Raw genomic sequence first — 72,089 nt, 5'->3', positions numbered from 1 at the left:
TGACAAAATTAAAGCCGTCAAAAGGAAGAACGTAATTTCATGGCGAATAGGCATGGGCGCCGTTACTCATAACTTCACGGCGTTCATCGCCTACGTTCACCAACTTGTTTTGCATGTTTTAGATGTGGAATGAAGTTGATTGGGTTAAGTATGTGACATCAGGAGCTCTTAATGTAAAAATCCCACCACCATCGGGGGCGCTATGGCGGAGGCGTGAACTTAAGACATGTAGACATTCAGGGCGGAGCCCTCATCATGTCCAGCAAGTTTGAAGGATCTACGATGAAGTATGTGGGTGGGACAGCCGTTCGAAGTGAAATGCGTGCTCTGAAAAGCTCACCAAAGTTTGACGACCCCTAGCAGCCACGCCTTTTGACTTCAATCAATCAATCAATTTTATTTATATAGCGCCAAATCACAACAAACAGTTGCCCCAAGGCGCTTTATATTGTAAGGCAAGGCCATACAATAATTACGTAAAAACCCCAACGGTCAAAACGACCCCCTGTGAGCAAGCACTTGGCGACAGTGGGAAGGAAAAACTCCCTTTTAACAGGAAGAAACCTCCAGCAGAACCAGGCTCAGGGAGGGGCAGTCTTCTGCTGGGACTGGTTGGGGCTGAGGGAGAGAACCAGGAAAAAGACATGCTGTGGAGGGGAGCAGAGATCAATCACTAATGATTAAATGCAGAGTGGTGCATACAGAGCAAAAAGAGAAAGAAACACTCAGTGCATCATGGGAACCCCCCAGCAGTCTAAGTCTATAGCAGCATAACTAAGGGATGGTTCAGGATCACCTGATCCAGCCCTAACTATAAGCTTTAGCAAAAAGGAAAGTTTTAAGCCTAATCTTAAAAGTAGAGAGGGTGTCTGTCTCCCTGATCTGAATTGGGAGCTGGTTCCACAGGAGAGGAGCCTGAAAGCTGAAGGCTCTGCCTCCCATTCTACTCTTACAAACCCTAGGAACTACAAGTAAGCCTGCAGTCTGAGAGCGAAGCGCTCTATTGGGGTGATATGGTACTACGAGGTCCCTAAGATAAGATGGGACCTGATTATTCAAAACCTTATAAGTAAGAAGAAGAATTTTAAATTCTATTCTAGAATTAACAGGAAGCCAATGAAGAGAGGCCAATATGGGTGAGATATGTACGTGCTCTGAAAAGCTCGCCAAAGTTTGACGACCCCTAGCAGCCACGCCTTTTGACTTAATTAGAATATTTTGATAACTTTTGATCACCATTGTGTTGTGATGATGTTGACCAAATTTGAAGACGATCGGATGAAATCCCTAGGACGAGTTCGTTCAAATGTAAGTAGTGGAAATGGCCAAAAATGGCAAAAATTTGCTCAAAAATCGAAACTTTGAATCAAAATGGCCGACTTCCTGTCGATATTTCACCATGACAGTAAGAGACTTTTTCATGCATCCTGGCATGGTAAATATGTGTACCGAATTTCGTGAGGCTACGACGAAAAAAGCCCAAAGGGGAGGGGTTTTTGAAAATTTCTAGGTGGCACTATTTCGCGATTTCGCTGCGACCATGTGCGACGCCCCTAAAATATCGAATTTCGGATCCGGCTGCATGACTTCGGAAAGTTTGGTGAGTTTTTGAGCACGGGAACAGGCCGAAATTTTGATTTCAAGAGTGAGATTAATAATAATAATAATAGTAACTAGGACTGCAAGCAGTCATAAACGGGCCCTCGTTCCGCGCAACCGCCTACCCAGGCCAGTGGGTGCCCTTGTGACCACATGTGGGCATGTGCATGTAGGGGCAACCACTCATCACACAGTTAACATTTTAAACAAATCACACAATGCATCAAGGAGTTATGACATGTTGATTGTTCATCCACTAGGGGGCGCTCAGTGTACAAACAGAGGGTCTGGGTGTGTTCAGGATTCAACCGTCATCATACATGTGAAGTTTCAAGTCAATCAGGCAAAGCATGAAGGAGTTATCATGACTTGATGTTCCACGGCAAAGGGTCAAAATGGCGGCACCATAGCGGCCACACCCTTCAACATAGAGAAAAGCTTTCGATAACTTTGGGTCAGTATCATCTTTGGATGTTGTCAAAGAAATTTGAAGTGCATAGGTCAAAATCCCTAGGAGGAGTTCGTTCAAATACAACATGTGTAAATCATTTCAAAATGAGAAGAAAATTCAAAATGGCCGATTTCCTGTTTGGAGTAGACTCATGGTGCAAGAGCCTTTTTTGTACGTCTATGCAAGTCACACATGTGTACCAATGTTCATCTCCCTTCTCCAAAAAAACCCCTAAGGGTAGGGTTTTTTGAAATTTTCAAGGGGGCGCTATTGAGGCACTTTGACCCACCCATGGGCAAGGCCCCTATGAATTGTAGGAGGTTGTCATGCTTGACGTGTGTATCAATTTTCATGATGATTTGACAAAATTAAAGCCGTCCAAAGGAAGAACGTAATTTCATGGCAAAGGGGCGATATTCGGTACGCCACCACACAGAAGCCGTTAATCGTAACTTCACGGCGATCATTGCTTATGTTCACCAACTTGTTCTGCATGTTTTAGAAGTGTAAGGAAGTTGATGGTGTTAAGTATGTGACATCAGTACCTGTTTAAGTATAATATTCCATGGCAAAGGGTCTAAATGGTGGCACCATAGCGGCCACACCCTTCAACATAAAGAAAAGCTTTCGATAACAAAACTGAAGCCGTCAAAATGAAGAACGTAATTTCATGGCGAATGGGCAATATTCGGCACTCCGCCACATGGACGTAGTTACTCGTAACTTCACGGCGTTCATCGCCTACGTTCACCAATTTGTTCTGCATGTTTTCGATGTGGAATGAAGTTGATTGGGTCAAGTATGTGACATCAGGACCTCTTAAAGTAAAAATAGGACATTTCCCGCCACCACCGGGGGGTGCTATGGCGCAGGTGGGAACTTAAGATATAGAGACGTTCAGGGCAGAGCCCTCATCATGTCCAGCAAGTTTGAAGGATCTACGATGAATTATGTGGGCGTGACAGCCGTTCGAAGTGAAACGGTGTGCTCCGAAAAGCTCGCCAAAGTTTGACGACCCCTAGCAGCCACGCCTTTTGACTTAATTAGAATCTTTTGATAACTTTTGATCACCATTGTGTTGTGATGATTTTGACCAAATTTGAAGACGATCGGATGAAATCCCTAGGACGAGTCATATAAGGGCCCTTGTTCTGCGTGACCGTCTACCCAGGGCAATGTGTTCTCTTGTGACCACATGTGGGCATGTGCATGCAGGGGCAACCACTCATCACACAGATAAAATTTTAAACAAATCACACAATGCATCAAGGAGTTATGACATGTTGATTGTTCATCCACTAGGGGGTGCTCAGTGTACAAACAGAGGTGCCAGTGTTGTGAGGGGCCAACCATTTCAAGTCAATCAGGCAAAGCCTGAAGGAGTTATCATGACTTGATGTTCCATGGCGAAGGGTCAAAATGGCGGCACCATAGCGGCCACACCCTTCAACATAGAGAAAAGCTTTTGATAACTTTTGGTTAGTATCATCTTTGGATGCTGTCAAAGAAATTTGAAGTGCATTGGACAAAATCCCTAGGAGGAGTTTGTTCAAATACAACATGTGGAAATCACACCAAAATGACAAAAAAATTCAAAATGGCCGACTTCCTGTTTGGAGTAGACCCATGGTGCATGCGACTTTTTTGTACGTGTATGCAAGTCACACGTGTACCAATTTTCCTCTCCCTACTCCAAAAAAAACAAAATGGGGAGGGGTTTTTGTAAGTTTCAAGGGGGCGCTATTGAGGCATTTTGCCCCGCCCATGGGCAACACCCCTATGAATTGTAAGAGGTTGCCGTGCTCGACCTGTGTATCAATTTTCATGATGATGTGACAAAATTAAAGCCGTCAAAAGGAAAAACGTAATTTCATGGCAAATGGGCAATATTCGTCACGCCGTCACACGGACGCCGTTACTCGTACCTTCACGGCGTTCATCGCCTACGTTCATCAACTTGTTCTGCATGTTTTAGATGTGGAATGAAGTTGATTGGGTTAAGTATGTGACATCAGGACCTCTTAAAGTAAAAATAGGACATTTCCCGCCACCACCGGGGGCGCTATGGTGGAGGTGGGAACATAAGATATGTAGACATTCAGGGCAGAGCCCTCATCGTGTCCAGCAAGTTTGAAGGATCTATGTTGAAGTGTGTGGGCGTGACAGCCGTTCGAAGTGAAATGGCGTGCTCCCAAAAGCTCGCCAAAGTTTGACGACCCCTAACAGCCACGCCTTTTGACTTAATTAGAATCTTTTGATAACTTTTGATCACCATTGTGTTGTGATGATTTTGACCAAATTTGAAGATGATCGGATGAAATCCCTAGGACGAGTTTGTTCAAATGTAAATAGTGGAAATGGGCAAAAATGGCAAAAATTTGCTCAAAATCGAAACTTAAAATCAAAATGGCTGACTTCCTGTTGATATTTCACCATGACTGTAAGAGACTTTTTCGTGCATCCTGGCATGGTAAATATGTGTACCGAATTTCGTGAGGCTACGACGAAAAAAGCCCAATGCGGAGGGGTTTTTGGAAAATTTCTAGGGGGCGCTATTTCACGATTTTTCTGCGACCATGTGCAACGCCCCCAAAATATCGAATTTCGGATCCGGCCGGATGACTTTGGAAAGTTTGGTGAGTTTTCCAGCATGGGAAGAGGCCGAAATTTTGATTTCAAAAGTGGCAAGAATAATAATAATAACTAGGACTGCAAGTAGTCATATACGGGCCCCCGTTTCATGCGACTGCCTACCCAGGGCAGTGTGTTCTCTTGTGACCAGATGTGGGCATGTGCGTACAGGGGCAACCACTCATCCCACAGTTAAAATTTCAAGCAAATCACACAATGCTTGAAGGAGTTATGACATGTTGATGGTTCATCCACTAGGGGGTGCTCAGTGTACAAACAGAGGGGCTGGGTGTGTTCAGGGGCCAACCGTCATCATACATGTGAAGTTTCAAGTCAATCAGGCAAAGTTTCAAGTCAATCAGGCAAAGCATGAAGGAGTTATCATGACTTGATATTCCATGGCAAAGGGTCAAAATGGCGGCACCATAGCGGCCACACCCTTCAACATAGAGAAAAGCTTTCGATAACTTTGGGTCAGTATCATCTTTGGATGCTGTCAAAGAAATTTGAAGTGCATTGGACAAAATCCCTAGGAGGAGTTCGTTCAAATACAACATGTGGAAATCATTTAAAAATGAGAAGAAAATTCAAAATGGCCGACTTCCTGTTTGGAGTAGACTCATGGTGCAAGAGACTTTTTTGTACGTGTATGCAAGTCACACATGTGTACCAATTTTCATCTCCCTACTCCAAAAAAACCCCATGGGGAGGGGTTTTTGAAATTTTAAAGGGGGCGCTATTGAGGCACTTTGCTCCGCCCATGGGCGAGGCCCCTATGAATTGTAGGAGGTTGTCATGCTTGACCTGTGTATCAATTTTCATGATGATATGACCAAATTAAAGCTGTCAAAAGGAAGAACGTAATTTCATGGCGAAGGGGCGATATTCGGTACGCCACCACACAGAAGCCGTTACTCGTAAGTTCACGGCGATCATCGCCTATGTTCACCAACTTGTTCTGCACGTTTTAGACGTGGAAGGAAGTTGATGGTGTTAAGTATGTGACATCAGGACCTGTTTAAGTATAATGTTCCATGGCGAAGGGTCAAAATGGCGGCGCCATAGTGGCCACACCCTTCGACATAAAGAAAAGCTTTCGATAACTTTTGGTCAGTATCATCTGTGGGTGATGTGGAAGAAATTTGAAGTGCATTGGACAAAATTCCTAGGAGGAGTTTGTTCAAATACAACATGTGGAAATCACGCCAAAATGAGAAGAAAATTCAAATGGCTGACTTCCTGTTTGGAGTAGACTCATGGTGCAAGAGACTTTTTTGTACGTCTACGCAAGTCACACATGTGTACCAATTTTCATCTCCCTACTTCAAAAAAAACCCTATGTGGAGGGGACGATCGGAAATCCCTAGGACGAGTTTGTTCAAATGTAAGTAGTGGAAATGGCCAAAAATGGCAAAAATTTGCTCAAAATCGAAACTTTAAATCAAAATGGCTTCCTGTCAATTTTTCACCATGACAGTAAGAGACTTTTTCGTGCGTCCTGGCATGGTAAATATGTGTACCGAATTTCGTAGGACGTTGCCTACTCGGGCCCTAATAATAATAATAATAATAATAATAATAATAATAAATCATAATAATAATAAACAGCACAATTACAATAGGGTCCTTGTAGGACGTTGCCTACTCGGGCCCTAACAGTAGTGTGTAAATGATTTCAAGAACCTAAATCAAATCAAATCAAATCAATTTTATTTATATAGCACCAAATCACAACAAACAGTTGCCCCAAGGCGCTTTATATTGTAAGGCAAGGCCATACAATAATTACGGAAAAACCCCAACGGTCAAAACGACCCCCTGTGAGCAAGCACTTGGCAACAGTGGGAAGGAAAAACTCCCTTTTAACAGGAAGAAACCTCCAGCAGAACCAGGCTCAGGGAGGGGCAGTCTTCTGCTGGGACTGGTTGGGGCTGAGGGAGAGAACCAGGAAAAAGACATGCTGTGGAGGGGAGCAGAGATCAATCACTAATGATTAAATGCAGAGTGGTGCATACAGAGCAAAAAGAGAAAGAAACAGTGCATCATGGGAACCCCCAGCAGTCTAAGTCTATAGCAGCATAACTAAGGGATGGTTCAGGGTCACCTGATCCAGCCCTAACTATAAGCTTTAGCAAAAAGGAAAGTTTTAAGCCTAATCTTAAAAGTAGAGAGGGTGTCTGTCTCCCTGATCTGAATTGGGAGCTGCTTCCACAGGAGAGGAGCCTGAAAGCTGAAGGCTCTGCCTCCCATTCTACTCTTACAAACCCTAGGAACTACAAGTAAGCCTGCAGTCTGAGAGCGAAGCACTCTATTGGGGTGATATGGTACTATGAGGTCCCTAAGATAAGATGGGACCTGATTATTCAAAACCTTATAAGTAAGAAGAAGAATTTTAAATTCTATTCTAGAATTAACAGGAAGCCAATGAAGAGAGGCCAATATGGGTGAGATATGCTCTCTCCTTCTAGTCCCTGTCAGTACTCTAGCTGCAGCATTTTGAATTAACTGAAGGCTTTTCAGGGAACTTTTAGGACAACCTGATAATAATGAATTACAGAGGAAATAAATGCATGAATTAGTTTTTCAGCATCACTCTGAGACAAGACCTTTCTAATTTTAGAGATATTGCGCAAATGTAAAAAAGCAGTCCTACATATTTGTTTAATATGCACATTGAATGACATATCCTGATCAAAAATGACTCCAAGATTTCTCACAGTATTACTAGAGGTCAGGGTAATGCCATCCAGAGTAAGGATCTGGTTAGACACCATGTTTCTAAGATTTGTGGGGCCAAGTACAATAACTTCAGTTTTATCTGAGTTTAAAAGCAGGAAATTAGAGGTCATCCATGTCTTTATGTCTGTAAGACAATCCTGCAGTTTAGCTAATTGGTGTGTGTCCTCTGGCTTCATGGGTAGATAAAGCTGGGTAACAATGAAAATTTAAGCAATGCCGTCTAATAATACTGCCTAAGGGAAACATGTATAAAGTGTATAAAATTGGTCCTAGCACAGAACCTTGTGGAACTCCATAATTAACCTTAGTCTGTGAAGAAGATTCCCCATTTACATGAACAAATTGTAATCTATTAGATAAATATGATTCAAACCACTGCAGCACAGTGCCTTTAATACCTATGGCATGCTCTAATCTCTGTAATAAAATTTTATGGTCAGCAGTATCAAAAGCAGCACAGAACAAGCACAGAGATGAGTCCACTGTCTGAGGCCATAAGAAGATCATTTGTAACCTTCACTAATGCTGTTTCTGTACTATGATGAATTCTAAAACCTGACTGAAACTCTTCAAATAGACCATTCCTCTGCAGATGATCAGTTAGATGTTTTACAACTACCCTTTCAAGAATTTTTGAGAGAAAAGGAAGGTTGGAGATTGGCCTATAATTAGCTAAGATAGCTGGGTCAAGTGATGGCTTTTTAAGTAATGGTTTAATTACTGCCACCTTAAAAGCCTGTGGTACATAGCCAACTAATAAAGACAGATTGATCATATTTAAGATCGAAGCATTAATTAATGGTAGGGCTTCCTTGAGCAGCCTGGTAGGAATGGGGTCTAATAGACATGTTGATGGTTTGGAGGAAGTAACTAATGAAAATAACTCAGACAGAACAATCGGAGAGAAAGAGTCTAACCAAATACCGGCATCACTGAAAGCAGCCAAAGATAACGATACGTCTTTGGGATGGTTATGAGTAATTTTTTCTCTAATAGTTAAAATTTTATTAGCAAAGAAAGTCATGAAGTCATTACTAGTTAAAGTTAAAGGAATACTCGGCTCAATAGAGCTCTGACTCTTTGTCAGCCTGGCTACAGTGCTGAAAAGAAACCTGGGGTTGTTCTTATTTTCTTCAATTAGTGATAAGTAGTAAGATGTCCTAGCTTTACGGAGGGCTTTTTTATAGAGCAACAGACTCTTTTTCCAGGCTAAGTGAAGATCTTCTAAATTAGTGAGACGCCATTTCCTCTCCAACTTACGGGTTATCTGCTTTAAGCTACGAGTTTGTGAGTTATACCACGGAGTCAGGCACTTCTGATTTAAAGCTCTCTTTTATCATCATTTAGCATCATTAAGACAGTAAATTAACATTAAAAAATACACAATTATCAGGAAATAAAAGGGTTAAGTTCTTCCTCTAAAAACTTTTGAGGCCTAAGTTTTTGAAAAGATTCTGGACTCACGCACCATTCCAACTCATTATTTAAACTGCATTTTTTTTCCACCCTTGAAAAATTGCAGCTACTTAGTTTATGAACACTACCCAATCTAGAGCGTGGATCCCCACGGGCATTATTCATATATATTACAACCAGGTGCACAGTATGATAGGATTATTCATGGTATTATCCAATGAAATGAGAAGAATCAAAGGGCTGATACATACGTACCTTGTGCATTTTACACACCAAGACATCAATGTTCAAGTAAACATACATGTCTGCAGTGGTATTCTTGTCTCTGTATGACTTCATTGTGGCTTCAATTTGATGTTATTCATCCCAATCAATCACAGATATTTTATTGATCAGTATATCTAACGGGTCCTCATGTTTTCCTTGGTCTTTGACCAAACTACCCCTCTAGATGTGGGATCTATCCAAGCAATATTCCCTGAATCTTTTACAGAAATCCATCAAATCATTTGTTGTTGCCTTTGAGCACACAGACAGGCACACACATACCAGTGGAAACAATACACTGCTCTCTGCTTCACAGTGTAATAATATTCATGTTATTTTCCACCAGGATGATGATTTGTAAGGCTCCAATCTCTTTTTCCTCATCTTTGTCTTTTTAGCTGAATAAAGCAGGTTCTACTCACTTCAGACAATTAAAAGCGATGCCCATTTATTCACAGTCAAACGGGCAACAAAAGGTGTTTAAAAAGTGCTGCTCACACAAAATTCACTCAATTACAGGACAAGCTTCCTGTGAGAACTCGCCTCCTGTTTTAGGTTAATGCATCACGTCCCTGCCCCCCCCCCCCCCCCCCCCCCCCCCCCACACACACACACACACACACACACACACACACACACACACACACACACACACACACACACACACACACACACACACACACACACACACAGAGTTCTCTTTATGGTGATCAGTTGCTGATGTGGGAATTTTGTGGTTCTTTTAAAGCACTGGTGAGAAGTTGAATGTCCAGCCATCACTTTCATTATGCGCCGCCCGACCCAGCGCCAGCGTATGCACATAATTAACTGAAGCGGTGTGCCGTGCTAATCTGCCACACTCTGCCTGACAGGGCAGTGTGGTTCTACTCCAGGCTCCTCTTCTTCACTCCACATCACTTTGTTTTTCTCTCTCCATAAACGCGTCTGCACACAGTCCCGTTTCCCTCAGCCACCGACTCTTCTGCTCCCTCTATCTTTCCTTTTCCTCTCTTTTGGTGTTTCTTCTGCTTTTTTTTCACACACACTAACACCAGCCATTTTGGAACAGCGAGATAACGACACAAAATTCAATTTCTCGCTGAGTTGCCTCCCTAATGGTTGAGCGGGGGTGGTATGACACACCGAGGTTCTTGCGCTGAAAGTTACCTCTCCCCGGCTTCTTCTATATCACACGTTCACACAGCAGCCTAAAAATAAGTCAGCTGGCAGCGAGACGTCGGTGAGCTGGGATGACAAACAGCTTGCACCGTGCAAAGGCAGTGCGACAGACAAGTGGGTCAATCAAAGCAGCGGAACGGAAAGCGTCTCCAACCGAGTCTGTATGGGGCCAAATTTAGATCACATTTCCAATTAGTTCCACTGGTTATTGTCCACATCGGCCCTCCCATCTGGGTGCTGTTTGTAAATGAATACATACTCAAACTGGCAGGTACTGAGAGGACGGACCCACCAGGTCCTGCGATCCTCCGTTTGTCTGTCCTCAGCTGAGCTGAAGTGCAGGTTTGACCACATTTTGATGAAGAGATATTAGGGATTCAAAAATGTTTCTGGGTACACATCTAGTAGAAAATTAAAACAGTTTTTCCCCTCTCCTGTGCTGATCTCTCCATGTGAATTCATTTATTTCTTTTTTTCCACATCTTATTCCAGCATGCTGCTGAAAACCAGTGGAGCTGAAACACTGTGACACTAAAGTTTGGCTCCGTTAGCTATAGTGCAGAATGACTGGATGTCTTCAGAGGACTATGACTGTGTCTGCCAAGCAGTTTCTTCAGGACTATGACTTGCATTGTGAGGGAACAACATTCTTTGGACATGAATTTGTCTCAGTGATAAGGACTCCAGCAGCTGGAAAAGACCAAGATCAGGAGGACATTTCACCTGAATTAGATGCATTGATGGTTACTTTGGAAAGGTGGGATGGACCAGTTGCCTGGGTTGTTGTTTTCAAGGACCCAGGCAGTTCTGTGGTGTGGCGGATGTGGCAGCATGAAACAAAAGTGCATGATCCCAGATGTGTTGGTTCTTTTTAATGAGAAGCTTCCAAGTCGGGATCCACTGATAGATTTTTTTTCTCTCTCTCTCTCTCTCTCTAAATATACTTTACTGGCTAATACAGTACAAAGTACTAAACTCATACTTTTTTGTTTAAAATATAAAATCTACATAATTATTCACACTTGTGATCATACGTTTATTGTACTGAAAACATTTAAATTCTGTTTTGCCCAACTACACATATTTTACGTTATCAAATAAAATGTTTGAAATCACTTTGAATAATGTTTTAATTTGAATGTCATCATTTCACATGATTCCATAAATTGATGGAGTTACTTGTGAAAGTCTGAAAGAAAAATTAGCATAATTCTGAGGTGAATGGGAATCCTGTAAGTGTATTTAAGGACAAGCCAATACTTCCTTACATTTAATAGCAAATTTTAAAAAAACTAAAATAAATAGAAGAAGATGGAGCACAGTTTTGATCTCCTTAACTCGTCCACTTTGGAAACCAGCTTGGATTCACACAGATGTGTCACAGTCACATCCTGTGCCCTTCTGTTGGTGTGTTTAGAGTATGATGATCCATCTCATCATTTCTGTGCCTTCCAGTTCACCTGCTCACCCATTTCCTCAATAATATCTCATATGCCTTTTAGCTCCGTCACTCCAGCACCAGAATATCTCGCTGTCATCGTAGTCTTCTTGTGTTATTTCCCCATGTTTGTCTTCCTGTTTTTCACCATTTTTGCTGCCCACTGTGTTTTTCAAGTGGTTTACTGTGATAATCTCTTGTGTTTTGGCCATTTGCACATTTTCCTGGACAGCCCTTCTGATTGTTCCTACACGGACTGTCTCTCCAGTGTATTCAGACCACTGCTAGCTTCTCGTTAGAGAAGAGGTACTCACCTGTGTCATTCTTTGATTAGAGGTCCCCGGTCTATTTCTTTACAATTTGTCCTGGCCATTTCAGACCTATCAGGCAATGATCTGGTCTGTGTCGCCACCCAGAACTATACTTCCATCATTCACAATAAGGCACAACAGCTTGGAGATATGTTCCAAGTCATTCAGATGCTCTGCACCTACCAGGGAACAATTTACGATCAGATTATCTGTCACCCAGTCAGCTCCTACCACTGAGTCTCAGGTAAGGTATTCAGCAGAAATTGTAATGGCAGCCACGTCTTGAAGAAAGTGGCACAGTGTCTTAGTGGTTAGCACTGATGCCTCACAGCAAGAAGGCTGTGGGATCGTTTTCCACCCTTTCTGTGTGAAGTTTGTTGCATGTTGTCCCTGTGTGGTTTCCTCCAGGCACTCCTGTTTCCTCCCACAATCAAAAAAGGTGTTTATTTAGGGTCTGCTCCTTTCTCTGCCCTTGACCAAGACAGAGTCATTACTTCTGGAGTTGGTCCGCGGGTACCAGACTGTGGCTGCTCCTAGTGCTTGGATTGTGTTTAACTGTAATTACGATGGTTAAATGCAGAGGACACATTTTTACTGTATGTATACACAATGCCAAATAAAGGAACTTGTTGATTATTGAATTCTTATTTATTATTGAAGTTGCTGTGTTGTAGCAGCCGGTCTGCTCTGTGTCAGCCTGATCCCGTCAGCTATCAGAAACTAAGCAGTGCAGGATCTGGTTAGTACTTGGATGGGAGACCTCCTGGGAATGGCTCATGACCCCCGCCCCGGTACGTATTCCTGGTCCCAGTGATCACAAAATCACAGCAATAAAAGATTGAGTCCAGGTGTACTATTTTTTTTTCAACCATTAGTTGGAGCGTGCCTAATGTGAACCCAGGTGCCGTGAGTTTTTTCAAGCGGTAGCAGAACCGCTGGTCATGTTCTTGCAGCACGTCACTTTTAGGAGGAACAAACTTTTTTTTTTTTTTTTAACTGTAGGTAATTGCATTTGCTTTCCTTTGTCAATATGACATAAAAGTACTATAATGGCAATATTTGTGTTAAAATGCAGGACAGTTCTCTGTCTTTATAAACAACTTTTAAAATCAATATTTTTTTTAATGTTTGTATTTTTCAAAAAAGTTAAACACAACTGTCCTTTTCTATTCAAATATTTGAAAAGAGGACCACTTAGACTAGACTCTCATCTTGAATTAAGAACTCCCACAATATAAAGCTAAATACATATATATATATATATATATACAAGGTCTGTTAGAAAAGTATCCAACCTTATTATTTTTTTCAAAAACCATATGGATTTGAATCATGTGTGATTGCGTCAGCCAAGATTGAACCCTCGTGTGCATGCGTGAGTTTTTTCATGCCTGTCGGTTGCTTCATTCGCCTGTGAGCAGGCTTTGAGTGAGGTGTGGTCCACCCCTCTCGTCTATTTTTTTTTATTGCAAATAAATGTCTGAACGATTTGGAGCTTTGCTGCATCAATTTTTTCCAGAAACTGTAAGAGACCTCCAGGTGGACACCGTTCGAAAAATTAATATGGCTTTCAGGGATGATTTTATGGGGATTAAACAGATTAAGGAGTGTTACTGCCCCTTTAAGGACGGCCCACAACTGCCATGGCACGTCCCTCAGCTTCTTTTTCCATGAAAAAAAAACTCCTGTAATGGTGGAATGTGCCAGAAAAAGTGCTGATGTCCACATCTTCTGCCTTTTTGTGAAAGTCAGACGAGGTCCCGGAACAACAAAGCTTTTACTTTGGAAATGATCTGTTTGTTTGTGCGGAGTGTCAGCCTGTCCATCGGCGCTGGGAGCACGCTGCACTCTCAGCAGTTGTGGGCCGTCCTTAAAGGGGCAGTAACACTCCTTAATCTGTTTAATCCCCATAAAATCGTCCCTGAAAGCCATATTAATTTTTCGAACGGTGTCCACCTGGAGGTCTCTTACAGTTTCTGGAAAAAATTGATGCAGCAAAGCTCCAAATCGTTCAGACATTTATTTGCAATAAAAAAATAGACGAGAGGGGTGGACCACACCTCACTCAAAGCCTGCTCACAGGCGAATGAAGCAACAGACAGGCATGAAAAAACTCACGCATGCGCACGAGGGTTCAAGCTTGTCTGACGCAATCACACATGATTCAAATCCATATGGTTTTTGAAAAAAAATAATAAGGTCGGATACTTTTCTAACAGACCTCGTGTGTGTATATGTATATATATATATATCAATTTCATTGTTATACAGTAATCTGGGTCAACTATTTCTACCCATCCTAAGAAAGTCTTAAAAGTTCTTAAATACACAAGTTCCAAAGAGGAGACAGCTTTACATTCAGATAACCTTATTTGTCCCAGAAGGGGAAAACATTTACACAATCAGCCTGACAGGAAAGGAAATAAAAACATTAAAAAAAAATTAAGTGTGTGCTGGATTTCCACTGCACCATCTGACAAATTCAGGGAGGGCACAGCCGTGACCGGATTGGTGGCCCTGAAGGAGAGACAATAACAATGTGTCATCTGAGAACTTGACAAGATAATTATTTTGTTGAGAGGATCTCCAGCTGTCTCTATAAAGGATAAAAAGCACAGGAGAAGAACCTATATTTGAAGATATAACAGAGGACATGTGTCCATTCACAAAATCCTGCTGCAGTCTGTTTCTTAAAAAACTTAAAATCGTCAATAAATCTGATCAGGTATCATAAAATAGGAAGCTAGCCTATTAATTCAAATATGGGGCTGCATCTTATTTAAAGCAGAGTTAAAAAAAAAATCATCAAATAAAAGTCTTGCATGGGATTTGGGCTGTTTGAGATGCTTATGCGCTCTCTCTAGAATGAAGCGCTCAGGATGTTCCACATCCTGACCTGCTTGACAAGCAAACTGCAATGGATCCAATTTGTCTAAAGGTAGTGACAAAATTTTTTTCCTTCAAAATATTTCAAGCATCCAGAATGTTTTCTCATATTTCCTTGCTTGCAGATGTTGACGCTAATGTACACAACCCCTTCAAACCCAGACGTGATTAATTTCCTAGTTTCTGGGAAATACGTGAAAATGTTCTTGCTGCTTCCAGCAGTTTTCTCTTGCATGGTGTGTATCTCTTGCACTGCCCACTACACTGTGGGATGTTGCAAGCTGCACATGGCTACAGAGACTTGTGGGGTTTGACTGGTTTCAATGCCAATGCAGGAGGCACTGACGCACCATGGATGGAGCCTGCGGCTGTGTCAGCAGCACCAGGTGCACAGGTGCTGCTGACACTCTGGGTGGGACATAATTGGCAGCAGCAGACTTGCGCAGAAGGGGCCGGTGTTGCGGACCAAGCGGTCCCCTCTAAGAATTGGTCCACCCTGCCTTCACTGCGCATGCATCTGAGTCTGACTCTCTACAAATAATGTGATTATTAACCATCAGAAGGCAAAGTAAAACCTCTTAAATCATTCTAAAGGCCATTTTAAGCAGAAACAATGCAATAATAGGTGAATCACTACTGGTGCTCCAAAATGATGTAGGTGCAGCAGCATGTCAGGGTTAGATGTGCCGCTGTGGTGCTCTGATCAGTCCCCTGTCTTTTTTTATGAAATAATGCTGAATTCATGTGGAAATGATTGTTGTACAAAAGCTTCAAATATCAGTGGCTGAGACAGATGATGACTGGATGCAGTGTGAAGCAGAAACGAGACGAGCAGAATCAGTGAATCGCTACAGACTAGGGATGAGTGAGTACACCATGATCTGTATCTGTTCAACCATCTAAATTGTATCTGTACACAGAGTGGGCGGGGCCTACCACAGACGTGGGTGTGATTTAACCAGAAATGGGTGGGGCTTAATTTTATTAAGGTTAATTATTTTAAGTCTGAAATTGTTATGGACTGATCAGAAGTTGCTATATTTATTGTTTATTTAAAAACTATTTACAGAACAGCCTCAAAATTGAGATTCAAATCAATGATTTTGATCACAACAGTCAGAGAACTATTTACAGAGTTTTATTATTCTCTGCTCCCCTCCACAGCATGTCTTTTTCCTGGTTCTCTCCCTCAGCCCCAACCAGTCCCAGCAGAAGACTGCCCCTCCCTGAGCCTGGTTCTGCTGGAGGTTTCTTCCTGTTAAAAGGGAGTTTTTCCTTCCCACTGTAGCCAAGTGCTTGCTCACAGGGGGTCGTTTTGACCGTTGGGGTTTTACATAATTATTGTATGGCCTTGCCTTACAATCTAAAGCGCCTTGGGGCAACTGTTTGTTGTGATTTGGCGCTATATAAAAAAATTGATTGATTGATTGATTATTTACAAACTTTTTTTATGAACTCAGAACATGAATATTCTTAAGTGTATGAATGAATAACAGAACAGCCTCAGAATTGCAACGCATGTGCCCCAATTCACTTAAAGCCTTCACCATGTTGGCTGCATTATCTGACATGACAAACTTCACTCTAACAGGCTTTCCAACAGACTCCTCCCACTCTCTCATCTTTTCTTTCAGGCAGCACAGAATGTTTGCTGTGTGCTGGATGTCCAGCACACCAACATTTAGCAACCCTGCTTTCCTCTGCACTGATGATTCACCCACACAGTGCCCAGTGAGGTATGCATGGGCATTGTGGTTGCTGGTTCAGAGATCGGTAGTGAGGTTGATGACACCTCCATCAGCTGCCTTGAGTGACTGGACCAGCTCCCCTCTCATTGCCTCATACAGCCCAGGCACTACAGTTCTACTGAAATAGTGCCTTGACGGGATCGTACACTTGGGCTCTTAAAAGGCAACAAGAGACTTGAAACCTCTCCTCTCCACCACAGAGAAAGGCTCAAGATCAGTGCAGATCATTTTACCAGTCATCTCTGTAATTTTTTTTTGATTGGGGATGGTTTGCAGAGAATGGCTGCTTTGCTGTAAATGCAGTGAGTATTGGTGAAGAGAAGGAAGAAGGTGAGCCCTTAGCAGCACTCAGATGAACACCAGTGTCCTGAGAAGAAATGCTGCCAGGAGAGGTGGAGGAGGAGGTGATTGATACAGTGGACTTTCACAAGCGATGGACATACAGCAGTGTTCAGAATAATAGTAGTCCTATGTGACTAAAAAGATTAATCCAGGTTTTGAGTATATTTCTACTACTACTCTACTTTTAAGATTAGGCTTAAAACTTTCCTTTTTGCTAAAGCTTATAGTTAGGGCTGGATCAGGTGACCCTGAACCATCCCTTAGTTATGCTGCTATAGACTTAGACTGCTGGGGGGTTCCCATGATGCACTGAGTGTTTCTTTCTCTTTTTGCTCTGTATGCACCACTCTGCATTTAATCATTAGTGATTGATCTCTGCTCTCTTCCACAGCATGTCTTTTTCCTGGTTCTCTCCCTCAGCCCCAACCAGTCCCAGCAGAAGACTGCCCCTCCCTGAGCCTGGTTCTGCTGGAGGTTTCTTCCTGTTAAAAGGTTTTTCTTTCCCACTGTCGCCAAGTGCTTGCTCACAGGGGGTCGTTTTGACCGTTGGGGTTTTTCTGTAATTATTGTATGGCTTTTGCCTTATAATATAAAGCACCTTGGGGCAACTGTTTGTTGTGATTTGGCGCTATATAAATAAAATCGATTTCATTTGATTTCATTTCTTATTGTTACATGGAAAACAAGGTACCAGTAGATTCAGTAGATTCTCACAAATCCAACAAGACCAAGCATTCATGATATGCACAGTCTTAAGGCTATGAAATTAATTAGTAAAAAAGTAGAAAAGGGGGTTTTCACAATAATAGTAGTGTGGCATTCGGTCAGTGAGTTCGTCAATTTTGTGGAACAAACAGGTGTGAATCAGGTGTCCCCTATTTAAGGATGAAGCCAGCACCTGTTGAACATGCTTTTCTCTTTGAAAGCCTGAGGAAAATGGGACGTTCAAGACATTGTTCAGAAGAACAGCGTAGTTTGATTAAAAAGTTGATTGGAGAGGGGAAAAACGCAGGTGCAAAAAATTATAGGCTGTTCATGTACAATGATCTCCAATGCTTTAAAATGGCCAAAAAAAAAAAAAAAAAAAAAAAAAAAGAGACGCATGGAAGAAAATGGAAAACAACCATCAAAATGGATAGAAGAATAACCAGAATGGCAAAGGCTCACCCATTGATCAGCTCCAAGATGATCAAAGACAGTCTGGAGTTACCTGTAAGTGCTGTGACAGTTAGAAGACGCCTGTGTGAAGCTAATTTATTTGCAAGAATCCCCCACAAAGTCCCTCTGTTAAATAAAAGACGTGCAGAAGAGGTTACAATTTGCCAAAGAACACATCAACTGGCCTAAAGAGAAATGGAGGAATATTTTGTGGACTGATGAGAGTAAAATTGTTCTTTTTGGGTCCAAGGGTCGCAGACAGTTTGTGAGACGACCCACAAACTCTGAATTCAAGCCACAGTTCACAGTGAAGACAGTGAAGCATGGTGGTGCAAGCATCATGATATGGGCATGTTTCTCCTACTATGGTGTTGGGCCTATATATCACATACCAGGTATCATGGATCAGTTTGGATATGTCAGAATACTTGAAGAGGTCATGTTGCCTTATGCTGAAGAGGACATGCCCTTGAAATGGGTGTTTCAACAAGACAATGACCCCAAGCACACTAATAAACAAGCAAGATCTTGGTTCCAAACCAACAAAATTAATGCCTCGCAGATGTGAAGAAATCATGAAAAACTGTGGTTATACAACTAAATACTAGTTTAGTGATTCACAGGATTGCTAAAAAAGCAGTTTGAACATAATAGTTTTCAGTTTGTAGCATCAACAGCAGATGCTACTATTCTTGTGAACACCACCTTTTCTACTTTTTTTTTTACTAATAGCCCAATTTCATAGCCTTAGAGTGTGCATATCATGAATGCTTGGTCTTGTTGGATTTGTGAGAATCTACTGAATCTACTGGTACCTTGTTTCCCATGTAACAATAAGAAATATACTCAAAACCTGGATTAATCTTTTTAGTCACATAGCACTACTATTATTCTGAACACTACTGTACAATAGATGGTTATGTGGAGATGTTGTATTGTAATGTTTTGGATTTCTACCTCTGCTTATTTTGGACTTGCAAAGCTTACACATGGCTTTGGAGGGATCATTTTCACAAACAGTAGCTGCAGTTACATGGACCACAAGTAATCTGATTGAACAAGCAGATTGAATGATCAGATCAAAATCACGCCATGTAAACAGCGCCATCTGATTAGATCCGCCCAACCGAAATTCCGATCGGGTCAGAAGAGGTGGTGTAAGCCTGTTTGTAACCCGATCACGTTCCATGTATACAGCACATTGGATTAAAACTACACTAATGCACCGCTCCTTTTTTTTATGAGATGTACGTCAGGGATTCAGGTTAACCCAAATGTTTAGTAGTGGAGCTCATGGAGAAAGGTTCCTTCAGCGGTTATAATAACAAATCAGCGAAATGGGGACATGTTAAGCCTGTGCATTCCAGCCCTTCCTGATTTGTTTGCTGATTTTGGACTCCCTTTCTGTGTACTGGACCCTGCATATTGCATCAGTAAATGATCTTAAAATTCAGAGCTGTGAGTTTTAGTCCTGCATTTGTGTCCAGGCCTTGCTGACTAACATGCCTGATATGTTCAATGTTAATGACAGGTTTTTTTTCCAAGATTTTTCCTGAGTTTATACTTTGACGTATGACCTTGAACATTTAATCTTTTTTTTTTTTTTTACTTTCAGGATATGAATCTTAAAAAAAAAAAATCGTAGTGATATATGAACAATTGTGGGCTCACAAACAGACAAACAAACAAACAAACAACCAACCAAACGAGTGAAAACAACCTTTGCCCAACTGGCAGAGGTCACAAAATCATTCAGCATACCTATCTTACACATTAAGGATACAGGTACATTACATTAAGGGACATTAAGGAAAAAGCATTTTTGACGAGTATGGGCATGATATGAGTAAAACTCGTCAATATCTGTGCTTGTGCTGAAGGAAAATCCTGATTGGCTAACCGACTGCCTTCACGCTCTGTGATTGGCCAGTCACGCACAGTGCCCGCCCCTCCCCTACACAGACATGTCTTTCTGCAGCTTCTCGCACACACACAGACAGGATTTTTCTCTGTGTTTGTCTCTCTGAGTCCTCCTTAGGTTTTCTTCAATTTGCCTCTATTTTGGATTTTATGGTATTTAAAGTTGCTTGGTGAACTTAGTTCATAATGTACACGGTGCATTTGAAAAGACAGAGCTGAAAACGGCTTGTGTTGTGTCAGTCACTGCCTCCACTCCGGCCATTGTTTTTTTTTTTACTTTTGTTTGCTCTTAGTTTGGCTGGTGATATAAAGTCAGTTGGAAAACTTTGCTCATACTGAACACGATGCTTTTGAGAAGAATACAGTGAACAAGGCTGACATATTATTTCCCTGTTTGCCATCACTGGATGTCTGTATGAATCCCTGATTTTAGTTTATTGTCTATATTACATTGTTGGTAAGAGGTGCCATTTAATTAAAGTGCCAATTCATTTTGAAGTTATTAATTCTGACCGGTCTCTGTCTCAGCAGAGAGCTGTGCAGCGTTTGGAGCTATGCCAACAGAACAGAGGATGATTCTCATTTCTTGACTGCAACAAGACAAGAGTCCTAGTTAGTGACTTTAATCCACACAAAAGTGACTCACGATTATCGTATTTTAATTGCTTTGAAAGGGGTTAAGAATTGGACTTGCTGTTTCTGAAGAGCAGTGAATCAAAGAACCAACAAGCCAGCAGATCAAAGCATTGCTTCATTGGTTCATGCTTCAAAGTGGAGTCGCACTGCAGAAACGGTTGATTACAGAGCCCCTGCTGGGTCTGTAATGAACGTAGAGGGATCATCATTTTCCCAACAAACACCCTCAAAAACAACGGCTGCTCTGAAAGACCGATAAGAGAATCGTTAAGCAAAAAGGCTATTGATATCAGTGGATTGAATCATTTCTTAACGATACCCAAAAAGCACCGCGTTCAGTAGGAGCAAAGTTTTCCAAATGACTTTATATCACCAGCCAAACTTAGAGCAAGCTTACGGTTAAAAAACCAAACAAAAACAACCGCAACCAGAGTAGAGGCAGTGACCGAAGCAACTCGAGTGGTTTTCAGCTCTGGCTTGTCAAATGCAATTTGTACAAGTTGGACACTTTTGCTATGATTTGCACCTGGAATCTTCAACCCAGAGGATGACTGTGTTGCTGTTACACCACAAGAGTTGTGTTTGTCATTGTTTGTGTTTTTTTGTTTGTTTGTTTGTTTTGTTTGTTGTTTTGTTGGCTGCAGTCTTGTCATGCTCCTGAAGTGAACTGGCAGCAATAACAATCTTCTACCTGAGGAAAATTTGTTAATATTCCATCACAAAGAGACAGTATTCGTGCAACACGTAAAGCATTGCTGGATGTGGCAGATGGCATTTTCACACACAGGAGTACGGGAAGCTGCCGATTTTCCGAGAACCAGCTAACTGATCAAAAACTGCACTTTGATAGCCTAATGTACGACTGAATTAGCTACAAAATGAGCTCAGAGTGAAAACAATTGGACTTACCTGAGCGAAGCAATGGCAGAAAAAGGGCTCCATCTTGCTCAACATCACTCAACCATGAGTTGACATAGGTACCGTGCTGCTCGACCGCTTTGGAACATCAGTGACTGTGTGTGTTTCTCCAGGTAAAGCTGGAGTTGTGTCAGGAAGGGCATCCGGTGTAAAACTTGTGCCAAATGCCAATGCAGATCTGGCTGTATCCGCGGTGGCGACCCCAAACAAAAGACGGGAGCATCCGAAAAGACAACAATAACTTTGAAGTCACAGTGCTGAGTACTGTTGTTAACCTCATCTTCCACCCACTGAACAATATGATTGAGACTTACATATAATACACTCTTGTGCACTGTAACGTTTAGCCCACCACCCAGCTCACACCCTTCTAATTTCTCTCAAGTAGCATTTATTGTCACTAGGGATGAGGGAGTACACCACTATCTGTATCTGTTCAACCATCTAAATGATCTGTATCTATGCCAGGAGTGCGTGGGGCCTAAACCGGAAGTGGGTGTGGTTTGACCAGAAATGGGCAGGACTTAAATCAAAACATTATTTTAAGTATGAAACTGTTATGAATTGATCAGACGTTGTTTTATTTATTGTTTATTTGAAAACTATTTACAGAACAGCCTCAAAATTGATTCAAATCAATGTTTTATCACAAAAGTAAGAATCAGAAACATTGCGACAAAAGTAAGAATTATTTACTGAACAAATTTTTTTATGAACTCAGAAAACAAATATTCCTGCTCCCGTTTTTGTTCGGGGTCACCACAGCAGATACAGCCAGATCCGCACTGGTATTTGACACAAGTTTGACGCTGGATGCCCTTCCTGACGCAACTCCAGTGTTACCTGGAGAAACACACACAGCCGCTGGTGTTCCAAAGAGGTCTCCCATCCAAGTACTAACCAGATGCTGCACTGCTTAGCTTCTGAGACCTGGCGGGATCAGGCTGACACAGAGCAGATGGGCTGCAAGAATATTCCTAACTGTATGAATGAATATTTACAGAACACCCTCAGAATTGAGATTCAATGTAGTAGGAAATTATGAACTACTAAGTATGCATGAAGAAGAGTTGTCATACTCAACACAATTTTCTTTTTTTATTTTATGATCAAACTGATTTCTTTTTTAATTATTTATTTATTTTTACTATCTATCATTCTTGGCAGTTTTTTTCCACACAAAGTTAAACAATGTTGATTAAGGTGTGTGTGTTTGTGCATGTGTGTGTGACTGAATGACTGTGTGAGAGGGAGAGAGAGAGGTTGTTCGACTGACCAATTTATTTTTATGAACTGCAGTGAGTCAGATACTGCATGCAGCCATATTCAATAAAATATGAATATAGGCTACTTTATGTGTTCAGCTATATGTGTGTAAGTGGTCTTTAATGATCTGTGTGAATTTGGTGATTCACACAAACATCCAGTGATGGCAAACAGGGAAATAATATGTCAGCCTTGTTCACTGTATTCTTCTCAAAAGCACTGCATTTAGTAGAAGCAAAGTTTTCCAACTGACTTTATATCACCCACCCAAATGAAGAGCAAGCAAACGGTTAAAAAATGCATCGCGTATATTACAAAACAAGTTCAACAAGTAACTTTAAATATCATACAAACTGAAATAGATGCGAGCTGAAGAAAACCTAAGGAGTACTCAGACAGCATATGTATGGGCCATTGCTGAATGTCACTATAAGTTCCTGATCAGCTCATTTTTTTTTCACAAAAAAGATGGTCAATGGTGAAAATTTCATGTCAATAGCATCCTTAGAAATATATTTACTGAGAAAAAGGTGACATGTTAAATAATTATTTTACCCACTGTATGTCTGCAATCCTGTTTCAACTACAGAAGACTTACTAACATCGCTGTCAAAAACAGGTACTTTTCCACGTACCAGCCAACACTTTTGAATTGTTGCATTCTGGCACGTTTGACACCAAACTGGACTTGTGAAATGCATATGACCTGTTTGGAATACAGGAAGAAAATGAATGGAAGAATGCTTTCAACACACCTAAGTGGACAACATGAATAATGTGTGATGCTGTTTTGTCTCACTAATCCACCTGCCATTTTTTTTTATACCTGTCCTCAGAGATAGGTATGATGAATGATTTTGTGACCTCTGCCAGTTGGGCAGAGGTTGTTTTCACCCGATTGTTTGTGAGCCCACAATTGTTCATACAACCCCAATTCCAATGAAGTTGGAATGTTGCGTAAAATGTAAATAAAAACAGAATACAATGATTTATAAATCCTCTTCACCCTATATTCAATTGAATACACCACAAAGACAAGATATTTAATGTTCAAACTGATAAACTTTATTGTTTTGTGCAAATATTTGCTGATTTTGAAATGGATGCCTGAAAAAGACATTGCTTGGATGGCAGCATGTGTTGCTCCAAAACCTGGATGTACCTTTCAGCATTCATGATGCCATCACAGATGTGTAAGCTGCCCATACCAAATGAGCTCGGGCCCAGAGAAGGCGGCAGCATTTCTGGATGTTGTTGATGTATGGTTTTCGCTTTGCATGGTAGAGTTTTAACTTACACTTGTAGATGTAGCGGCGAACTGACAATTCCTTGCAATTGAACATTGAGAAGCATTGTCCTTAAACTACTGGATTATCTTTTCATGCAGTTGTTCACAAAGTGGTGATCCTCACCGCATCTTCGCTTGTGAATGGTTGAGCCTTTTGGGGATGCTCCTTTTGTACCCAATCATGGCACTCACCTGTTTCCAATCAGGCATTGACATTAAGCTTTGTAGTGTACTTGTCCATAGGACAAGTAACCCTGACAGTTTACTTGTCCTATAGGAAAAGCTGGTTGTCCGGACAACCCGTGAGTGAGATTCAAATTAAATATTTATCACATATACTTTGCTTTGACTTGTCACTTAATAAAAACATGTCATACTTCTTTTGTTTGTAAGTACTTTAATTTTAATATGCCAACATAAGAATTGCAGCTGAAATAGAAAAATCATTACATTTCAACATTTTCTGGGGCTGAGATTCAGATTAAATATTTATCACATCTACTTCGCTGTGACATATCACTTCATGAAAAAGTTAATACTGTCACTCTCCTGTGTGGGTGGTAAAATTTTGCAGTTTTATTTCAGAAGATGTGGCAACAGAAACAGTTCATCTGTGGTAATACAGGGAGGCACTTATTGCCTTAATAAAAAAAAAACAAAAAAAAAACTCACTAAAAGACATAAAACATAAATAATGCATGGCCTGTGGTCTTAGAGTTTTTTCAAAATGTGGTGGTGATGGACATGTGTAACCTGTTGTGACTGACTCTGCATTGTGTTTGAAGAAGGAGAGTCTCAGACATGGGTATCTTTGGAGGTCGTCTCCATTTTATTTCTGACAAACAGTGAAATAAAAAAATAAAAATTCTCCGGTCAGTGGCTTCTACACAACATGCCCCTCTCCCTCGGACATCAGTAACAAAAGGGGAAACACAAATAATGCATTAAATAATTTAAACGGGATATAACATACCTGACAAACAGCGAAATAAAAAAATAAAAATCCTCCGGTCAGTGGCTTCTACACGACATGCCCCTACACAAATTAAATGACACAGATATATGTTTCAGCATATCGTAGGTACTTTATAACAAACCTAAACTAGCCAATAAACTTAAAAAAATGCAATTAACCCAGGCTAAAACAGAAATTCCCTCCCGACTGCAAGACGACTTACCTCTCCCTCGGACATCAGTAACAAAAGCGGAGAGGAAAGGCGCGAAAACGCTACTTATAGAGGGCGGTGTCACATTAAAATGTGAACGTAAGGGGACAGATGCATATTGAAGTTCCACATACTGACCTGGAGGCCCAACCTGTCAGGTATTAACTAAAATAAATGAACAAAAATAAAATCAAGGTTACACAGATTTTGTGTAATTATACCAATAACTATTGTACAACATATTTTTGCATACACACATTGTTGCTGTGTAATTGACCCTGTTACACAAACCCCTCTAGAATTACACACATTCTGGGTAACAAAACAGTCCACATAAGCAACCTGGCCATCAAGAAAATAACCAAATGACATGAACCAGCAACATGAGCTTCCCATTGAAAGGATAAGAGAATGCGAGAATTGCTTTGCGCCTAGCAAGAACTCACAGTACTCTACAGACAAGATGAGGTGCCGTATACACCACACACACAGGCCGATGAGGTGGGTGAGTAAAGAAAGAAAAGGGCACAATATAGCAACATGTAACCACAATAACAAAGAGAAGTTTTACATAACATACCACCCTGATTCACACATCTCGTACATGAAGAACAGGACAGGGGCCCGGCTGGACCCCTAGAATGGACTCAAGTTGTGCCATGGCCTCAATCAAGCGGCACACTGATCTAATGACTCTGCCCAACCGCGTGGTACGTTGGACACCTGCATCAGGTGCTTGAGGTGGATCAGCAGGCGGTGGTTGTGGCAGGAGAGCTGGAAAAGCCATTGGGGGGTCCAGGGCAATGGCAGGGGTACCAAAAGCAGGTGAGGGTGCTACAGAGGGAGAAGTCAGACAGCCAGAAGTAGGGGGCTCATTAATGGAGGACTGCTCACGGATCCATGATGCAGTGTGGTCATCATCCCAGTCATCAACTTCTGAAAGTGAATCAGAAAGGGACAGCTCAGCCATTGCAGCTGCAGTGTCTAAATCAGACACATCTGTCTCATGCTAATCAGATTCAGGGGGGGCAATGGTCATGCTGGGGGCAGGTACAGACATGGGAGAACCATCATCCAAGGCTACTCCCAGTGGAAGGAAGTTGACCTGAAGCAGCATAGATATGCACGGCAGGTTTTGAGGCCACCACAGTATGTACAACAGGTAGCCACTTGTCAGAGAGCTTACGTTTACCCTTGATGCCCTTGTTTGCCAGCAGCACCTGGTCACCGAGAGACAGAGGCTGACCTTTGACCCATTTGTTGTACTGGTCACACTGATGTCTCTGTTCAGTTGTGCAGTTTTTCTGAGCCAGTGCCATGGCACAGTGCAGGTCCTCCAAAAGTGATTTTACATAGGCATCATAGTCACACACAGTCACATCACGGAGTACGTTTTTGAAGAGAAGGTCAACTGGCAGCCTAGGGACTCTCCCAAACATCAAGTAGAAGGGCGCAAACCTGGTGGTCTCATGAACCGTGCAATTGTATACAAAGTTCATGGTCTGGATCATTTGTGGCCGCTTCTGTTTGGAATGAAGGGGAAGTGATCTCAACATGTTACCCAAGGTGCAGTTAAACCTCTCCGTGCTGCCATTCCCCATAGGATGGTAAGGTGAGGTGTGGGACTTTTCAACTCCTGACAACTTTAAGAGCTCAGAAACCAATTCACTCTCAAAGTTTGCTCCCTGATCAGAATGGAGGCACTGAGGGAAGCCATAAATGCAAAAGAAGTTGTCCCACAGTCTCTTGGCCACCCTCTTGGCAGTTTGGTCCCGGCAGGGAAAAGCATGTGCCAACTTTGTGAAGTGATCAGTGATCACAAGGACATCCACAGACTTGTTGCGATTGTCCTCAGCTGACCAAAAGTCAATGCACACGAGCTCAAGAGGTGCAGAGGTCTTAATGCTCTCCGTGGAGCTCTTGCAGAAGGCTCTGGAGTCTTGCTGAGAACACATCTGTGGCAGTGTTTCACATGATTGCGGACAGCTTTCTCCATGTCATACCAGTAGAAATGCTGCTGGCGGGCATGGCTGGCCTTGATGACCAGCATTGTCGTGAACACCTGACAATGCATCTGCCTTCAGGGAACCAGGCACAACAAACTGGAACCTCGTCTGTTTGGTCAAGGGATCCTTTGTGGCCCTATACAGGATGCCGTTCAGCAGTGTTAACTTATCCCATTGCTTCAGCAATCTCAGAGTTGGCGGAGTCTCATTGCAGTGTTCAGGCCTGGAAGGTCTCCGTTTCCTGTCAACATAGTGACTCTTGAGATGACTGGCTCCTGCTGCTGGTGTGACTGGAGCTCAGCAAGAGACAAGGAGGGCAACATGTCTTGGCCAGGAGGTCTCAGGGTGGTGAGGTGTTCAGCCATAGAGGCCGCACATTGCCTGGGAGCAGAGTCCCATTCGTCCAACTTTCTCTGATTGCTGTTGCCAGATCAGCTTTGCAGGTTGGAGCCTTGTCATGGACCATTTTCTTCAACTTCCACCAAAAATTTTCAATTGGATTAAGATCCAGACTATTTGCAGGCCATGACATTGACCCTATGTGTCTTTTTGCAAGGAATGTTTTCACAGTTTTTGCTCTATGGCAAGATGCATTATCATCTTGAAAAATGATTTCATCATCCCCAAACATCCTTTCAATTGATGGGATAAGAAAAGTGTCCAAAATATCAACGTAAACTTGTGCATTTACTGATGATGTAATGACAGCCATCTCCCCAGTGCCTTTACCTGACATGCAGCCCCATATCATCAATGACTGTGGAAATTTACATGTTCTCTTCAGGCAGTCATCTTTATAAATCTCATAGGAATGGCACCAAACAAAAGTTCCAGCATCATCACCTTGCCCAATGCAGATTCGAGATTCATCACTGAATATGACTTTCATCCAGTCATCCACAGTCCACAATTGCTTTTCCTTAGCCCATTGTAACCTTGTTTTTTCTGTTTAGGTGCTAATGATGGCTTTCGTTTAGCTTTTCTGTATGTAAATCCCATTTCCTTTAGGCGGTTTCTTACAGTTCGGTGACAGACGTTGACTCCAGTTTCCTCCCATTCGTTCCTCATTTGTTTTGTTGTGCATTTTCGATTTTTGAGACATATTGCTTTAAGTTTTCTGTTTTGATGCTTTGATGTCTTCCTTGGTCTACCAGTATGTTTGCCTTTAACAACCTTCCCATGTTGTTTGTATTTGGTCCAGAGTTTAGACACAGCTGACTGTGAACAACCAACATCTTTTGCAACATTGAGTGATGATTTACCCTCTTTTAAGAGTTTGATAATCCTCTCCTTTGTTTCAATTGACATCTCTCGTGTTGGAGCCATGATTCATGTCAGTCCACTTGGTGCAACAGCTCTCCAAGGTGTGATCACTCCTTTTTAGATGCAGACTAACGAGCAGATCTGATTTGATGCAGGTGTTAGTTTTGGGGATGAGAATTTACAGGGTGATTCCATAATTTATTCCTCAGAATTGAGTGAGTCCATATTTTTTTCCCTCTGCGTGGTCTAAAAAAGTAACCGTTACTGACTGCCACAATTTTTTTTCTTGATTTCTTATAGTGTTTCTTAAAGCCAGAAAGTTGCCCTTTGAGATGACTTTAGTTTTGTGTCATGTCTGTGATCTGCTTTTTTTCTACATAATTAAACAACTGAATGAACATCCTCCGAGGCCGGTGATTCCATAATTATTGCCAGGGGTCGTATGATAGTGTGCTGGAGGGACACGGCGATAGGGAAGCCTGAAGGGGCGATCATCAGTTAGGTGAATTCGGTGGACAAAGTCCTTTGCTTCCCCGCAGTCCAGCTTGTCTTTAGAAAAGACATCCTGGTAAGTAAGCACAAGTTCAGCTATCTGCTCTTTCCATTCATCTGACACCTCACAGGCCTCAAGGTTGATGTATGCCAATCCACAGTCCTTAAGCTGCTGAAAGGGGGTAGAGTTGGCATCTGATTTGGGGTTAGGGTCTGTTGACTGACAGGTCTGTGGCCTACTCACACCCTGGGAAAGGGGGAGGTCCTCCACCACCACACAAGGAAACACATCTGCCACTTTTGCATTGTGGCGCAGTGTTACGGGTCTCATTGTTGGGTTAAGGACCTTCATCGGGACCCAAGGATCTCCCCACATGGGTGCTACAACCCAACCAACAATGATGTCTTTAGGAGCTGAACGGGAAGAGGTGGGCTCCACAATGATAGTGCTCCCAGGTGACACAGGAGTACTACTGGGTAACTTTCCCCACACCAGATACTCCATCTGTGGTGCAAGAGTGACTGCCTGCCGCAGCTTGACAGTACCAACTTTGGCAGGCAGTTCTGGACCAGACCAACGAGTAATGCAGATGAGCAACTGAAGGAATTGCTCACACTCAGGGTCTGAAGTGTTGGAGTGGATAAGCTCCCAGTATTTATCATCAGACTTCATCCTCTATATTATGGGCCTAATGACATTGCTGCCAATGATGATCTCGTCTCTCTGTCCCGGAACAAGGAAAGTCGGCACAACGAATATGGACCCATAAACCTCAATTTCCAGGTCATAGATACAACTGGGTTGTGTTGTTAGGCCACCGCAGCCAACAAGGACCACCATGTCAGGCACAGGCTGAGGACTAGGAAGAGCACCAGTGGCTCTAAGCTTGGACTCTGCCTCTACACTGAGAGTGCATGACATACTCCCTGAATCAAGCATCCCTCTCAAACTAGACTGACCCCTGACAGACACTTGAGCATAAAACAAGTCACTAGCTCCTTCTACTTTATGTGAACCCAAACAATAACTGTTTTGTCATCAGGAAATTTACTACAACTGTTCACATAGCTAGATTGCAAGTCATTATCCACAGTGAGGGTGTCACCAGCACCGCCCATGTTACCCCTCTCACTACACAGGTGGGTTAGTTTAAATCAGCATTGGCGGGAGAAGATGGTGGCATGGCTGGGGAAAGAGAGACTCGTGAGCACTGACTTCTTATGTGACCAGGACTGAAACAGTTGAGGCACAATCTGTAAAGCCTACAGTGTGCATGGGTAGAGTGGTCCCTGGAGCCACATACCTTGCATGCAAAGGGCTCAGAAACCTGTGGGTTACGGGGTTGACCAGCTTGACGGTGGGCTGGTCGACGACTGACTGGCTGATGGTTGACTGGCTTTTGATTCATTGCAAGAGAAGCATTGCACAAAGAAGAACTTTATCAAACATATCCACAACCTGTTGAACACCAGAGTTGGTAGAAGGTGAGCCAATGGCAGCATGAACCGGGTCACACATGGCAGGAGGAGACAGGGACAAAGAAACAGGCTCATGGGGATTCACTACTACATTGTCTGACTGGGGCTGGCAGCAGGCCAGGGCAGAGAACGGTAAAGAGTTAGGAGGGAACTTTGACTGGTGTGCTACCAAAGCAGCCTGGGAAACTCTAAGATCAAGAGGGTGAAAAGAATCTGCTACAGGGCTTTGACTGTAGGCTGACAAACCCACTGTGTGTTGGGACCGGGCTGCTGACTTTCTCATATTTCTCATGTGAGCATCCAGACGCTCCTGAACCTCAGCTGCAGTCCACTGCTCAGGCGCCTTCAGTTGGAATGACATGGCAAGCCTGGGATCAGGACAATGATTAATGAACATCAAGACCACCGCAGCACTGGGGTCCTCCACAGATTTCCCTCGCCTCCGGAGACACTCATCAGCAGCATCAATTGACTTGTTAAGGCGGATCCAATAGTCCATAACACTCTCACCAGCACGGGGAACAGTGCTGTAAAAATCTTTCATGGGCAAGTTAGAGTATGACAACTCACTAAAGTTACATTTCAATATATCAAACACAGCTGTGGGCAGGTCAGCTGAACGCAGTTCAGGACGGCTACGGAGTGACACCTTCACCACACCCTTAGCTTTGCCTGTAAGTCTCGACATTATCAGGTCAACCATTTCAGCATGAGTGTCACATTTCACCCTATTCAGGTAACATCTCATCATGTCCACCCATTCATGAACAGAGAACACATCAGCATGATCACCCCTGAAGTAAGGTGGAGCTTTAACATCTGACTGCACAACTTTCAGCTGTGACAGACCAGCATCACTGGATGACTGACTTGTAGTGGGAGACTGAGGATGGATGGTACTCGACTAGTGCATAGTGTTAAGGCTGGCTGAGATATTTTCCCCAATTTGTTTGGACAAATTTGTAATCATGTCTCCAAAAAATCAACAGATATGACTCGTGTGGGATTGGGGTCTGGCTGGGTAACTGGCATGGAACTAGCAGTGGGGGTCAAAGGTGGGTTAACTGTCTGATCAGCTGTATATTTGGGAACACCAGGGGCCATCAACCAACCCCTACCAGCAACCGGTTGGCCCCTCCCCACCCCAAATGTGACATTACGTAAACGTTCATCCATACAAGCCTTGAAAATATCCACCCCTGACAACACAAAGAGCTAAACAAAAATGGCAATAAGTGCAATATTGGCAAAAAGGAAAAAAGTACGATAAAATAAAACCTTGAACTTAAGGCGCACTATAACAGCTGTGCACAATTCAACATCAGCCCAGCACAAGTAAGAACATTAAATCCCCCCAAAATGTAACTAAAATGCATATGCACACAATCACCTGTAAAGGATGAAAAAAATAATAATAAATTATCTAAAACTTAAAACTTATGTAAAACAAACAGGCTCAGTTCACCAAATACTTGATCAATACAAAATGTAAGCCCATTAACCTGTCTTCTCAGGGTGGTTTTCCTTTCTTTTTTTAGTCACTTCATTTTTCCCCCATTTTTTTCTCTGTCTCAACTATGGCTGGTCACAGCACTATCACCAGCACAGACCAAAATGAAATCAAACATGGGAGAAAGAAAAAAGAAAAAACAAAAGCCACACTCCAGAACTGTGCGTGAGTGCGTTCACAACGAGCTTGTTAACTGGCCATTCTATCTCGCGCGCCCGCGGGAGCAAGCGCAGCTCTCCGAGGGAGAGATGAACAGGGAGGAGGAGCAGACAGGAGCCAGGTGTCAGCAGCCACACCCCGGGGACCAGACGGGCGCTGATCGGAGATTCAACGGGTCGTAACGGCACCAAGTGTAACCGGTTGTGACTGACTCTGCGTTGTGTTTGAAGAAAGAGAGTCTCAGATGTGGGTATCTTTGGAGGTCATTTTAATTTCTGACAAACAGCAAAATAAAAAAATAAAAATCCTCCGGTCAGTGGCTTCTACACGACATGCCCCTACACAAATTAAATGACACAGATATATGTTTCAGCATATCGTAGGTACTTTATAACAAACCTAAACTAGCCAATAAACTTAAAAAAATGCAATTAACCAAGGCTAAAACAGAAATTCCCTCCCGACTGCAAGACGACTTACCTCTCCCTCAGACATCAGTAACAAAAGGGGAGAGCAAAGGTGCAAAAACGCTACTTATAGAGGGCGGTGTCACATTAAAATGTGAACGTAAGGGGACAGGTGCATACTGAAGTTCCACATACCAACCTGGAGGCCCAACCTGTCAGGTATTAACTAAAATAAATGAACAAAAATAAAATCAAGGTTACACAGATTTTGTGTAATCATACTAATAACTAATGTACAACATATTTTTGCATACACACATTGTTGCTGTATAATTGACCCTATTACACACGTAATGATCCTGACATTTACTTTGTCTTCTATTTCTCTAACTACAGACTGTATGAAACCAACATATTTTGGCTTCATACAGCGTTCTTGGGAATTATTGGGAACTCAGTGTTCTCTTGTGTGGCCATGCGCCAGTGGAATATGTTACCAACTGAACTTTTACACTTTTTCACGACTGGTTAAAAATTGGTTGCTCTCGGGTCAGACATGTAACCATAGTGTGATCTAATGTCATGTGCTTTGGACACAGTGTCTGTAATTTTAAAAATTTAATGTAATATATTGTAAATTTCCTCTTTTTAATTGTTTTTCATCAGCCTGTCTAGGGACTACAGATGGAAATTAGCACATGTGCTACAACCTGGCATAATGCATCTCTCCTATTTAAGGATAATGTATATTGTGCACTGTCCCTGTTTCAAATAAATAAACAAATGAAAATGAAATGAAATTTCATGTTTTGTGAGGTCAGCTTTATTTTTATTTTATTTTTATTTATTTATTTGTTAATATATATCCATTCCTACATTTGATGCCTGCAGCGTTTTCCAAGAAAAAAGGTTGGGACAGGGCAGTTTATTCTTAATGGAAGAATTAGTTAACAATATTTACAGCCAGTTTTCTTGGGAAATGTCAGAGGATGAAAACATGAACATTTCCAACTCACTGAATATTTATTAGACTTTATTTACATTAATCATTCAGAAATACAAACAGTGTGGTACTTTATGGTAAATCTGTGTCAGGTAGGCAGTTCTCAAAAACTAAATGTCCATGCTGGAAGAAGACAAATGAGGGAAGCCACCAAGACACAACTTTGGAAGAATGTTTGGCCTCTGTGGGTGTGAGTGGGGAAACTGGGAATAGTGCAACATTTTTATTTTATCGTCATTATACATACAGTCCCTACTTTTTTTTTAAATTTGTGGTTGTTTCTGTTCCATTTCTGAAATTAAAGAACTGCTATAAGGAAAAGTGTTAACTTTTTATTGTTTTTTTTTTTTTTTTTTTTACTTTTTAGTAGAACAAACACAAAAAACAAACTCTTATCAAGAAAGACAAAATACACAAATGTGCAGGAAAAACTGAACAATGCACACTGATTTGACTTGTGATTTTGAAAATAATAAGCGGTAACTTACTTTGAAATAAATGAAACTCAGAACTGCAGACTAATAACTTTGAAAAATAAAAATCAGCAGCTTGTATTTTATGCTGACTAGAGTTCATTTGCTCTTTTTCTCCTCAGTCACGTTTTGAGCTTGAACATAAAACAACTACATGAAGTCATCTAAAATAAATATGTGTAAAATAACAGCCTGTTAAAGTTCAGAGTTCTCAGCTGCTTTATGTGATTTCTGCTTCTGAACATCACTGCAGAGTTTCTCCACATCAGGCTTTTTTAATCACACGTGTGTGTGATTTTTATTCTGTTCATTCATATATTCTCATTTTAAGGAATTTTGACCAGTTTATTTCATCTCATAATTTCAGTCTAACTGTTACACGTGCACACGGAGTGAACAGGACGAACCGTCAGAACAGTCCAGAGAGAAATAAAGGCAGAGACACAGTTTAGTTTGTGTTGTTTTTCACTGTGCTCAGCACGCCAACCCCCCTCCTCACAGCCATCCGACTAACGCGTGCACATACGCACACACACGCACGCACACGCACACACACACACACACACAGACAGACGGCTGCAGCGATCGGACCCAGTCCTAATTTTAGACGCCTTTAAGCAAAGCCACCCACTATTTTTTCTGTGTCTTTTTCAAAAATTGACCCCTCAAATGACGGCAGGACAGCTCGCTGCCTAAAACCTTGGTTCCCACTCCCGTGTGCTCCCATGATTTTTAATCCCGTATCATCCCAATCACATGAAAATTAGCAAAGTTGACTCCCATCCCGTGGGATTTCCGAAAAAATGTCAGCCTCTACTACGAACACACACTCCATACACTGGTCTCGCGCACACATTGATATCATGTTTTCCGATTGTCTGCTGCGTGGAGAGTGGTGGGAAAAACTGAAGACACTTTCACGTGAGGTGCTAGACAAGACGTGATGTAAATAAGAAAACAAAAAGACAGCAGTCAGGTATTTTGTTTCCGAGTGATGAAAATAAAGAATTTAAACGTTTTAAACCGAAAAAATGCCACTTGTCCTGTCGGACATCGATTAGAGCATATTGCTTGTCCAGTCACATTTTACACTTGTCCAGGACAATCGGACAAGACACGTGTGTCAGGCAGGACATGCACGTGGGGCCGGCTGGACATGCCGCCAGCAGATGTGGACATGATAAGAGCGCCCTGCTTCATCATTCATGTTATTTCATGACTGTATGTCTGTGACCATGGGTCATCTGCAGAATAACAGATGGATCAGGTTCAGGTTCAGGTGACTTTATTTGTACCCGTAGGTAGACTTGACTTACATACTTGTATTGTCCGCTTGATAAGAGGGATTTAATAAGATGCTGTGTTTTTATATGGTGTGTGGTTTTATTTTTTCTTTAATATGTCCATGTCCTTCTTGATATCAGACATTTTCCCACACCTTTTACAGGACAGCCATGGTAGCTCAGTGGTAAAGTTTCTGGCTGGCAATCAGACCTTTTGGAAATTGCATGTCCGAATCCCAAAGAAATCCCTAAAAAGCTAAAGATGCTCTTCCGTGAGCTTAACATGAACATGTATTTCATGTTTCCTGCTTTAACTGTGGTACTTTGTTGTGGAATTTCAGATGAATGTGTGTCTGCCAACAAATCATTAAGGACAAATTTGCCTCAAAGGCAAACTATACTGTGAGAGACATTGACGACCTGTGATTTTCAATAATAATGTAAAGTCATCCATGTTTAATTTTGAGACCTGTAGGAATGTGGAAAATCTATAATGTGCATAATTACCTTCAGTGGTCCAATGTTGTACTGTAGATCCCACTCTGAATATTGATCACAGTTGCCAGGTGTCCTCTGACAACAGATATCATCACATCCAATCAGGAGGATGAGAGCTGTTGGACAGTATTAACACTGTGAGACTGATAAATGTTCTCCTTCTACATTGATTTATTTGATCAATTAATTTCATAAATTACTTTTGACAGCCATGCGCTTGCAGGCAGTGACACAATCACAACACAGTGGGAGGATGAGGTTACCACTAATTATCTGCAGGCTTGGGTTTGATTTATGGGTGTTGATTAATCAGAAATTGGATGACATACGGCCATGGCAACCATTGTTGCTTGACAATTGAAGATGATCAATAGTGCTTTTCTATTTTTTCTGAAATAAATTAGTCATCTGCCAAAACAGTATTACAGGATGAGTAAAATATATTAGCTAAGTGGGTAATATTAAAGTTATGAGAGGCTCATCTGTTTATGCAGTAAGAAATACCATGAATCTGTTAGTCTGGTTCAGTACAGTCACATGCTTATTTGATCCAGAAGACCCTCACTGACAGCCTCCAAAAAGAGTTAAAGCCATAAAAGGTCCAGATCACAGCATTTTCATGGCAAATTGACTGCAAGGCAAAAGTGTGGTTGGAAAATATGCAGAAGCAACAGGGATGACCACACCCTTGCAAAGATTGTTGAACAAAGCCGACTGAAGGACTTTGGGGAGCTTCACAAAGAGAAAACTGAGGCTGGGGTCAGTGCACCAAGAGCCACCACACTGAAACATGTCGAGGAAATGGGCCACAAGTATCACATTCCCACTGCCAAGCCATTCCTGAACAAGATACAGTTTCAGAAACATCTTATCTGGGCTAAGCAGAAAATTACTGCACAGTTGTTCAGTGGTTCAAAGTCCTGTTTTCAGATGAACGTTTTATCATATGCAGTTGATGGAGTATTGTCAAGAGGAAGATGACACCAGATGCAACAATACAGACAAGCTGAAGGCCACTATCAAAGCAACTTGTGCTTCCAGAATACCTCAGCAGTGTCACAGGCTGACGTCTCCATGCCACACTGATGCAGTAAGTCTTTCAAAAGGAGGCCTAGCCAAATAAGTTGTTATAGGTTATAATTCCCAATTTTTCCCGGGTTATTGGGGATCGAATTCAGAAGACTGAAAAACTGATAGGAAACGGACTACAATTTTCTAGATGCCTTCACTTAAACAGAGCTTTCATTTTGCAAACTGACCTCCCCCCCCAGTGTTCTCCCTGCCTTTGTCCCTGCTCTCCAGCACCGCCCCGAGATGGGCGGGCCGTTGTCCTTGGTGTGGATCAGTAAAGCTATGTGACTGTTTGAAAGATGTTGCATTTTTACCTTTGTATGCAGTGACTTCTCATGTTGTATTAAACAGTATGTGTAAGAGTAAAACTGTGTTTGGTCCATGTAGTGGGGTAAGCAGAAGAACAGTATGTGTTACGGGTCCCAGGCGTGGTGACCACAATAACAAAAAGAACCTGACCTGTAAAATGAATGGAGAGTTTCAGAGCAGGGAACACAGGTGCACTCACACTTTCTCCAGATCACGTCTGAGACTAAAACGGACGGTCCGTCCCTTATATGTGATTGGGAAGCGCAACTACCACGTCAAAGGTTCCGCTTACCATTTCTCTCCTATTTCATTTATATTCACCAAGACTACATCTCATGAATGTAAATTAATGCTGGTCTCAATTATCAGATCATATTTGCACAGGCTAAATGCTTATGAGACTGTTTTTTTTAGATGAGAATTCAATACAACATCAATTGTAGTTGCACATATTTGGGTGCACCACATATGCATCATGGCATTCCAGAGGAAATATGAAGTTATTGTTACTGTTAGCATTATTTGTATACGAAGACATGAAATTTTTATTATTATATGAAGTTAGCAAAGTAGCAAATTGGCCATGACCCTGCTCCAACAACTCCCCCTGTTGATGTGACCTTTAGGGCCCCTTCACACATAGTGCTAAGTTTGGACAAAGTGTGCATTTAGTGTGCATGACACAAATCGTGTGAAATCGTCCCTGCCTCTAACACCTCGTACACCTGTTGCTATAACTATTTGCGCACACCAGTAGCTGAAAGACAAAGTGTATGATGTGCAAACCCATCGCACCCTCTCGCGACAGGTGTTGGGCAAAATCCAAGTGACACGCATGAACATCTAACACTGCGAGCATGGCACTTAGGAAATGTGTGGCCAGTCGCACTCTTCACACGACAGCAGACAACTACTGTCGTACTGGCAGAGAAATTTGTCTAAGTTCCACATGGCTGTGGCTTTGGTGTGTGTGCTGAGAACTGACAGGGGGTATGGCTATGACAGAAGCAGCTGTGGTGATCTGTCAATCTGGACATTCCAGCAAGACAACACCTACTGTGTTTGGACAGACATGGACTAACACCTGTCCACTGTGAGGTGCATGTGTATGATTGCTGTACTTACATGGACATAAATAAAACTAACTACAGTCCTGGTTTGAATCACTAGCAGTTAGCATTCGCTGGTGGTTAGCAGTCACTAGCGGTTAGCTTTTGCTAGCTAGGTTAACCCCCCTTCCCCCTGCTGTTACTTTTATAGCTGTTTCTTTTTTTTACCTGTTTAATACTTCTGTTACTTTTTCAGTGTAATTGCTGTGAATTTTGCTGTGAATTTTAGGTCATTATTTTACTCCTGTGCTTAGGAGCGGCTAGCATTTTTGTTAGCGGTTAGCTTGCATTAGCTAGCTGAGGACCATGTTATTTTGCCATTTTTTGAAAAGAAAGTCTCTTTCAGCTTCAGGGTTTTCTTCTTCTTCTGAAGATGATTCATCATGCTCTGGGTTGTATTCCTCCCCATCTTCTTCTTTGGATACATCCTCCACTTCTTCTGAATCAGAGTTGTCTTGCTGGACATCTGTGAAAATCAGCTCTACAGCCTCTTCAATGTTATAACGCACACTCATGGCTTCAGCACAGACAGAATTCTGGGTCCTGTTATCTGCAGCACCTTTATAACCTCTGGAAATAAACAGGTGGTCTTCTGCAGTCTGCGAGAACACCACCTGATTTGCCTTGTTTACTTCTGCTACTGATTGATCTGAGACAACTAAAACATTGTAACATTCTGTGGTTTGTAAATGACCTTGATTTTAACTCTATTTGCCTCACGGGTCATTTTGACCTGAAGACCACCTTTGTACCTTTTTTTGTACAGCTTACATGGAAATGTGAATAAAAGCAACATTTCACTTTTTCAATAGCAGCAATAGCAAAGATTTCGTGTCTGCTACCGACAACGTGTGTGGAATGTCTCAAACCTAAACCTACTTCTGGCATCTTATATATGCTACTCTGGAACCACCTCTAAATCCAAACAGTTCAACTGTCAACCCCACTGAGGTCCTTAGACTGTGTCTCATTAACATAAGATCACTGTCCTCAAAATCATTGTTGATTAATGATCTAAGTATTGATCATCACTTAGATATGATTTGGTTATGTATAACCTGGCTTAAACCTACAGCTGTCCTCCCCTTAAATGAGGCTTGCCCACCAGCATATAGATTTAGTCACGATGCGAAGCAAGGCGGGGGTGTTGCTCTTATTTATAAATCTAGGTTTAGCTTATTAGCTGTTGGGGTCACAAATATAACTCGTTTGAGCATCTGATTCTCTGCTCTGCTCAGGATATTACGCATTGCCAAGGTCAGAAGTATAAAAATCAGCCGTATTACTTTGTCACTGTATATAGGCCTCCTGGCCCATGTTCTGAATTCTTAGATGAATTTGGTGCATTCATCTCTAACTTGTCAATTTGAGAGTATCTCACTAGACATGCTGATGAAACTCGTAACGTCAATAAAAAGCACAACCTGTTTATTTGATCCTATACCAACAAAACTGTTTAAGGGCCTGTGGCCCACTCTTGGGCCGACTGTGCTGGAAATTATTAATCTTTCTTTAACTTCTGGATCTGTTCCTAAATGTTTCAAATCTGCAGTGATTAAACCATGACTTAAGAAGCCTAATCTTGGCCCTAATGTATTGGAAAACTATCGGCCGATATCACATCTATCATTTTACTCTAAAATTCTGGAAACAGTGGTGTCACGGCAGCACGTGGAATATCTTACTGAGAATAACCTCTTTGACCCACTGCAGTCTGCTTTTACAAAATTTCATTCCACGGAGATGGCTCTCACTAAAGTGGTGAATGATCTTCTGCTTGCAGTGGATTCAGACACCACTATGGTTCTTGTACTGTTAGATCTCAGTGCTGCATTTGATACCGTGGATCATCATATTCTACTTGATAGGCTGGAAAATCATTTTGGGATTACTGGGAGTTCCTTTGTATGATTGACGTCGTACTTGACCAGTTGTTCTCACTGTGTTTTGTACAGTAACTCTACCTCTAACCTTAGTGACATGAAATTTGGGGTTCCACAGGAGTCCGTCTTAGGCCCCCTGCTTTTCTCTCTTCATATAGCATCCATTGGGCACATATTGTGGCTTTTTGGGATTACCTTTCATTGCTATGCTGATGATACTCAGTTATACATGCCAATAACTGCTGGAAATCCCATTCACATAAAATCCTAAGAAGATTGCCTTGCATCAGTGAGAAGTTGGATGTCTAGAAACTTCCTACTTTTAAACCCTGATAAGACTGAAATTATGGTTCTTTGTCCAGTGAGACATGGGCATCAATTTGACCAGTTAACGCTTAGCCTTGGCTCGTGTGTCATACGTCACATTGAAAAAGTGAGGAACCTTTGGATCATTTTTGATCCTACATTGTCCTTTGACCTCCACATTAGAAATATTAGGAGGACTGCTTTCTTCCACCTGCGAAATACAGCAAAGATTCATCCCATCCTGTCTACTGCTGATGCTGAGACCCAGATCCATGCATTTATCTCTTCTAGATTGGACTACTGCAATGTTCTGTTTTCTGGTTTACCGCAGTCCAGCATTAGGGTTCTCCAATTGGTTCAAAATGCTGCAGCCAGACTTTTGACACAAAGCAGAAAGTTCGACCACATTACACCCATTTTTGCATCCCTTCAGCGAGTACGCTTTTATCTTAAAGAGTCACAGCGCTTTTTTAGGTTTGATCAGACCTGATCGATCAGGTCATTTGATAATCGCACCGGCATGCAGCAACGGCGCTTTTAAAGCGTCACAATGCTTATTCAGGTTTGATCAGACCTGATTGATCAGGGCATCTGATGAGCGCACCAACATGAAGCGACAGCACTTTTATTTTAAACAGTCACAGACAGGTTTGATCAGACCTGAGAGAGAGAGAGACAGAGAAAAAGAAAGACAGAGAAAGAGAGACAGAGAAACAGAGAGACAGAGAGAGAGTGAGGGAAAAAAAGTAGAAAAGGGAGTGTTCACAAGAATAGTAGTGTGGCATTCAGTCAGTGAGTTCGTCAGTTTTGTGGAACAAACAGGTGTGAATCAGGTGTCCCCTATTTAAGGATGAAGCCAGCACCTGTTGAACATGCTTTTCTCTTTGAAAGCCTGAGGAAAATGGGACGTTCAAGACATTGTTCAGAAGAACAGCATAGTTTGATTAAAAAGTTGATTGGAGAGGGGAAAATGTATACGCGGGTGCAAACAATTATAGGCCGTTCATGTACAATGATCTCCAATGCTTTAAAATGAGACGTGTGGATGAAAATGGAAAACAACAATCAAAATGGATAGAAGAATAACCAGAATGGCAAAGGCTCACCCACTGATCAGCTCCAGGATGATCAAAGACAGTCTGGAGTTACCTGTAAGTGCTGTGACAGTTAGAAGACGCCTGTGTGAAGCTAATTTATTTGCAAGAATCCCCCGCAACGTCCCTCTGTTAAATAAAAGACGTGCAGAAGAGGTTACAATTTGCCAAAGAACACATCAACTGGCCTAAAGAGAAATGGAGGAATATTTTGTGGACTGATGAGAGTAAAATTGTTCTTTTTGGGTCCAAGGGCCGCAGACAGTTTGTGAGACAAACCCTAAACTCTGAATTCAAGCCACAGTGCATGGTGAAGACAGTGAAGCATGGTGTTGTAAGCATCATGATATGGGCATGTTTCTCCTACTATGGTGTTGGGCCTATATATCACATACCAGGTATCATGGATCAGTTTGGATATGTCAAAATACTTGAAGAGGTCATGTTGCCTTATGCTGAAGAGGACATGCCCTTGAAATGGGTGTTTCAACAAGACAATGACCCCAAGCACACTAGTAAATGAGCAAAATCTTGGTTCCAAACCAACAAAATTAGTGCCTCGCAGATGTGAAGAAATCATCAAAAACTGTGGTTATACAACTAAATACTAGTTTAGTGATTCACAGGATTGCTAAAAAAGCAGTTTGAACATAATAGTTTTGAGTTTGTAGCATCAACAGCAGATGCTACATGCTTGTGAACACCCCCTTTTCTACTTTTTTTTTAAAATAATAGCCCAATTTCATAGCCTTAAGAGTGTGCATATCATGAAGGCTTGGTCTTGTTGGATTTGTGAAAATCTACTGAATCTACTGGTACCTTGTTTCCACTGTAACAATAAGAAATATACTCAAAACCTGAATTAATCTTTTTAGTCACATAGCACTACTATTATTCTGAACACTACTCTATGTACAACTCGGGGCAGCTCCAGTCGGAACAGCTCGCATGAGTGCACCACGAAACATCATGCCGACAGGCAGACATGAACGATGCCGGGTGACAGTTCATGCACACAGGAACACAGTGCGAGCAGCTGCTGTGAAGAAAAATAATAAAAAAATTTAAAAATACATATTGCAATGGTTTTGTGCATGCGGAACATAGTGCGCACAGCGGTGTAGTCCTGTGAAAGGTGCAGGAAACTGCCTGATATCAGGAAGGACATGGACATATTTTAAAAAAATGAAATCACACGCCGTATAAAAACGCTGCATTATATTGAATCCTTCTTATAAAGTGGGCAATACAAATATGATCCAGCTGTTCCTCTGTAGATGACCCATGGTCACAGATTCACAGTCATGAAATGACATGAATAAGAAGCAGTTCGCTCATCTCATCATGTCCACATCTGCTAGTGCTTGCCCAGATGGCCGCGCACACGTGTCCTGCTGGTGGACCGCTGGACTGACACAGCGTCATGTGGAACAGAGCTCACATGGGCGATGTGACAGTCAGATCCCCCGCTGCATGTTATGATCTGAGGTCCGTTTCAACCTGGGGTAGTCTGTCAATGGGTTGCAGCGTGCGCCCACACATTTGGGCGCACGCTGCAGCCAACGCCTTTTGTCAGCCAACCAATCTTTACACCAGTGAAAGGAGGGTGATGTTGAAGGCAGAAACCCACCTCTCTGGAAGCAGGACCAGGGGTCATACTGCCATCCTGTTGTGTGTTGCACTTTGCAGTTCTCCCCAGGGATCCTTGGAATACCTAATTGATCAGTGGCCACTGTTGCCACTACGATTGGTACATCATCACCCATTATGCTGGCTCACGATTATGTTGTGCACGTACTACATACAGTCTGGCATGTATGAACAATTACGTTACTCGATGCATAACAGAGCTACAGCGGCTGAGCGTGAGGCTGTCATTTTTTAAGTCCTTATTTTGCTTGGAACACTTCCCTTTACATCCAGTTACTACACTTCTAGTGGACAATTAGTTTGCCATCGTGGCAACAAATGCCAATGAACATACAGAAATTGAATAGTTCTCTACAATGGCTCACAAACCCAGTGATAGTATACATCTGACTGAATATGTATTACCTACATACCCTTTCTTAAGCCAAGTGAATCTTTTATAGGCATTATTGAGTCGAGAAAGACAGCAGCACACATCAGAATAAACAGGGCACCGCTGATGAGAGGATTAACAGCGATGGTTAAACACTACTAAATGAAACAACTGGTTTGATCACAGTAATGATAACAGTATATACACTGAAAATACTTTAGTTTAAGATTTACGGCACAGGCACTGTACAGAAACAAAGGGGTAAGCTGTTACATAGCAGTTCATCTTGTCATTGAAATGGGTCATTAAGCCCGTCAACAAATATTTATACTAATTCCAACTCCTCATTTGGTATTGCCCATGCCTTTGGCCAGCGATAGGGAAATGCGGAGTTCTCACTTTATGTGGAAAACCTGTTCAACGTCTTACTTTGGTAGTACTTTGGGATGTTGTTTAACTATTACTACCTGTGTTGGTCCTTCTTCAGGTTCTGATCCTGTTCCTAAAGGAGTGCACTAGCAGCTGCGGTTAACTACTGGGCAGCACGTTCCTTTTCCCCATCCGGATTCCTGGATGTGGCTTCATCTTCTTTCTCCTCCATGTGTGGGCCGTGGGCCTTCACACATAAGATGGGGGGTAAATGCGAAAATTTAACCATCAAATTCGTCAACTTTGTTTGTTTGCGATATACTCAATCTTAATGATTTGCACCAACTATCACAAAAGACAGAAAAAAATCCTTTACAGACACTTGCATGACAGGTAATGAAATAGAAATTATGATCATTTAGACCACCACCGGGCCCTTTTTATAAACGAGCAAATAGGCCTTGTACATATGCCAAAATGACTAGACTATAAACACCTGTTAGTAACTGTAGATCAGTCTTCAAATGCTATATAATGTTATATTAAAATACTAGACTATACTATAGACTCACTGGAGAATAATACAATGATTCATTACGTACATGCACAAATGAACCAGGTAGACACACAAGTTATTGGACATTATTCAAGATGAATTAATTAATGTTGCAAGAGAGCCTAAGGCTAACTGTGGGGCATTGCATCAAATGGTTGCATTTATGTTTTAATTACACATGATCCCTTCCAAACAAAACAAATGAGAATGTTCACATTTTTGTAGCTGCTTGAGGCAACGTTTAACTTTCAAACTAAACCTCTTTAGGTCTGTTTTGGGATTTATTTTGGATGGAAAACAATTCCACATGTGGGTATTTTGTGTTTCCTGTGAATATTTGTATATGTTGACAGACGTTAACCAGACAGGACAAAAGACAGACTGACAGTTAACCCATGTGCACAAAATGGGTTAACAAAGGCATTGTCCAATCGAATGCTTTGCCAACCACAGTGGGGAGGCGCCAAGCTTTAAAGTTTTCAAAAGTCACTTAAAGGAGTGGCTTACCCTAAGAAGAACCTTAGGGTAATGTGTAATGCGTCACAGCATTTTGTAAGTTATTGTTTTTAAAATATACAAATGAATTAAATTACATTCTAGTTCTCTTTGGTTCTTTCTGTCCTCTTGTCTCCTCTCTCTTGTGCAGTCTTGTGCTTTGTTGCTGTAGTAGTTAGTGACCCCTATGTACTGTAGTTGGCTGTATTGTAAGTTTCTGTGATGTCTGTGTGCTTTTATTATTATTTGTTTGTTAATTTTTCCATCAGCCTGTCAGGAACTACAGATGGAAATTAGTCTATGGCTAAAATCTGACATATTTACATATTGTATATGTTCACTAATATGTACTGTCCCTTTTAAATAAATAAATAAGAAATAAGTGTATGAGTTTGTTTGTGTGTCTAATGCGTTATCTGAGTGTGTATCCAAATATTCATGGCTGAATGTTATTAAATGCTTAAGTGTGTGGTATTAGATAATATGTGTGAACACCTGTATCTGTGCTTTGGGATGTTTGATATCTGTATCCGATCACATCGGGTTGGTATAGGAACAAAATGTGATTAAAGGAGAAAAGGGTTACAACCTCATATGGATATGGTGTAAAACCAGTTATGTTACATGCTAATGCAGCTTACAATATAAAAGAAAACTAAGCAAACCTAAATAAAATGTTTAATTTTAGACCCAGATTCACTCAGATTAGATCTCTGTTTTGACCCCATGGACAACAAGACCGGCACAGACAATGTTCTCCTGGGTGGCTAACAGTTCTCTGGTCTAAACCAACTAGAACCAGACAAATTAGTAGGCAGATGAATTATTGAATTTAATCAAAACTTAATTAAGCATACACTTAATTTGCTATTATGGTGAACGACTGAAATCTGATAAACAGTCACTTGCATGTTAACCAATCACTTCTCCACGTCTACGAGGTCTGTCAATAAAGTAACGGTCCTTTTTATTTTTTTCAAAAACTATATGGATTTCATTCATATGTTTTTACATCAGACATGCTTGAACCCTCGTGCGCATGCGTGAGTTTTTCACGCCTGTCGGTGACATCATTCGCCTGTGAGCATGCCTTGGGAAGGAGTGGTCCAGCCCCCTCATCGGATTTTCATTGTCTGGAAATGGCGGAATGAAAAGGACTTTTTTTCCATCAGAATTTTTTCAGAAGCTGTTAGAGACTGGCACCTGGAAACCATTCGAAAAATTTATCTGGCTTTCGGTGAAAATTTTACGGGCTTCACAGAGAATAAGGACTGTTACTACAGCTTTAAGGACTGCTTTAAGGACGGTCGGCGCGCCACGCTCCGAGCTGCGACGACGAGGCACAAACCACCACATCATTTCTAAACGGATGGCTCTGTGGATACAAGACCGTCGTGTGCTCTTTCTCTGGTTATCACAAGAGCTGGACATCAGCCATTTTCCAGCAGATTTCACTTTTAACAAGATATTTTGTCATGGAACGCCGTGCGGAGGCTTCGCGCATCATGACCGATTCGCTGTGGAAGCGAGACAAAGGAACACCTCTGTTTCGGAGTGCCAGGGGACAAGTTGGGACATGCCTATCTCGGCTTTCAGTGCTTACCAGTCGAGTGAGTATAAGAGAAATTGTGGAGAGCTGGACATGTCCCAACTTGTCCTCTAACACTCCGAAATGGAGGTGTTCCTTTGTCTCGCTTCCACAGCGAATCGGTCATGACGCACGAAGCCTCCGCGCGGCGTTCCATGACAAAATGTTTTGTTAAAAGTGAAATCTGCTGGAAAATGGCTGATGTCCAGCTCTTGTGATAACCAGAGAAAGAGCACACGACGGTCTCGTATCCACAGAGCCATCCATTTAGAAATGATCCGGTGGTTTGTGCCTTGTCATCGCAGCTCGGAGCGCAGCGCGCTGAGCATCCTTAAAGGAGTCCTTAAAGCTGTAGTAACAGTCATTCTCTGTGAAGCCCGTAAAAACTTCACCGAAAGCCAGATAAATTTTTCGAATGGTTTCCAGGTGCCAGTCTCTAAAAAGTCCTTTTCATTCCGCCATTTCCAGACAATGAAAATCCGACGAGGGGGCAGGACCACTCCTTCCCAAGGCGTGCTCATAGACGAATGACGTAACAGACAGGCGTGGAAAAACTCACGCATGCGCATGAGGGTTCAAGCATGTCTGACGTAAAAACATATGAATGAAATCCATATAGTTTTTGAAAAAGTAAAAAGGACCGTTACTTTATTGACAGACCTCGTATATCTATGATCACTATAAAATTGCAATGTACATTCCTGCAAAACTCTATATTGTCCTTTCTTTACACCGAGGAGGAGAATAAGGATGGAAGGGCGTCAAAAATGTTTTGACGCCGTCAAAGGCGTCAAAAATCGTTCTAAAAAGCATTATTTTCAATGAGATGCGTTGCTTTTTAGATGCATCAGAAGCGTTGCATCAAAAGCTGAGCTAAAGTGACGCTTCTGACGGGAGCAGCGTTGCCATTTGTCGGCAGGCTGATGCAGTCAAAGTTCAACCCAGTCCAACTGTCAATGCTCTGAGCTGTGACGTAGCTTCGTGCTGTCCAATAGGAATGATGCGTTGGGCCAAAACATGGAAGACTAGTGGCAGAAACCACTGATCAGATCAACTGTGCTAAAAAGCTAAGCTAACGCTAGCTGATCATTAAACCTTCACAGCAGTGCAGAAACGTCATGTTTTACTTTTATATTATTCTCACCTCGATAAAGCTGCAGAACTAAACTCCGATGGGCAAACTGGGACTTCGCATATATCCAAAAAGTGGGAGATTTCGGACTGAGGAGATTTGCTCCATCATCCCAGCTGCCTGCCTCGGTCTGCCCAGGAATGATGCCTGAAGGCCAGCTTCTCCGTGCGGGTTGGCCCGCTGTCGCGGTTCGATCGATATCCCACCAAGTCGTCAGTCCTCCATCAGTCGGCATCACTCCGAAAAGTAGCTGAAAAAAGCTTCTCACAGCAGGATGATGGAGAAAAGGAGGTAAAGGTAAAGGAGAATCGTTCTACTGCTGTTTTTTAAAGCTTTTTTGTTGTTCAGGCGACCCAAATTCAAGATGGCGATTGCTCAACTTTTTTCGGGTTGTGGAAACAGCAAGAGTGTGATGTAGCAGTCTCCACCGCCTTGCCGCTTCTGAAGCGAAGCGTCTGATGTCACGACGCATTGGAAACGCATCGGCCTGGTGTTACGACGCGTTGGGAAGCTTTGATGCATCTGCCTGATGTGTTTAGTGCGAAAGGCCCATCAGGCTATAACATGTGTAGCAAATATGGATGTTTGGACAATAAACTGCAGTGAAAAGAAAATCAAGGACCCAGATCGGATCGAGGCCATCCCCCAGCATGACTCCCGACCATATAGTCATGAACAACCCCAATTCCAATGAAGTTGGAATTGGGGTTGTACATGATTTGTTAATCCTCTTCAACCTATATTCAATTGAATACACCACAAAGACAAGATATTTAATGTTCAAACTGATAAACTTTATTGTTTTTGTGAAAATATTTGCTCATTTTGAAATGGATGCCTGCAACACGTTTCAAAAAAGCTGGGACAGTGGTATGTTTACCACTGTGTTACATCACCTTTCCTTCTATCAACACTCAATAAGCGTTTGGGAACTGAGGACACTAATTGTTGAAGCTTTGTAGGTGGAATTCTTTCTCATTCTTGCTTGATGTACAACTTCAGTTGTTCAACAGTCCGGGGTCTCCCTTGTCATATTTTGCGCTTCATAATGTGCCACAAATGGGCGACAGGTCTGGACTGCAGGCAGGCCAGTCTAGTACCTGCACTCTTTTACTATGAAGCCATGGTGTTGTAACACATGCAGAATGTGGCTTGGCATTGTCTTGCTAAAATAAGAAGGGACGTCCCTGAAAAAGACGCTGCTTGGATGGAAGCATGTGTTGCTCCAAAACTGGATGTACCTTTCAGCATTGATGGTGCCATCACAGATATGTAAGTTGCCCATGCCATGGACACTAACACACTCCTATGCCATCACAGATGCTGGCTTTTGAACTTTTCACTGGTAACAATCTGGATGGTCTTTTTCCTCTTTTGTCCAGAGGACACAACGTCCATGATTTCTAAAAACAATTTGAAATGTGGACTCATCAGACCACAGCACACTTTTCCACTTTGCGTCTGTCCATTTCAAATAAGCTCGGGCCCAGAGAAGGCGGTGGCGTTTCTGGATGTTGTTGATTTATGTATTTCGCTTTGCATGGAGTTTGAACTTGTACTTGTAGATGTAACGATGAACTGTGTTAACTGACAACGGTTTTCTGAAGTGTTCCTGAGCCCACGCGGTAAGATCCTTTCCACAATGATGTTGATTTTTAATGCAGTGCCACCTAAGGGATCGAAGGTCACGGGTATTCAGTGTTGATTTTCGGCCTTGCCGCTTACATGTAGAAAGTTCTCCAGATTCTCTGAATCTTCTGATTATATTATGGACTGTAGATGATGGACTATTTTTTCACACAGTTCACAAAGTGGTGATCCTCGCCCCATCTTTACTTGTGAACGGCTGAGCTTTTTGGGGATGCTCCTTTTATACCCAATCATGACACTCACGTGTTTCCAATTAGGTGTTCTTTGAGTATTCATCAACTTTCCCAATCTTGTGTTACCACTGTCCCAGCTTTTTTAAAATGTGTTGCAGGCATCCATTTAAAAATGAGCAAATATTTACACAAAAACAATAAAGTTTATCATTTTGAACATTAAAGATAAATGATCTAATTATGGAACACTGCATCGATATGATTGGTTTATGTAAAACCTGGCTGAAACCAACAGCAGTCCTCTCCTTAAATGAAGTCTGCCTGGCATACACATGTAGTCAAGTCCCTTGTGATACAAAGCAAGGTGGAAGTGTTGCTTCAAATCATAAATCTGGGTTTAACTTACTGGCTCTTGGGGATCTAAAATATAACTTGAATGAACATTTGACTCTCTGCTCTGCACAGGATACTACATATAGCCAAGGTCAGAAGAATAAAAATCAATCACATTATCTTGTCACCATACGAAGTCTGTCCAAAAAGTAACGGACCTTTTTATTTTTTTCCAAAAACTATATGGATTTGAATCATGTGTGATTGCATCAGCCAAGCTTGAACCTTCGTGCGCATGCGTGAGTTTTTTCACGCCTGTCGGTTGCGTCATTCGCCTGCAGGCAGGCTTTGAGTGAGCACTGGTCCACCCCCTTCATCGGATTTTCATTGTCAGGGAAATGTCTGAACGATTTGGAGCTTTGCTGCATCAAATTTTTCCAGAAACTGTGAGAGACAGCCAGGTGGACACCATTTGCTAAATTCAGATGGCTTTCAGGGATGATTTTATGGGGATCACACAAATTGAGGAGTGTTACAGCCGGTTTAAAGACCGCCCACAGCGGCTGAGAGTGCGCCGCATTCTGAGCGGCGATCGACAGGCTGAAACGATCAGATCATTTCCAAACTGAACGCTGTGTTGATCCGGGATGTCGTCTGACTACCACAGAAATGGCAGAAGACGTGGATATCAAGACTTTTTCGGCACATTCCACTGTTACAGGAGTTTTTGTCATGGAAAGAGGAGCGGAAGAATGCGCCACCGTGCCGCGAATGGTGCGGCACAAAACCACCTCTGTGTTGGTCTCACAGGACGGCTTTCAGATGGTTTTCAGACGGCTTTCGGTGGCTTTTCAGTCGTGTGACTATCCGCGAAATTGTGGATTAGCTGGACATGCCAGAACATGTCCTGTGAGGCTTCATCACGGCGTTGCTTTGCGCCATGCGCCTCCATCCCGACGTGCAAATTCCTGTGGTTTTGTCCACAAATCATTGTCCTCAGCCTCCCCGGTAAGGTCTATTCTAGAGTACTGGAGAGGAGAATTTGACCCATAGTCGAACCTCGGATTCAGGAGGAGCAGTGTGGACCAGCTCTACACCCTCCATTGGGTGCTCGAGGGTTCATGGGAGTTTGCCCATCCAGTCCACATGTGTTTTGTGGATCTGAAGAAGGCATTCGGCCATGTCCCTCAGGGCACCCTGTGGGGGGTGCTCCAGGAGTACGAGGTCCTTTGCTAAGGGCTTGGTTCAGCAGGAGCTTGGTTCGCTTTGCAAATCATTGTATTCTGTTTTTATTTACACTTTACACAACATCCCAACTTCATTGGAATTGGAGTTGTAGATGTATTAGGATTGCAGCATTGCATTAGGGATTCGACAGACATTAGTGGAAATTCCCTGGACGTGGTCCTTGTTCGCGGTATCACTGTCACAGACATTGACATTGTGCCTCTTGCATTTGTCATCTCTGATCACTCACTTATTAAGTTTACAGTCTTGTTGCCTTGTTTATATGATTGAGAAATTTATGTATCATCACTGCAACACATCAATTCCTCAACTACAATTGAATTTGGAGCCACACCCCCTGATATCTTAGCACACTGTTGTCCAAAGTATTCCAGAAAGAGCCAAGAGGGTGCAGGTTTTCATTGCAGCCACTGACTTCAGTAGGTGATTTCAATGATTAGCATCACTTTGAGCAGGTGGGATGAGTTCCTGTTTGACACGGAGGCAGCACTTGTTCACAGACAAACACCTGTAAGTCGTGCTCCATTTACAGCCCAGGATTTCTTAGATTACTTCAAGAAGGAAATAGATTACATTAGTTTAAATATATCCCAGCATGCCTTATTAGTCCGGCCAGTGCACTCTATTATAGAGGTGGGTGCCATCACTGATACATTACCTAGATTTACCAAATTGTATATTATTTCACTGGGCGCGATGACAAAATTTGAAACTTCTGCTAAAAGCACAACCTGTCTGTTCGACCCCACTCTTGTGCCAAAATGATCAATCTGTCACTAACCTCAGAATCTGTTCCTAAATGTTTCAAATCTACAGTGATTAAACCATTACTTAAGAAATCTAATCTTGACCCTAGTCTATTCACAAATTATTGGCCAATATCAAACCTATCATTTTGTTTTAAAATTCTGGAAAAGGTGGTTTCACAGCAGCGTGTGGACCACCTTACTGAGAATTACCTCTTTGACTGTAGTCTGCATTTAGAACATGTCATTCCACAGAGACAGCTGTCACTAAAGCGGTAAATGACCTGCTTTTGCTGGTCATTTACCACTGCTGCGTTTGATAATCTGCCACCTGCTCCTCTCTTCCTGTTTTCACCGCAGCTCTGCAGCTGGTTTTTCAGCACACGTCTCTGGGCCATGAAGTGGCTCAGTCCCTCCTGAGGCTGAGGCAGGGTGGACGCAGAGTGTCGGATTACGCGATAGACTTCTGCATCCTGGCGGCTCTTCAAGAACTCTTTCTTCAGGGCCTGGCTGAAGAGATTCAGGAGTGACTGGTGTCTATGTCCGTGCCCGATGACTTGGATCAGCTCATCGCTCTCACCATCCGGACCGACCGGTGTCTGCAGGACCTTCTATGGCGCGCTGTCTGGCTACCAGTCAGCCGATCCGCTGCTCTTCCTCTCCGCACCTCCTCCAGTCAAGTCAGCGTGGATTCTCCGCGTCGCAGCACCGAGGAGCCTGTGCAGCTGGGTCGCGCTCGCCTCTCCTCTGCTGAGAAGCAGCGTCGTCATGACAACGGACTTTGTTTTTACTGTGGTCATTCAGGACACATGATTAGTCATTGCCAAGCCAGGGGTGCCACCTTGCAGCCAAAATCGGACATACGGGTGAGTTTTAATTCTATTATTCCATCCACAGCACACAATGTTATTCCTGCGAGGCTCTCCTTTGAGTATTCCTCTGTTTCCTTGTCAGCCTTTATTGATTCTGGTTCTGACGCTAATTTAATTCAGTCTTCTCTCGCCAGGTCCCTGCACCTGGAATTAGTAGCACCCTCGCGCCCTCTGGTGGTGCGTGCTGTGGACGGCCATGAATTGGGAAGTGTTACTCACCGCACTCAGTCCGTTTCTTTGATTGTGATGGAGAATCATTCTGAAATGATCAGTTTTCATGTATTCGACAAAATGACACATCTCGTTGAGGGAAAATTTGTGCCATGGGGCATTCAATAACGCCTGTCTTTCAAAACCAGTTATGTCCCAGCCTGTTGCGAACCCGGATCTCACTGGGGTTCCTGTCTGGTACCATGATTTTGCTTCAGTATTTAGTAAAAGCAAGGCCAAATCACTACCTCCCCATCGTGTGTATGATTGCACCATCAAGCTCCTCCCTGGGGAAAACCCACCCAGGGAAAACTATTTTCACTGTCGGCACCTGAATGCCATGCGATGAACGAATACATACAGGAGTCCTTAGCTGCCGGGCTGATTCATTACTCCTCGTCACCCGCTGGGATGGGGTTTTTTTGTTGAGAAGAAAGATAAATATCTCCATCCATGCATTGATTACCGGAGCCTAAATGAAGTTACCGTAAAAAATCGTTTTGCACTGCAGCTCATATCTTCGGCTTTTGAGTTATTGGAAGGTGCCAAGGTGTTTACTAAATTAGACCTCCGCAATGCTTACCATCTCGTTCGGATCAGAGAAGGAGACGAGTGGAAAATGGCATTCAATACACCCTTGGGTCATTATGAATATTTAGTGGTGCCGTTTGGTCTCACCTACGCCCTAGCTGTGTTTCAAAATTTGGTTAACGATGTACTGCTCAACTATTTGAATAAGTTTGTTTTTGTCTATTTGGATGGTCTCTTGATTTTCTCACCTGATCTGCAGTCTCACATCAAACATGTCCACACCGTACTTCAGACCCTGCTAAGCCACAGTTTGTTTGTTAAAGCTGAAAAATGTGACTTTCATCAACCTTCCATTTCTTTTTTGGGGTTTGTGATTGCAGAAGGGGAAATTAAAATGGATCCTGCCAAGGTGGCTGCAGTACGTGATTGGCCTGTCCCATCTTGCTGTAAGGAGGTCCAAAAATTCCTGAGCTTTGCCAATTTTTACTGCAAATTCATTCGTAATTTCAGTTCTGTTGCAGTGCCACTTCATGACGCCACATCATACCTCCAGTCATTTGCCTAGACGCCAGAGTGCGATGAAGCTTTCAGTTTCAGACAGTTCGTGGTTGAGGTAGACACTTCCAACATTGGTGTGGGTGTGGTACTGTCACAACAAAGTGCCAAAGACAATAGGCTGCATCTGTGCGCCTATTTGTCCAAGACGTTGACACCCACTGAGCGTAATTACAGCGTCGGGGACCATGAGCTGTTGGTGGTAAAAGTAGCCTTGGAGGAGTGGCGCCACTGGCTGGAGGGGGCACAAACACCTTTTCTGGTTTATACCGACCACAAAAACGTGCGATCCGCCAAACGCCTTAACGCTCGTCAAGCTAGGTGGGCAATTTTCTTGAGCAGATTCAATTTCATGTTGTCATACCGGCCAGAGACTAAGAACGGAAAACCAGATGCCTTGTCTTGTCAGGGGGAACCCATCAACACCTCAGCCAATCTTGAAACAACCCTGCCTGCATCCGGTTTTCTCTCTGCTCTCACATGGGAAATCCGGTCGGCTGCTGATGGGGTTCCTGTGCCTTCTGGTTGTCCCGCTAATAAACTTGTTTTTTCTGCCACATTCAGGGGGGAGGTAATCAAGTGGGGACACAACAGAAGCTTTACTTGTCATCCGGATATTAAAAAGACTCAGGCGGTACTTCAACACAGATTTTGGTGGCCGGGACTGACAAAAGATGTAACTGAATATGTTAATGCTTGTCAAACCTGTGCAATGTATAAGACGCCCATTCACCCACCTGCAGGACTATTAACGCCTTTGCCTGTTCCTACACATCCATGGTCACACATCTCTGTGGATTTTGTAACTCGTCTTCCACCCTCTCAAGGAAATACTGTAATTCTGTCTGTGGTTGATAGATTATTCAAGACGGCTCATTTTGTTTCCTTGACTAAGTTACCTTCAGCCAAAGAAACAGCCGAGGTGATGCTTACTAACATCTTTAGGATCCATGGTTTTCCCCAGGATATTGTGTCTGATCGGGGTCCTCAGTTTGTATCACATTTCTGGAGGGAAATCTGCCATCTTCTTGGGGTTTCAGCTAGTCTCACATTTGGTCTGTTCATAAATCAAGCGACACGTGGGCAGTGGGCACCGTCTTGTGACTCAGGCAAGGGAATGGCGAATGGTTGCGAATGTCTTGCGAAATTGCACAAATTCCCTCCCAGATGCTGTTTGCAGGCTGTCACAACCCATTGAGATACTACCTCTGGGATATATCATGTTCCAAAAAGGAAAATGTGTTGTTTTCAGGATAGAAACAGATTTGGAGAAATCCAACAGAAATTCCATGTGTTACATGAGATGAATATCCTGTTGGAAACACTGCTTTAATTCAAAATGTGCAATAATTTCACCAGTAAATGTAATTTCCAATGGATATTTAGTAGCATGTAGCAACACATGCCATTCATCAGACGTCTCAGACTATTCCAACTGAGAGAGAGTTTGTTCCATCTGTTCTTGTTCAATCAAGACTTTTTCATGCTGAATATGAATGTTTATGCTGTAATAAGTTACCAGCTTCCTGACTACACCCCTGTAGTGATACCATGCTGCTGTTGGTCCTTTTCAATGCTAGAACAGCAGATTATCTGCTTCACTGAGGGTCAGACAAGGACATGCAGACATATGGGAGCTTTCATTCATGCTCTGGGTACAGCAAAATGGGCACCCTAATGGCCACACTAATGCTTCTTCTGTCATCTTTGCAAAAACAATGTCGGACTCTGTAGTTTTCTCTGGGCCCCTCCCCAATCGGACCGGGAGTGACATGTTTAGCCACATGTTCTCCTTGAATTGCTGGCTGTCTGAGTGGTGTCCAAAAAATGAGGTGGGCTTCATAGATAATTGGCAAAGCTTCTGGGGAAAACCTGGTCTTGTTAGGAGAGACGTCATCCATCCCACTTTGGATGGAGCAGCTCTCATTTCTAGAAATCTGGCCAATTTATTAAACCCTCCAAACCGTGACTACCCAGGGTTGGGACCAGGAAGCAGAGTTGTAGTCTTACACACCTCTCTGCAGCTTCTCTCCCCCTGCCATCCCCCCAATACCCCATCCCCGTAGAGACGATGCCTGCTCCCAGACCACCAACAACCAGTAAAAATCTATTTAAGCATAAAAATTCAAAAAGAAAAAATAATATAGAACCTTCAACTGCACCACAGACTAAAACAGTTAAATGTGGTCTATTAAACATTAGGTCTCATTCTTCTAAGTCCCTGTTAGTAAATGATATAATAATTGATCAACATATTGATTTATTCTGCCTTACAGAAACCTGGTTACAGCAGGATGAATATGTTAGTTTAAATGAGTCAACACCCCTGAGTCACACTAACTGCCAGAACGCTCGTAGCACGGGCCGAGGCGGAGGATCAGCAGCAATCTTCCATTCCAGCTTATTAATTAATCCAAAACCCAGACAGAGCTTGAATTCATTTGAAAGCTTGACTCTTAGTCTTGTCCATCCAAATTGGAAGTCCCAAAAATGAGTTTTATTTGTTATTATCTATCATCCACCTGGTCGTTACTGTGAGTTTCTCTGTGAATTTTCAGACCTTTTGTCTGACTTAGTGCTTAGCTCAGATAAAATAATTATAGTGGGCGATTTTAACATCCACATAGATGCTGAGAATGACAGCCTCAGCACTGCATTTAATCTATTATTAGACAACTGGCTTTGCTCAAAATGTAAATGAGTCCATGCACCACTTTAATCATACTTTAGATCTTGTTTTGACTTATGGTATGGAAATTGAAGACTTAACAGTATTCCCTGAAAACCCCCTTCTGTCTGATCATTTCTTAATAACATTTACATTTACTTTAATGGACTACCCAGCAGTGGGGAATAAGTTTCATTACTGTAGAAGTCTTTCGGAAAGCGCTGTAACTAGGTTTAAAGATATGATTACTTCTTTGTTATGTTCTCCAATGCCATATACCAACACAATGCAGAGTAGCTACCTAAACTCTGTGAGTGAGATAGATTATCTCGTCAATAGTTTTACATCCTCATTGAGCACAACTTTGGATGCTGTCGCTCCTCTGAAAAAGAGAGCCATAAATCAGAAGTGCCTGACTCCGTGGTATAACTCACAAACTCGCAGCTTAAAGCAGATAACCCGTAAGTTGGAGAGGAAATGGCATCTCACTAATTTAGAAGATCTTCACTTAGCCTGGAAAAAGAGTCTGTTGCTCTATAAAAAAGCCCTCCGTAAAGCTAGGACATCTTACTACTCATCACTAATTGAAGAAAATAAGAACAACCCCAGGTTTCTTTTCAGCACTGTAGCCAGGCTGACAAAGAGTCAGAGCTCTATTGAGCTGAGTATTCCTTTAACTTTAACTAGTAATGACTTCATGACTTTCTTTGCTAATGAAATTTTAACTATTAGAGAAAAAATTACTCATAACCATCCCAAAACATATCGAAAGACGTTATCTTTGGCTGCTTTCAGTAATGCTGGTATTTGGTTAGACTCTTTCTCTCCGATTGTTCTGAGTTATTTTCATTAGTCAATTCCTCCAAACCATCAACATGTCTATTAGACCTCATTCCTACCAGGCTGCTCAAGGAAGCCCTACCATTAATTAATGCTTCAATCTTAAATATGATCAATCTATCTTTATTAGTTGGCTATGTACCACAGGCTTTTAAGGTGGCAGTAATTAAATCATTACTTAAAAAGCCATCACTTGACCCAGCTATCGTAGCTAATTATAGACCAATCTCCAACCTTCCTTTTCTCTCAACACACACCAATTAGTTAAACTGCAGGAATGTCTTACAGACATAAAGACATGGATGACCTCTAATTTCCTGCTTTTAAATTCAGATAAAACTGAAGTTATTGTACTTGGCCCCACAAATCTTAGAAACATGGTGTCTAACCAGATCCTTACTCTGGATGGCATTACCCTGACCTCTAGTAATACTGTGAGAAATCTTGGAGTCATTTTTGATCAGGATATGTCTTTCAATGCACATATTAAGCAAATATGTAGAACTGCTTTTTTACATTTCCGCAATATCTCTAAAATTAGAAAGGTCTTGTCTCAGAGTGATGCTGAAAAACTAATTCATGCATTTATTTCCTCTAGGCTGGACTATTGTAATTCATTATTATCAGGTTGTCCTAAAAGTTCCCTGAAAAGCCTTCAGTTAATTCAAAATGCTGCAGCTAGAGTACTGACGGGGACTAGAAGGAGAGCATATTTCACCCATATTGGCCTCTCTTCATTGGCTTCGTGTTAATTCTAGAATAGAATTTAAAATTCTTCTTCTTACTTATAAGGTTTTGAATAATCAGGTCCCATCTTATCTTAGGGACCTCTTAGTACCATATCACCCCAATAGAGCTCTTCGCTCTCAGACTGCAGGCTTACTTGTAGTTCCTAGGGTTTGTAAGAGTAGAATGGGAGGCAGAGCCTTCAGCTTTCAGGCTCCTCTCCTGTGGAACCAGCTCCCAATTCGGATCAGGGAGACAGACTCTACTTTTAAGATTAGGCTTAAAACTTTCCTTTTTGCTAAAGCTTATAGTTAGGGCTGGATCAGGTGACCCTGAACCATCCCTTAGTTATGATGCTATAGACTTAGACTGCTGGGGGGTTCCCATGATGCACTGAGTGTTTCTTTCTCTTTTTGCTCTGTATGCACCACTCTGCATTTAATCATTAGTGATTGATCTCTGCTCCCCTCCACAGCATGTCTTTTTCCTGGTTCTCTCCCTCAGCCCCAACCAGTCCCAGCAGAAGACTGCCCCTCCCTGAGCCTGGTTCTGCTGGAGGTTTCTTCCTGTTAAAAGGGAATTTTTCCTTCCCACTGTCACCAAGTGCTTGCTCACAGGGGGTCGTTTTGACCGTTTGGATTTTTCTGTAATTATTGTATGGCTTTTGCCTTACAATATAAAGCGCCTTGGGGCAACTGTTGTTGTGATTTGGCGCTATATAAATAAAATTGATTTGATTTCATCACTGCAGTCTTTGATGCATCACTGATCAGTTCACTCAAATATTGACTGCAAACGACAGAAGACTCCAAACAGCAAGCATAAATCATTATTCACCTTAAAAGTCCTCCATGTGGCTTCTCTTCAGAATTCTTAGATGGGACATGCGTGGGATCAAGCTTTCCGTTTTTTCTACAAATCAAAAATCACCAGGTTTTCTATGTGAGGTATCAACGAGCACTTATAGGCCCTGAGGTGCCTTATCATTTCATCCCATTCCGACATATGGGGCACTGCAGTCTTTTTACTCAGTTACAAAGATATATTGGTCCCGAGCTAGAGGGAAAAAGTTATCCATTTTAATCTTGTAGTTTTTTATACAATCATTGTTTGATGTTGGTACTACTTTACTCGAGAAATAATATTGTTGTTTTGTGCCACAATTTAAGTCACGTGCATCCTGCTGGTCCAATAAAAGAGTACAAAACATCCAAGATGGAAGCAACCAGGTTGCATTCTTATAGCAGTTCAGAGGAGAGGAAGAAAACACGGCAAAAAATGTAAGGTGATTGGCAGCCCCTAGCCCTAAGTTTCACTAACAGACCCAGACTTTGGATAACGTTGAGGCAGGGTTGCAGAGGCTCAAGTCCACAGGGCGTCAGCTTGAGAGACTTTACAAAAGACTTGGCCTCACTGTCCATCTTTAAGCCTACAGAGACCATGTCAAGTGCTACAAAGAGGCTCTTACTCAGGCAAAAACAGGTAGCCCGTGCCAGGGACACAGTAGGAAACAGGAAGAAATACAAAAGAAAAGGAAAAAAAGAACATATCACAAAACACCACAATGCCGGTAGAATGCAGCAGTGATATGCACCCCCAATGTCACACTTGCCACCCAAAGTCTGGATGCACAGTTGCGTGCCAGGATGAGCACTATGGGCTGCCCAACAGAAGACCTGCCATGTGAAGACATAATCCAGAAGACAGGTACAGCAGATTCTGTCATCAAACCATCACAAAGCAGCCGCTCCACCGCGCCAAACGTGCACTCCCTCTCACCCTCTCACCCTCTTCCTGTGTCACTACCTCTGTCTCCCCTCTTTGTTTTTCATTTTTACTGTTTTTTCACCCCCCCCCCCCGTCTTTTCATTTTTTTTCCTATTTTACACCTTTTTTCACTTGCTCTCCATGAGCCTCCAGAATATCAGCTTGGGATAGCAACAGATATCAGCAACATACCTCTCTGTCCAGACCAGCAACACTGTAAAATATAATAAGTTGACTTTACAGAAAAAATATGCAAACTTGCTGCCTTAAAAAATTATGACTTAAATGAAATGAGTGTGCAGTACTCAAATTAATTAGATTATAGTAACTTGTTCATTTAGATTTAGCAGTATTCAAATATACTTAAATAACTAGTTTATAGTAACTTGTTTATTTTGAGTTTGCAGTACTCAAATAACTTTGATTAAAGTAACTTATTTACTATGAGCATCCAATACTCAAGTGCCAATTCCAATTCTTCTGAGTAAAAACAAAGGCGATCACAAACCCAACACAAACAACGAGTCAGAGCTTCTGCCTAACCAAAAACGATACATTACTTTGCAAGGTTTCAGCTCTACCATAGCAGCACTTAACCATGGCGTCCCCAGGGATCTGTCCTTGGCCCCCTTCTCTTTACCATCTACTTGCTCCCCCTTGGTCAGATCATCCACAACCATGGACTTAGTTTTCACTGTTATGCTGATGACACCCAATTGTACACTCAACAAAAATATAAACGCAACACTTTTGGTTTTGCTCCCATTTTGTATGAGATGAACTCAAAGATCTAAAACTTTTTCCACATACACAATATCACCATTTCCCTCAAATATTGTTCACAAACCAGTCTAAATCTGTGATAGTGAGCACTTCTCCTTTGCTGAGATAATCCATCCACCTCACAGGTGTGCCATATCAAGATGCTGATTAGACACCATGATTAGTGCACAGGTGTGCCTTAGACTGCCCACAATAAAAGGCCACTCTGAAAGGTGCAGTTTTATCACACAGCACAATGCCACAGATGTCGCAAGATTTGAGGGAGCATGCAATTGGCATGCTGACAGCAGGAATGTCAACCAGAGCTGTTGCTCGTGTATTGAATGTTCATTTCTCTACCATAAGCCGTCTCCAAAGGTGTTTCAGAGAATTTGGCAGTACATCCAACCAGCCTCACAACCGCAGACCACATGTAACCACACCAGCCCAGGACCTCCACATCCAGCATGTTCACCTCCAAGATCGTCTGAGACCAGCCACTCTGACAGCTGCTGAAACAATCGGTTTGCATAACCAAAGAATTTCTGCACAAACTGTCAGAAACCATCTCAGGGAAGCTCATCTGCGTGCTTGTCGTCGTCATCGGGGTCTCGACCTGACTCCAGTTCGTCGTCGTAACCGACTTGAGTGGGCAAATGCTCACATTTGCTGGCGTTTGGCACGTTGGAGAGGTGTTCTCTTCACGGATGAATCCCGGTTCACACTGTTCAGGGCAGATGGCAGACAGCATGTGTGGCGTCGTGTGGGTGAGCGGTTTTCTGATGTCAATGTTGTGGATCGAGTGGCCCATGGTGGCGGTGGGGTTATGGTATGGGCAGGCATCTGTTATGGACGAAGAACACAGGTGCATTTTATTGATGGCATTTTGAATGCACAGAGATACTGTGACGAGATCCTGAGGCCCATTGTTGTGCCATACATCCAAGAACATCACCTCATGTTGCAGCAGGATAATGCACGGCCCCATGTTGCAAGGATCTGTACACAATTCTTGGAAGCTGAAAATGTCCCAGTTCTTGCATGGCCGGCATACTCACCGGACATGTCACACATTTAGCATGTTTGGGATGCTCTGGACCGGGGTATACAACAGCGTGTACCAGTTCCTGCCAATATCCAGCAACTTCGCACAGCCATTGAAGAGGAGTGGGCCAACATTCCACAGGCCACAATTGACAACCTGATCAACTCTATGCGAAGGAGATGTGTTGCACTGCATGAGGCAAATGGTGGTCACACCAGATACTGACTGGTATCCCCCCCCCCAATAAAACAAAACTGCACCTTTCAGAGTGGCCTTTTATTGTGGACAGTCTAAGGCACACCTGTGCACTAATCATGGTGTCTAATCAGCATCTTGATATGGCACACCTGTGAGGTGGGATGGATTATCTCAGCAAAGGAGAAGTGCTCACTATCACAGATTTAGACTGGTTTGTGAACAATATTTGAGGGAAATGGTGATATTGTGTATGTGGAAAAAGTTTTAGATCTTTGAGTTAATCTCATACAAAATGGGAGCAAAACCAAAAGTGTTGCGTTTATATTTTTGTTGAGTGTATATCGGCACCAAGCCCTCCTCACAACTCCCACCAATACAACTTAACAACTGTCTGCAGGATTTCAAAACCTGGAAGACCACCAACCTACTGAAACTTAACACCAACAAGACAGAGCTCATGGTGGTGGCCCCAGCACCACTGCTCAAGAAGGTTGGACACCTCACCCTGGTCATTGATGGCTGCACCATCTCTCAAACATCCGAAGTGCGGAACCTGGGTGTCATTCTGGACTCAACACTCTCATTCAGTTCCAATATCAAGAGCATCACCAAATCTGCCTTCTTCCAGTTGCGCAACATTTCAAGACTCCGGGTGTCACTTACTGACTCAGTCACCTAAACACTCATCCATCAATCTTTGGAGATAGGACTTACTGTGTAATTGCCCCTATCCTGTGGAACAGCCTGCTCCCTCCCATTCATTCTGCCACTTCTCTGACACAGTTTCTAAAGTACCTCAAAACACACCTTTATTGCCTATCCTCCCTAAATCCCCCTCCCCCACCCTCTACCTCCCTCCTCCCACTCTTGTGAAGTGACCTTGGGTATCATGAAAGATGCTATAGAAATCCAAGTCATTATCATTATTATTTGAGTGCTCTGCCCACTGCTGTAAGGAAGAGTCATTTACTTTCAAGATGGAACAGTACAGAAGTGTCAGAGAAGACATTAAAAGTAAAGCAGTTTTGACTTGTGGTTTTGATTTATAAACCAAACTAATTCCGGACAGTTTATTGAATTAACGTCAACTCTGTCATTTTTACTAAGTGAAAAGTATTGCACATATGTTTTAGTTTTAAAGTAATGTACTAATTGTGAAGGTTTGAGCCTTAACATTCACATATGCCAAAAGGCATTATGGGAAAATGAGCCTCTGCTCATCACGGGTTAGTTGGTTTATTTATTTGTAAAAACCAACACACAAGTTACTGTAACGTGTGATAAATTTTTCAAATAAATCTCTGTGTGAATATGTAATTGTTTTTATTTGTAAAATAAAGGCATTCGCAAAACTGTGATTCAAAAAGTGTGATTCAGTGCAACGATTAGCGACTGTGTGTTGGACGCTATTCACACTCCCATCCAGTAGATGGCAGAGTTGTATGCAGTCTACCAAATAGTAAAATATTTACTCACCAAATCAGGGTCGCAAGCACAAGTAATCCCACAGCGCTGACAATGAGATAAAAACAGGTTGAAAAGAGCACTGGTAGTCCAAACATGGGCTCACCATGGACGTGTAGTGGCGGGAACACGTAGACTAAATGAGGCAGATCTGCACATGCCTGAAAGAATGCCCAAAGGACACTGGGCACAATTTTTTTTTTTTTCTAATTTGGCCTAAATGGGACACATCAAGTAAAGCATGTCTTCCAATCTCAAATTACTACTTATTTAAAATGAGTGTTCATAACAGGTTGATGAAAACCTTAATTAATTTGTATGTTAGCGTAGTACATGCCATAATGGGCAGCTGGCCATGTTCGGTGTTCACCACAGACGGCTGCGTGTTTGGTGTTCACCCAGCGATGTAACACATGCCTGGAGGCATTCCAAGGCTGGGTTTTTATTTTTAATACTGCTGTGGCAGCCTGGTCATGCTGTATATGTCCTGATAAGTGTATTCCAGCTGTCACATCCTGGTCAGCTGTGTTGTGTGGCAGCATGCTAAGCATGTGACACACATCGACTCACCGTGGGCTGCTGGCCCACGGTGAGTCGTTCAGCTGTGATGATCATAATGTCTCACATACATTATGTAACCCATAGGAGGGGATGACATATCTGTTAAATTATGTCCATCATGGACATAACAGCCTGTCCAGTTGTGCGCGTTGCACTGGACAGCGATCGCACTGCACTCCCGCTGCCTTTTGTGGTTTTGCAACCTCGGCTGCACCTCAGTTGTGGTGTCATGTGCTTTACATTTGAGCTGGCCACATAGATGGGCCTGGCTGTTCACTGAATGTGGGTCGTATGGGCACTGGGCCACCATTTGCCCTGTAGCAAATGGTGGCCCATTTTGTCAGCCTGTAGCGTGAAGGCTGGCTTGCTCAGGATATTCAACCAGGATATGACGTGACCAAACATTTCGTGCGGCCCCTCAAGTGCAGTCTGAATGGTCCAACTTGCGTACGACTTGTAGTATGAATATTGCGGTGTCAGTGAGATGGTGGTACAACTGCATCTCGACTGCTGTTTGATTGGGTTTCCAATGCGGGTGCAACACAAATGTGGTGTGCATGTACTGTGGCTGAATGGATGTGCCGACTGCTGTGAGACTGCTGTATGAGGCATTCGAGTGCAGTTCAAATTTGCATGACTGTATTCCAAATCCATTCAGGACTTGGGGACTTCTAAACCACATGTGGCATGGATTTTCTTCTCCACTTGGTTGTGCCTCTCAGTGTACGCTGTCCCAGCTTGCATCTTCCATCCTGCTGCTATGTGGTGGACTGTCTCTGGGGCGCATTTGCACAGCCTACAACCTGGGTCCTGTTGGCTGTGGTACTTTTCCGCTGTGGGCTCCCGTGTCCACGAAAGTATCTGACTGTGTTTTTTCACTGTTGCTTCCAGGTGCAGTATATAACCCGCCGTGTTTTTTCTTCTTGGGATTTTCCAGGCTTTACTGAGTTAACTGTTGAGTGGAGCTTTCATGCCTTGAACTTAATTAACTGTGATTTTTTTTTTTCCTGTTAAGCTCCCTGGCTTAATTTATAGTCTTTATTAACTCTGCGAGTATTTCTGGTTCAGACATAACTGCACGTGTGTTTCTGTGTAAGCTTTTGGGCTGTAATGATCAAATCAATCAAATCAATTTTATTTATATAGCACCAAATCACAACAAGCAGTTGCCCCAAGGCGCTTTATATTGTAAGGCAATATAAAGCGTAAACATAATTAACAGGAAGCCAATGAAGAGAGGCCAATATGGGTGAGATATGCTCTCTCCTTCTAGTCCCTGTCAGTACTCTAGCTGCAGCATTTTGAATTAACTGAAGGCTTTTCAGGGAACTTTTAGGACAACCTGATAATAATGAATTACAATAGTCCAGCCTAGAGGAAATAAATGCATGAATTAGTTTTTCAGCATCACTCTGAGACAAGACCTTTCTAATTTTAGAGATATTGCGCAAATGCAAAAAAGCAGTCCTACATATTTGTTTAATATGCGCATTGAATGACATATCCTGATCAAAAATGACTCCAAGATTTCTCACAGTATTACTAGAGGTCAGGGTAATGCCATCCAGAGTAAGGATCTGGTTAGACACCATGTTTCTAAGATTTGTGGGGCCAAGTACAATAACTTCAGTTTTATCTGAGTTTAAAAGCAGGAAATTAGAGGTCATCCATGTCTTTATGTCTGTAAGACAATCCTGCAGTTTAGCTAATTGGTGTGTGTCCTCTGGCTTCATGGATAGATAAAGCTGGGTATCATCTGCGTAACAATGAAAATTTAAGCAATGCTGTCTAATAATACTGCCTAATGGAAACATGTATAAAGTGAATAAAATTGGTCCTAGCACAGAACCTTGTGGAACTCCATATTTAACCTTAGTCTGTGAAGAAGATTCCCCATTTACATGAACAAATTGTAATCTATTAGATAAATATGATTCAAACCACCGCAGCACAGTGCCTTTAATACCTATGGCATGCTCTAATCTCTGTAATAAAATTTTATGGTCAACAGTATCAAAAGCAGCACTGAGGTCTAACAGAACAAGCACAGAGATGAGTCCACTGTCTGAGGCCATAAGAAGATCATTTGTAACCTTCACTAATGCTGTTTCTGTACTATGATGAATTCTAAAACCTGACTGAAACTCTTCAAATAGACCATTCCTCTGCAGATGATCAGTTAGCTGTTTTACAACTACCCTTTCAAGAATTTTTTGAGAGAAAAGGAAGGTTGGAGATTGGTCTATAATTAGCTAAGATAGCTGGGTCAAGTGATGGCTTTTTAAGTAATGGTTTAATTACTGCCACCTTAAAAGCCTGTGGTACATAGCCAACTAATAAAGATAGATTGATCATATTTAAGATCGAAGCATTAAATAATGGTAGGGCTTCCTTGAGCAGCCTGGTAGGAATGGGGTCTAATAGACATGTTGATGGTTTGGAGGAAGTGACTAATGAAAATAACTCAGACAGAACAATCGGAGAGAAAGAGTCTAACCAAATACCGGCATCACTGAAAGCAGCCAAAGATAACGATATGTCTTTGGGATGGTTATGAGTCATTTTTTCTCTAATAGTTAAAATTTTATTAGCAAAGAAAGTCATGAAGTCATTACTAGTTAAAGTTAAAGGAATACTCGGCTCAATAGAGCTCTGACTCTTTGTTCTAGCTTTACGGAGGGCTTTTTTATAGAGCAACAGACTCTTTTTCCAGGCTAAGTGAAGATCTTCTAAATTAGTGAGACGCCATTTCCTCTCCATCTTACGGGTTATCTGCTTTAAGCTGCGAGTTTGTGAGTTATACCACGGAGTCAGGCACTTCTGATTTAAAGCTCAGAGGAGCTACAGCATCCAAAGTTGTCTTCAATGAGGATGTAAAACTACTGACAAGATACTCTATCTCACTTACAGAGTTTAGGTAGCTACTCTGCACTGTGTTGGTATATGGCATTAGAGAACATAAAGAAGGAATCATATCTTTAAACCTAGTTACAGCGCTTTCTGAAAGACTTCTAGTGTAATGAAACTTATTCCCCACTGCTGGGTAGTCCATCAGAGTAAATGTAAATGTTATTAAGAAATAATCAGACAGAAGGAGTTTTCAGGGAATACTGTTAAGTCTTCAATTTCCATAACATAAGTCAGAACAAGATCTAAGATATGATTAAAGTGGTGGGTGGACTCATTTACATTTTGAGCAAAGCCAATTGAGTCTAATAATAGATTAAATGCAGTGTTGAGGCTGTCATTCTCAGCGTCTGTGTGGATGTTAAGATCGCCCACTATAATTACCTTATCTGAGCTAAGCACTAAGTCAGACAAAAGGTCTGAAAATTCACAGAGAAACTCACAGTAGCGATCAGGTGGACGATAGATAACAACAAATAAAACTGTTTTTTGGGACTTCCAATTTGGATGGACAAGACTAAGAGTCAAGCTTTCAAATGAATTAAAGCTCTGTCTGAGTTTTGGATTAATTAATAAACTGGAATGGAAGATTGCTGCTAATCCTCCACCTCGGCTCGTGCTACGAGCATTCTGGCAGTTAGTGTGACTTGGGGGTGTTGACTCATTTAAAATAACATATTCATCCTGCTGTAATCAGGTTTCTGTAAGGCAGAATAAATCAATATGTTGATCAATTATTATATCATTTACCAACAGGGACTTAGAAGAGAGAGACCTAATGTTTAATAGACCACATTTAACTGTTTTAGTCTGTGGTGCAGTTGAAGGTGCTATATTATTTTTTCTTTTTTAATTTTTATGCTTAAATAGATTTTTTCTGGTTATTAGTGGTCTGGGAGCAGGCACCGTCTCTACGGGGATGGGGTAATGAGGGGATGACAGGGGGAGAGAAGCTGCAGAGAGGTGTGTAAGACTACAACTCTGCTTCCTGGTCCCAACCCTGGATAGTCACAGTTTGGAGGATTTAAGAAAATTGGCCAGATTTCTAGAAATGAGAGCTGCTCCATCCAAAGTGGGATGGATGCCGTCTCTCCTAACAAGACCAGGTTTTCCCCAGAAGCTTTGCCAATTATCTATGAAGCCCACCTCATTTTTTGGACACGACTCAGACAGCCAGTAATTCAAGGAGAACATGCGGCTAAACATGTCACTCCCGGTCTGATTGGGGAGGGGCCCAGCGAAAACTACAGAGTCCGACATTGTTTTTGCAAAGTTACACACCGATTCAATGTTAATTTTAGTGACCTCCGATTGGCGTAACCGGGTGTCATTACTGCCGACGTGAATTACAATCTTACCAAATTTACACTTAGCCTTAGCCAGCAGTTTCAAATTTCCTTCAGTGTCGCCTGCTCTGGCCCCCGGAAGACAATTGACTATGGTTGCTGGTGTTGCTAACTTCACATTTCTCAAAACAGAGTCGCCAATAACCAGAGTTTGATCCTCGGCGGGTGTGTCGCCGAGTGGGGAAAAATGGTTAGAAATGTGAACGGGTTGGCGGTGTACACGGGGCTTCTGTTTAGGGCTACGCTTCCTCCTCACAGTCACCCAGTCGGCCTGCTTTCCCTGCTGGAAGGGATCTGCTGGAAGGGAACTAACGGCGGCTAAGCTACCTTGGTCTGCACCGACTACAGGGGCCTGGCTAGCTGTAGAATTTTCCACGGTGCGGAGCTGAGTCTCCAATTTGCCCAGCCTGGCCTCCAAAGCTACGAATAAGCTACGCTTATTACAAGTACCATTACTGCTAAAGGAGGCCGAGGAATAACTAAACATTTCACACCCAGAGCAGAAAAGTGCGGGAGAGACAGGAGAAGCCGCCATGCTAAACCGGCTAAGAGCTAGTAGCTGCGCTAAGCTAGCGGATTCCTAAAAACACACAAAGTGAATAATGTGTAAATAATTTAGAGGTGATTCAGCAGAGGGAGTGCTTTAGTTAAGACACGTGAAGATTACACTGTGAAACAAATCGTTATCTAGATCAATCTAACTGCGCAGATTAAACAGCTAACAGATACAGCAAAACACCGCTGTGCTCTGGAACAGGAAGTGATACAATACCGCCGTGAGAGCCAACCACCAGTAGAGGCCAATGATAAAATCATCTATCACATTTTGCTCTGTAAGTTTCAGCTCTAAATATTATTCTGTATCATTCATGCGTATTCCATGGTCACAACCACCTGCCTTCTGCTTAAACTCTGACATAATCTGTTGGCTGCTTGGCGGGTCTTTTCACCCACACAGCGTCTCGCATTAATCAGCTCCTATTATCAGTCTGTTCAGCTTAGTGACCAGCAGTTATTCAGTGATCAGAGTGTGTCTGCATCTGCACTGTTTTAGGAACAGAGTGCACAGTAATCATACTGACTAAGTTATTTTGTGTCTTCAGTGATCAGTTCCACTAACAGCCTGGAGTGGTCAGTATGCAGCCGCTTGGTTCCTGAGATTAAGTGATTTTCTCTGAGTGCAACCACCAAAAGACTTCTAACTCTGTTATCCTGAACTGAAATCCTGAATATACAAAGAGTTTGATCTTGAACCTGGAACTGAACTTTGATTTTGAACTGAATTTTGATTTTGGAAATGGTCTTTGATCCGGAACTGCAACTCCAGAATTAACTGAACTTTAATCCTGAACTTTGAAGGAATTATTTATGTTTAATTTTGATTTTCTGGTTTAGACGTGTTACCCCAAATGCACCTGCACAGTCTTACCTGCCCTTTCATCTCCCTTGCAGTTCATCCAGTCCCAGTAGCTCCACAGGCTCGCTTCACCTGGTGCCTGTCCTGTCCATCGCTGATTCCAGTCCAGGTCCGGTTCCCCTGTCTGTTCCATCGGTCAGGTCCCCATCATCCATCTTGTCTGTCCCATCAGTCAAGTTGTCTGCTCCTTGAAGTTTTGTTCTTCCCCTGTGCAGTCCCTTTGTTCAATAAACCCATGACCTTGGATGACGAGTTCCACAGTCACCTGTGGGAAAGGAGCAAAAAACTGTACTGAAAAGGGGAATGGAAAACCAGGGAACAAAAGCATGGGACTAGACTGGGAGCCAGGGGAGGAAGGTGGACTAGTGGATTATGGCTCCTTAATTCCACCGCAGTGCGGGCCATGTCTCCTCTCCTCAGATCACCTTGCAGTATTCCTATTTTGTGCCATTTTGTCCATCATTTTTGTAATAATCTTGTGCTCATCCTCTTTCTCTGTTCTCTGCATTTTGGGGACAATTCCGTCCGGGCAAACTGTAACACAAGTTAGTAACAGTACACTTTGCATGAACTGTCAAAGGACGAAATCAACAGAAGACAATACACAGGAGCCACTAGGGCCAAACACAATCACCTCTGTTTTCTTGTCACTGAAATTTAGGAGGGTTAGGGCCATTCAGGCTTTAACATCTTCAAGAAATGACAGGAGGGGTTTGAGAGAAATGGCATAATTTTTCCTGAAGCCCCTTTCACACCGGGCCAACTTAGAGTTGTATAATGCGGCATACCAACAACACAGAGTTTATGCAGCCCTATGCCAAGTTTATGCAGTCTGACTTGGCAATATGCTGAGGGATGCAAAGGGGTCTGCAAAATGGAGACAAAAAATTTAACGTTTAATTTTTTTGCGAACTTTCAGCATAGAGCACGGATGCTCCACACAAGTCTACACAACACTCCACTACTGTATGTAAATCTATACAACACTGTTACTATGCACCATGCCTCCGCAATTGTGCACAACCCTATACCAGGGCAAAAAAAATATTTTAGGCTTTTATCACTGCATACAGTTGTATGCAAAAGTTTGGGCGCCCCTGATAATTTTCATGATGTTCCTTTATAAATAATTGATTGTCTAGATCAGAAACTTCAGTTAAATATGTCATATAGCAGGCAAACACACTGATCTTTGAGAAGTGAAATGAAGTTTCTAGTATTTATTGAAAGTGTGCAATAATTATTTAAACAAAATTGGGCAGGTGCATACATTTGGGCACCCTTGTCATTTTATTGATTTGAATACATTTAGCACTAATTACTGGAACACAAAATTGTTTTGGTAAGCTCACTGACCCTTGACCTCCTTACACAGGTGAATTCAATCATGAGAAAGGGTATTTAACGTGGTCATTTTCAATTGTTTCCCTCTTTGCATCTCTTTTAATGAGTGGCAACATTGGAGCCTCTAAACAACACTCAAATGACCTGAAAACAAAGACTGTTCAACATCATGGTTTAGGGGAAGGATACAAAAAGCTATCTCAGAGATTTCAGCTGTCAGTTTCCACTGTGAGGAACATAGTGAGGAAATGGAAGACCGCAGGGACAGTACTAGTTAAGGCCCGAAGTGGCAGGCCAAGAAAAATCTCAGATAAGCTGAAGTGAAGGATGGTGAGAACAGTCAGTCAACCCACAGACCTGCTCCAAAGAACTACAATATGATCTTGCTGCAGATAGTGTCTCTGTGCATCATTCAACTATACAGCACACTTTGCACAAAGAAATGCTGTATGATGCTATAATGCAGAGGAAGCCTTTTCTGTGTACACACCACAAACAGAGTCATTGAGGTATGTTAAAGCTCATTTGGACAAGCCAGCTTCATTTTGGACTAAGGTGCTGTGGACTGATGAAACTAAAATTGAATTATTTGGACATAACAAGGGGCAGTATGTATGGCTGAAAAGAACACAGCATTCCAAGAAAAATGCTTGCTACCGACAGTAAAATTTGGAGGTGGTTCCATCATGCTGTGGGGCTGTGTGGCCAGTGCAGGTACTAGGAATCTTGTTAAAGTTGAGGGTCACATGAATTCCAGTCAATATCAGCAGATTCTTTAGAACAATGTTCATGAATCAGTGACAAAGTTTAAGTTATGCCGGGGCTGCATCTTTCAAGAAGATAACGACCCTAAACACTG

The 72,089-nt window shown here is 42.3% G+C and overlaps 1 long non-coding RNA gene across 1 annotated transcript; it reads left to right on the top strand.

Annotated features, from left to right (window-relative positions):
* The first annotated feature begins 23,209 nt into the window (after positions 1-23,209).
* On the top strand, positions 23,210-41,343 carry LOC117519634. The gene is made up of 3 exons (XR_004563381.1): positions 23,210-23,292; positions 38,181-38,185; positions 41,332-41,343. It is a non-coding gene; the product is annotated as an uncharacterized LOC117519634 (long non-coding RNA).
* The last annotated feature ends 30,746 nt before the right edge of the window (positions 41,344-72,089 follow it).

This window comes from Thalassophryne amazonica, chromosome 11 (assembly GCF_902500255.1).
Source record: "Thalassophryne amazonica chromosome 11, fThaAma1.1, whole genome shotgun sequence".
Lineage (NCBI taxonomy): Eukaryota > Metazoa > Chordata > Actinopteri > Batrachoidiformes > Batrachoididae > Thalassophryne > Thalassophryne amazonica.
This window is presented reverse-complemented; position numbering and strand designations above follow the sequence as displayed.